This window comes from Lithobates pipiens, unplaced genomic scaffold, assembly GCF_037356315.1.
Source record: "Lithobates pipiens isolate NorthernLeopardFrog02 unplaced genomic scaffold, aLitPip1_a1.2 Scaffold_18, whole genome shotgun sequence".
NCBI lineage: Eukaryota > Metazoa > Chordata > Amphibia > Anura > Ranidae > Lithobates > Lithobates pipiens.
Genome location: NW_027507758.1, coordinates 162067355 through 162139443, shown reverse-complemented (window position 1 = coordinate 162139443; position 72089 = coordinate 162067355). Strand labels below are relative to the sequence as shown.

At 40.2% G+C, this 72089-nt stretch overlaps 1 protein-coding gene across 1 annotated transcript; it reads left to right on the top strand.

Annotated features, from left to right (window-relative positions):
• Window positions 1-37120: 37120 nt before the first annotated feature.
• VIP (vasoactive intestinal peptide) lies at window positions 37121-67382 on the top strand. Its single transcript, XM_077486321.1, has 7 exons — window positions 37121-37357; window positions 42449-42565; window positions 54230-54370; window positions 59522-59626; window positions 61933-62064; window positions 63935-64049; window positions 65275-67382. Exons 2-7 carry the CDS (start codon window positions 42459-42461, stop codon window positions 65281-65283), a joined length of 609 nt encoding a protein of 202 aa, XP_077342447.1. The 5' UTR covers window positions 37121-37357; window positions 42449-42458; the 3' UTR covers window positions 65284-67382.
• The last annotated feature ends 4707 nt before the right edge of the window (window positions 67383-72089 follow it).

Below are 72089 nucleotides of genomic sequence, written 5' to 3'. Positions count from 1 at the left end.
GCCATGTTACTAAACTAATGAACAAAGGGCACCAATTTAAATAATCAAAAATGATTATGAATGTAATTATCTAATTTATCGTCAACAATCTGATTAAGTTAAAATAAATGATTAAGTAAGTAAAAAGTGTATGGACAAACTTGCTAATGGTCCCTATTGCAATTGATTCACAGTAAAGGAATTTATACTCTTCTGTGCGGTTACACTGGGATCGCTCCAAAAGTTCCAGTTAAAGTGCAAGTTAGCTACCTCTCAACTCCTCAACCCAATCTCTTTGTTTGGCCTAACGCAATTAACACTCACTCTGATGGCAACACCTTTGGTCCTGTATTCTCCCACCTCTGCACTTCCTGTGTCCTTGCCAACATCTCTTTATGCCTCTCTGATCACAAACGTCTCTAGCACGCTTACCCACTGACCAACAAACAGTTACACGTACAAAACTTTGCTAATTTAACCATTCTCATCTCTAATTTGCAACAGACTATCTCTATCACAAAATATCACCCCTATCCTTCCCTGACCTTGACACTACAACAGCTCGTTTAAAACTTTCCTGGACACACTTGCTCCCCACACTGTGCACAGAATTAGGCCCCAGCTGCTATAACCTTGTCAAACAGACAATACCAGAAATCTCAAAAGACATGCTCTTGAGTGACTATGACGTAAAACAAAATCACTGCAAGACTTTGCCCTAAATAAATCTTCCCTCCAATAATACTCTTCATGTCAGAGTGCTGCAAACTCTCATCAATTGCTTTTTATGGTTAACTCTCTACTTTGTATCCCACGCACTAGCACATTCACTTCTTAACCACTTGCCGACCGCCTCCCGCTGATATACGTCGGCAGAAGGGCTCATACAGGCAAACTAACATACCTGTACATGGCCCTTTAACCTCCCTAGTGGTAATCCCGAGTCTGGCTCGGGCTGGGATTTCAGTACCATAAACGGTAACCCTGAGCCAGACTCGGGATCGCATTGCTGGCTACAGGGAGAGGTTACTTACCTTGTCCCCTGGATCCAGCGATGTCCTCCACGCTTTGTGTGCGAGCCGTCCTCCGCTTGATTCACACAGTGCCGAGTGCCGCCGAGCTCCGTTCCCTGCGACGTTACGACGCACGGGAGTGGAGATCGGCGCCAAATTCAAAAAAGTAAAAATACACAAAACACATACAGAACTGTAATCTTACAGATTACAGTACTGTATAAAAAAATACACACCCCTTTATCCCTAGTGGTCTGTCCAGTGCCCTGCATGCACTTTTATATTATAAATACTGTTTTTTTTCTGCCTGGAATTTGGAGATTGTCCATAGCAACCAAAAAGTGTCCCTTTATGTCAAAAGGGATTTTAGACCAACTAGAAAACAGCCATAATAAATTATAATCACTTGCAGAATTGAGCGATAGCGATTTGTGGGGAAATTCGTCATCAAACACTAAATCTAAAGACAGCGACTAATTCTGCAAATGAGCAAATTTCAGTGTTTTTGGATTTGATTACATTATTGAATAATTTTTATTATTATTTATTATCATTATTTATTATATTATAAAATTTATCATACCCGGGATGTCTACTAGACTCTTGTTTGAACAGATTTAAGAGAGTTATTCCTAAGAATTGCAGGCCTACAATATAAAACGCCAAATTTCCATGCAAAATAATTGTACCGCTTTCAGCACCTAAAATCAGAAATAATCATACAGCCAGGGAGGTTAAGAGGTGGCCAGCAAGAAAGCTCCGTGAGTCGGGTCGCGGGTCCCGCAGACTCGATCACCATGGGGATACCCGCGATTGCCTCACAGGGAGGAAGAACGGGGAGATGCTAATGTAAATAAGCATCTCCCCGTTCTGCCTAGTGTCACCGATCTCTGCTCCCTGTGATCGGGTTCAGAGATCAGTGACATGTCACAGGTAGCCAGGCCCCCCCACAGTTAGAAACACTCCCCAGGGCACACTTAACCCATACACTGCCCCCTAGTGGTTAACCCCTTCACTGTCAGTGTAATTCACACAGGAATCAGTGCATTTGTATAGCACTGATTGCTGTATAAATGACAATGTGTCAAAAATGTCCAGTGTGTCTGCCATAATGTCACAGTCATGATAAAAATCGTTGATCACCGCCATGACTAGTAAAAAAAAAAAAAAGTATAAAATGAATAAAAATGCCATAAAAACTATCCCCTATTTTGTAAACGCTATAACTTTTGCGCAAACCAATCAATAGATGCCTATTGTGATTTTTTTTTTACCAAAAATATGTAGAAGAATACGTATCAGCCTAAACGGAGGAAAACATTTTTTTTTATATTTTTGGGGGATATTTATTATATGTAAAAAATGTAAAAAAGAATGCGTTTTCTCAAAATTTACTCTCTATTTTTGGTTATAGCGCAAAAAATAAAAACCGCAGAGGTGATCAAATACCACCAAAAGAAAGCTATATTTATGGGGAAAAAAAATAAATTTTGTTTGGGAGCCACATTGCACGACCACGCTATTGTCAGTTAAAGCGACACAATCGTAAAAAGTGCTCTGGCCAGGAAGAGGGTAAATTCTTCCAGGGCTGAAGTGGTTAAAGTGGTTGTAAAGCCTCTAGGTTTTTCACCTTAATACATTCTATGCATTAAGGTAAAAAACCTTCTGTACTGCAGCTCCCCCCAGACCCCCCCTTTTCTTACCCGAGCCCGTCCGATCCAACAATATGCACAAGCACAGCGGCTCCAGTTGACATCTCTCTCTTCATTGGACAGATTGGCTCCCACTGCTGTCAGTCAAATCGAGTGGCACAAAAGCAGGGGGCAGGGCCGAGTTTTGCAAATTGCATCTGTTTCATAGCTTAGTGAATAGGATGAAGCTCTGCTGACTTTCATCATCCAAACATGCAAGCAAAAATACTGTCTTTTTATTTTCCTTGCATGTGATTGCTCTTGCAGCGTGCAACTGCACTTTGTAAAGCGCACAGTATATTTGCCTTTAGTAAATTAACCCTGAGCCATTTCCTCACCGTTAACATTGTCAACCCCTACAATATGGATTTCAACTTACTATTGATTTGTTGATTCATACTTTTAGACCTTTCTGCTGTCTTTGATAAGGTTCACAACCCGCTTGTCCTCAAAAAAACTCTCCTCCCTTGGCATTCAAGACTCTGCTCTTTCCTGGTTCTCCTGATTCTCCTCCTAGCCATCTCAGTGCATTCTTAGAGTAAGTCCATGTAACGCTACATCCTTATTTCCTCTTCCTCTTTCCTTAGGGGTTCCCTAAGACTCTGTCCCCCCGGCAGCTCTACACCAAGACCACTGATCGCTCATTTCTCAGGTTTGCTTTGAGCAGAGAGCTGTCAGTCACTCATTGGAATGCTGGGCTGTGGAAAGGGCCGGAGCAGCTGGCTCAGGCTCTCAGTGATGTGTGGAGAGGCTTAGCCAGCTGCCAATCAAGCATCTGGGTGAATCCTGGCATCATTGTCAGGATCCAAGAAAAGCCTGGACTGGCTCTGGGACATCAACCGTCAGCAGAGTTTAGCCCTCTATTGTCTGAATTTGGATCACAGAAATGCAGAATTCAAGTATAACTAAAAGCAAAAGATTTTTTGGGGTTTTGGATAGAGTAGAGAGAGATTAGAATGCTTGTCAGTTTTTATTGCTGTCTGTGCCCCCATTAAGGAGATTTACCCTCTCTATTTGTCCTATTTACCATTATCATTGAAAGTGAAGGCAAACTCCCACATTTTTGGTTGTCCGCAAGAAAAGTTCCAATGGGGACACTAGTCCTGAAGACCTGGGGTCCCCAAGGAATTCCCTTACTTTTCAGGGATTTCCTCTTACTTCCTGTTTGGTTATGGTTAAAGTAAAGGTAAATCTCTGCAATGGGACACAGATGGTGAAAAAAAAATCTGACAGGGGTTATAACCCGACCTTGCTCTATCCAAAAATTAAAAAAAAAAGTTTTATCTATACTTTGACCCACAGGAGATATATGGCCAAAAGAGCTTTTCCCATACCTGTGCTTTAACCTCCTTAACATTTTCAAAATTCACCCCTTCAAAAAAACACCACAACTGCCTCCTATTTGGCCTACCTTTACACAGGCTATCCCTCTTCAGTCTACCTTACTTACTGATGCCAGGCTTATTCACCTTACCAACCATTTGATGGTCACTGCCCTTTTCTGCCATTCTCTCCACTGTCTAAAGTCATCAAACAAAGTCCAAATTACTATCAACAGCATGCAAACCCATCTACAACTCTACCTTGCTCTACACCACCAATCTTGTTTATAAATACCACCCAAACCATCCACTCTGCTCCTCCCAAGACCTCCTATTCTCTAGCTGCCTCATCACCTCCTCCCATGATTACCTTCACAACTGCTCAAGAGCCTCTTCCCACTTCTGAAACTTTCACCCCAATCGGTCTGGCTGTGTCCTATTCTGTCAGCTTTTAGGCGATTCCTGAATATTCATCTCTTTAGAGAAGCCTATACCACCTCCACTCAAAAACTGTTCTTCTATTTTATCCATATATTCATTCCCCACAGTTATTGAATTGCCCTCCCTTTAGATTGTATGTTTTCATTAGCAGGGACCTCCTATCCTTGTATCAAATTGTATTGTAATGGTAGTCTTTCTATTTTGTAAAATAATGCACCCTAGCACCATATAAATTCTGTAAAACAATATTTATTATAATAATATCAATAAAAAATGTAAATAAATACAATGAAAAGCCATCAATTAATAAAAATTTCAATAAATAATCATAATAATTGCAATGCTCATGAAAATTTCAAAAGCACTAATATATGAATTATGTTTTATTGCAAGAAAGAAGGTACATATACTGTTCAAACGGTGGAGGAGACTGTGAGTGTTTAAAATGATAATGCAGTAAAAAGTGAAGAATGATTTCTAATTTTAAAAAGGAGCCTAAAAACAAAAGAGGAAGTAAAAAAAAGTGGAATTCGATGTACTGTATATCGTAACTACTCTTAACCACCTCAATAACAAAACAATTGATTAATCCTGAAGTACTGGCGGCCTATCTTATTCCCCCAAATGACTCCATTTTAGAAAGTAGCCAGCCAGTCCAAAGTATTTAGTAAGAGGCAGGTGAGTTTTTTGAGTTGTAATTTTTCGTGACAGTTTTTTTTTTAAATTAAAAGAATAAATCATTTTTTCACTATTTTTTTTTACATACTTTCACCAGAGCAGTAGAGCCTCATCATATGACTGGTGTGGCAGAGATCTGGGACACTGACTGGTGACAGTATGTAACACAAAAGGGGCCTACGTGCTGACAGCCACGTCTGTGCGCTTGAAGCGGCGGCCACCGTTGTAAGTCTGGCCAACTTGTTTATCTGTTTTAGTATGTTGCAGCATTTATGTATATATGATTTTCAAGTTTTTTCAGAAAAATACTACACCATATAAGCATTTTCTGGGTTTCTGCTTGAGGAGCTTTTTATGTGTAGTTTGTTGGTTACTGGGAGAAGGAGTTCAGGCTGCTAACAAGAAGTCACGAGGGGTACCTGCTAAGGAGTTAATATTGGAGCTCTTTTATGTCTAATCTCTGGTGAGTGCATATTTTTGGTGGAGGCTCACTTGCAGCAGATGTTTTTAGAGCATTTGGTGGAATTTGTTGGATATAATTTTCTGCTTGATGTAGCTTATATTTTTGGTAAGCGCATAGTACACCAAGATTTTACATTTTTGGAGGAATTTTCCACATTTTTTTTCTTCTTTGCATTTCAGTTTGGTTCACTATATCACTACTTGGACTTTTATCCATTGTCTTTTTGTGTTTTGTATATATCGTTTGTTTGTTAAGTGGTGCACTTTTATTGTTTTGTTCTATTCGCAAGGTTTTGTATAATCACCTTGCATGCCAGAAGCTAAACTGATTGGTGCACTCACTATATACAACTTTTACTATATATATATATATATATATATATATATATATATATATTTTTTTTTTTTTTACTTTCTGTGACAAGAATAAGGAAGCTCCAGTCTGGTTGTCATTTTACAATAGGAAGTGGTTGAAAGTGTTCCTAACACCTATTCACCTATTCTGACTAATCTGTGTAGGAAAGATCTGTATATTTATCTATCTATTTAGCTTATCTGTGTTTAGACCTCTCCAGTCTATGTAATCCCCCATTTCAGCCAGTGCATTCTGCAGGGGAGAGGAGATAGTGCTTGACCATGGCTGATAATGCCACCCATAGGCTTCTTTGGCCCATCCATTGTAATCACTCTCTCAACTCCCCTGCATCGGCTAATGGCACACATAGGGCAGCAAGATCATAAGACTGGGCCAGAGTGGGCTGAAAATTGATTATACAGATCTTTCTTACACAGGTTAGTCAGATTTGAACTATTAATGGGCAGGCTGAATGTACCAAGTTGTACCAAGCTGATCAATCTATAAACTTAGGTACAACCAGCCTGCCGCATTCTCTTGCAATTATCGCTAGTGGCTGCTATAGCTGCAAGCGATAATCACTGTCTTCCCCACCAGGTGAAGACAATTGCTGATTTCCCTGTCAGCACTGTCTCGGGGAATGATTTAAAAATAGAGCAAACTTTTTTGCTTTTAATAGATACTTTTATCCAGATTTCTTTCTAATGTTTGGAATTCAATGTGCTGCGTGATAAGCAAATCTCAAGAAAACTGCCCTGCTGGCATTATGACATATTCCAAGATTACTTCACTAATATTTTTTTATACTTTGAATTATAAATGGCATCAAATAACTCCCTTCATGGATCACTTTTGAAGTTGACATTCTATTACAAAGCCTCATGTCTGTGAATCTACTAGAACCCACTAGTAGTGATGGGTTAGGGTCCCCTGTCAGGGTATTATTGTCGCCTGTGTCAATGCTGGGGAGATTGTTACAGTTGTTACATTTGACCAAATGTGGAATTAGCCATGACAGAAAGTTATGGCTAATTCCACATTTGTGGGCTGTTGCAGTAACAGGAAGAAATAAAAAATCTTCTAATTTGTTAACTTGTTCTAGTGGCAAAGTGAGGACTTCCCATTGCTTTGGATAGGGCCTCCTTCTGTATATAACAGACAAAAAATTAAGGGAATCTATCCAACAGTACACACACAGCAACACAGCAAGAGAAAAAAACTGACAGGGGTCCAGGGGTCTTAAAGTGAACGTAAAGCCAAAACATTTTATTTTTAGGTAGAATAGGTGAAGGTAAAACACCTGTTATTTTTTGCTGTCCAGGTATATCTGTGTACACTTCTTCTTACTCCCTGTCCTGTAGACACATAGGAAATGAGAAGAAATCTCTCCTAATTGAACAGAATTACCAACTTTTTATTGTCATATGAATAGGTGTGCCCACTGAATGATTTGTCCACTCACACAAATTGTGAAGGTTATTGTTGACAGTGATGACAAAGCTTACAAACTTGACAGGCGACCAACCCCTCCCAATTCTATCAAAAATCAAAGTCTTTAAAAAAACATTGCTTTTACGTACATTTTAACAATCCAAAACTTAAAAAAGTTTGTGCTTTACAAACATTTTAAGAACAAAGGACACATTTATATATATGAGGTGTTTAATGTGGTTTTTTTTCTACTGGGTATAGCACATCTCAGGAGAAAAGGATTTCCACCCCACTATCGTATTAGCCTAATGCCCCTTATTAAAAGTAGGATCTTCACTTGAAGTCTATGGGGTTGATTTAAGGCAAATAGGCTATTCACTTGCAGAGGAAGTTGCACTATTCAAATGAAACTTCCACTGGGTTTAGTGAATAATATAAAATTTCACATTGCAAAGAATACCCATTCTTGGAAAATAAAAAAAACAGCATTTTTTTTATCTCATCCTTGAGCTTCTAAATACCTAAAGGAATTTAACTTATAACTTTGGCCCTCAATTTGAAGTAACCTGAATTCCCATATGAGATTATTGTTGATGTAGGTTGTCATGTTAGTTTTGTTATCTTTCTATTTCTCCTTTCTTATTTCAAGTTTTAAGTGGACGCAACGCTCTGCTTAACTTGATCTCCAGTCCATACCTACAGTTTGAACCCATTAGGGGTAGGATGGTCCGGGATATCAAGAGTTGTATAATCACACACCAACCTTTCTAACATATTATCATTTTCCTTACCATTATTAACAAATGTATATGGTGATTTGTTTGTTAATTAGTATATGTTATTAAAAATGTATTGTTTAAAAAAAAACATTTTTATGATTATGATGATTTACTGATGGGCATCAGCAGAACTTCACTTCATTCACTAAGCTCCGGGGAAAATTGTCTCTCTCTCAGGAGCTTGTGCTATGGAATGGAACTCAGGCTCTAGTAGCACCCCAATAGCTGTCATGAATTTAACTGTCAGGGCGGCAAGGATGTGGAACTCACTTCCACAATTCTTGGCCTCAGTGGGAAGTATTGATAATCCTAAATTCATTGTAAAGTGCCACACCCCTGTATTGTACATTTCTAGTGAAAGATTTGATTTTTGAGACACAACTATTAAAAAATGTCTTTATTCAATTCAAACTCTTGGACATGCATCTTCGTGAACATAATATGCAGGGATATGGTAAATGATTATTGATATGAACACACACACATATCCACACAGGTTGAACTGGATGGACTAGTGTTTTATTCAACCACCTTACTAATTATGTAACTATGTAACTATGAACCTCCACTTACCATTTATAAGATTAATTTGTTATCAGTCTGTATTTAGGTAAACTGATTCATTTCTCACTAGTTTTTTAGTAATCTTGGAAAACTCTTAATGTTCCCTTTCCTTTACTGGGAAACAAACTACAAAGAACAAAGAATTACAAGATAAGGGCAAAAGGTGAGCATGGTATTCACACAAAGAAGAGCTATACACTGGATACATTGCCCTTGAGTCATTAGGTAAGGGATGAAATTTCCTGGAATTAAGCCACAGCAGGATCTCTGGTTTAAGTTAAAGCTGTCAGCAGATAAACAAATTTCCAGGCAGTTTTAATTTAATTCATTTCATTTTGGCACAATTTAATTAGAATAGAAGATTAGGAATAGTAGAACATTCAATAGACATTTTTAACATAAGGCAGCATGATCTGAAGACGCAACAAATATGTAAAACATTGCAAGAATGGCAATGTGTTGTCATCAGCAGCATGATGATGCTGGGTTACAGAGCAGACTTTGAATGTCATAACAGCACATGAGCCTGCAACCATAGAAATATGGATACAATTACTGCAAAGAAAGTCCATCTGGTCAGTTACTTTGTTCAAACACATTATTTTAATTTAGAATACGTCACTTAGTTTGACTCTTTTATTATATGATTGCATATATCATCTTAATGTAGTAACAAACTTGGACTCTTTAATAATATAATCATTAGAAATATTTATATCCAGATGTTTTTTACAGAATAAAACTAACTTTATCAAATATGACCAAAATGTTTGACTTTCAATTATATATTTTTTTATTTGTCAAAATATTGCTTATTTTCTATAGCATTGTTTCTCAATCTTTTTTCAGTTGTGGCACCCTTTAAATGCATAAATGCACAATCTTCAGGTATCCCATTGTAAAAGGTAAATAACTAAACTAATAGTTTTACATGGCCTCTGTACATCTAGGACACCCAATATTAGAGGTGATTTTCACAAAGCAATATACCTTTGCACACTGGCACTGACTGGTATTCCAGCTGATCTGCACAGTGCCAGAGGTTGTAATGCTGCACAATAAAAAAAAAATGTGTAACAAAAAAGGCAGGCTTGATTCACCTACTGGTTTGCTGTAAATTTGTGCAATTTGGGGAAATTTTTAGGCATTTTGCACCCTGTTGAAAAAGGTGTCTTTTAGGAAATTTAGATCTTTATTCAGATGCTATGGGTGAGGCATCGGCAAAAGGGTTTTTCTTCTATGTGATCATAAAGTTAAAAGAAGAGATTATCTAAACCAAATTTATTTTGAGAAGTGGCAATTAAGGGGGGGAAATATGATCACCTTGTATGAACACATAAGTGGGTTTTAAAACTTAGTGCAAATTTCCACACTTTAATAAAGGTGAACTCTGGGGAAAAAAAATTATGCCAGTTTTTTAAAGGTTTTAAAGGCCATGGCTCCCAGTTGGAGGTTTTTTGGACGTTTTTTGGCGTCTCACCGCTGCACCATTACCAGACGAATCTCAATTAGTACGGTAAGTATGTACTTCAGTGCTGTTTGAGGTGTCACCTTACCCCTGCTTATGCTTGTAAGGATTATCGATCATTTCCATATAATCTCCATTTTAGATTATCACGCGCATGCTCCTGATGAGTGGCATATCAGGCACGAAAAAACGTAGAGTTACCTGATGTCGTGTTTCCCCCTATCCACACCTCTTTTAAGCTACTATACAATATTTACCTCTACAGGTCCAGTGAGGCCATGGGTCCTGCAGGCATTATCTCATAATCATGATTTTACCCAACCTTGTTTTTGTTGAACTATGGAATTTTATTATGATTTTAATTTAGATATTATTGTCATTAATTTGTCTACTGTTGATTATCATGTCTATTTTTCTATCTTTGACATCAGTGGTTACATTTTGAGACACTTTTGTTATGATCATGGTTACTGTTGTTACCGTGTTATCAATTATCTTGATATTAACAATATACGTATGTCTACATTGTTACTTGAATTAAATTCCTTTTGTTAAGCTTAATTATCCTTTCGCTACCATGTGCTTCACACAAAGTCCCACACTTCTTGCCCCCTTCCTCTCAGTTGCAGAATTGTCGCTGTCATTACTTTCAGTGTTTGATGAAGAATTTCCCTACGAATCACTAGCGCTCAATTCTGTGCTTCTATTTTATTACCGCTGTTTTCTAGCTGGTCTAAAACCGCTTTTGACGTAAAGGGACACTTTTTGGTTGTTATGGACATTCTCAAGTTTCCAGCAGAAAGAATGGTAAATATAATATAAAACTGCAGACAGGACACTGGACAAAGCATTAGGGACAAAAGAGAGGGGAAATACATTTGATACAGTAATGTAATCTGTAAGATTACAGTGTACTGTATGTATTATGTGTTTTTTACTTTTTGAATTTGGCGCCGGGCTCCATCCCTGTGTGTTGCCTGGCACTGTGATAGATCCAGAGGAGGACACAGCTCGCACACACAGCGGGGAAACATTGCAGGATCCTGGGGACAAGGTAAATAACTTTGCCTGGATCCTGCGATGCGATTCTGAGTGTGCCTCAGGGTTACCTCTTTTGGTAATGAAAATTCACCCCGAGCCCCACTTGGGATTACCTCTAGGAAGGTAAAAAAGGCATTGGTGTACCCACTTCATGCATCCTGCAGTGGGAGGTCCCTGGCTGGAAACAGCCAGGGACCTCCCACTGCAGGAAGCAAACAGCTGTAAACAGCCAGGGACCTCCCACCCATCAGTGACTGTAGAATGAAAAAAGGGGACACATTATGGGTCCACTTTCTTGAGATTGTGGACTCCCCAACCCCCCTTGTCATATATTATAGATTAGTGTAGCTAGCAGGACAGCAATAGGTATGATATTTGGGTGAGGCCCCTTGAAGAAGGTGAAAGCAAGGGATTAGGGAAGAACCAATCAGGTGTAAGGGAATTTGCTGGAAGCTATTCTGAGGCTATATAAGGTTAACAGGTCAAGGGGTTTTTTCTCTTTTCCTGTGGACCACCAAGAAGATTGGAGCTCCTTTCCTCCCGCCACAGTCGCGAGCACCTATATGTGGTAGGGTCACCCCAGATTCTGGGGGGGACTGTTATTTATATTTAAAATTGTGCTACTGCTCGAGTTCTAAGAACTGAGCAGATAGATTTCTGTTTGGTTGAATTTATGGTTACGTGATTTAATAAAAAGGTGATGATAAATACACTGTTGAAAACCAATAAAGGAACCGCGGCGAAGTTTTGCCAAAATTAAAGATGATCTCCTTGTTTTATTTAGTTATGGTATTATGGGGTTGTGGGGTTTTGGGGGGGTGTGTCCTACAATCTCAATTGATTGATAGCCAGGAATCTCTGGGTCTGTCCTGGCTGAATAGACTAGCAGTTTATGCAAATACCAAGAATGTGATGTCTATGCCCGGATGATCTCTCTTATCAGTAGCTCTGCATCTTTGCATTTTCAAACTTACAGTGATGACATCAATACGTTTTCAGTAGATAATTTCCTGAAATATAGGTAATTAATTGAAATGAAAACAACTAACTCTTACTAAGGAAGAAAATGGGAAGTGTTGGGGTAACTTTAAGAGTATTAGGGAGTTCAGCTTTAAGGTCATTGCAAACGACAAGGGGACTTCACACATAGGAACATATTTAGGCATAAAATATACCCAGCATAAAAAACACATAGGGGTTGATTTACTTAAATTGGAGAGTGTGAAATCTGGTACAGCTGTGCATAGCAGCCAATCAGCTTCTAATTTCAGCTTGTTCAATTAAGCGTTGACAAAAAATGTAGAGCTGCACCAGATTTTTGTTTTAATAAATCAACCTCATAGTTTTACCAGAAGTGTGGATTTGCAGGTCTGGTGTTCAGTCAGCCTTATAAATTAGTTAAATATGTGTAAGCATTAGGGATGAGCTTCGAGTTCAAGTCGAACTCATGTTCGACTCAAACATTGCCTGTTCACCTGTTCGTCGAACAGTGAACAATTTGGGGTGTTCGTGGCAAATTCTGTACATGTCTATGGGAGAAATCTAAAGGGCTAATTTTAAAGGCTAATATGCAAGTTATTGTCCTAAAAAGTGTTTGGGGACCTGGGTCCTGCCTCAGGGGACATGGATCAATGCAAAAAAAGTTTTAAAAACATCAGTTTTTTCGGGAGCAGTGATTTTAATAATGATTAAAGTGAAACAATAAAAGTGTAATATTCCTTTAAATTTCGTACCTGGGGGGTGTCTATAGTATGCCTGTGAAGGGGCGCATGTTTCCCGTGCTTAGAACTGTCCCTGCGCAAAGTGTCATTTCTGCAGGAAAAAAAGTATTTTAAAATCACTCGCGGCTATAATGAATTGTCGGCTCCCGCAATACAGAGAACACCCATTGAAAGTCATTGATAAAAAAAAAAGCATGGGGTTCATCCAAATTCAATTACCAGACCCTTCTTCAGGTCTGGTATGGATATTAAGGGGAGCCCCGTGTCAAATTAAAAATCCATACCAGACCCTTTATTCGAGCACGCAACCTGGCAGGCCACAGGAAAAGAGGGGGGCGAGAGAGCGCCCCCCCTCCTGAACTGTACCAGGCCACATGCCCTCAACATTGGGAGGATGCTTTGGGGGTCTGTGACCCCTCAAAGCACCATGTACCCATGTTGATGGGGACAAGGGCCTCATGCCCACAACCCTGGCCGGTGGTTGTGGGGGTCTGCGGGCACGGGGCTTATCAGAATCTGGAAGCACCCTTTAATAAGGGGACCCCCAGATCCTGCCCCCCCCTGTTTGAAATGGTAAGGGGGTACAAAAGTACCCCTACCATTTCACAAAGAAAGTGTAAAAAATAGTTAAATAAGACAAACGGACTTTTGAAAAATTCCTTTATTAAAAATAAAAAAAAGATTCCAGCGGTGGTAATCCACTGTTGCTATCCAGGGATGGATGATCATCTCTCTGGGGTCCAGCGATGGGTGATTTCTCAGTCCAGCGCAGAAAATCCATCCATCCATCTTCTGTCCCCACTGAGGACACTGTGGGATCCCGGCGGCTGATGTTTCTTATATGAGGAGGGCGGGGCCACCCGTCACCTGACCCTGCCCCATCTGACGCTAGTGGGGGGAACCGGGCTTCCCCAATGACGTATGGGTGACCCCGCCCCCTCTGATGTAACGCAGGTTTCCCTTACATCAGAGGGGGGGGGGCAGGGTCACCCACATGTCATTGGGGAAGCCTAGCTTCCCCCACTAGCATCAGAGAGGGGCGGGGTCAGGTGACGGGTGCCCCCACCCTCCTCATATAAGAAACGTCAGCCGCTGGGATCCCCGCAGTGTCTCCTCAGTGGAGAGAGAAGATGGATGGATGGATTTGCTGCGCAGGACTGAGAAATCCCCCGTCACTGGATCAGATCAGCCATCGCTGGACCCCGGAGAGATGATCATCCGTCGCTGCATAGCAAGAGTGGATTACCACCACTGGAATGTTTTTTTTTTTTTTTTTTTTTTAATAAAGGAATTTTTCAAAAGTGTGTTTGTCTTATTTAATTATTTTTTACACTTTCTTTGTGAAATGGTAGGGATACTTTTATACCCCTTTACCATTTCAAACAGGGGGGGCCGGGATCTGGGGGTCCCTTTGTTAAAGGGGGCTTCCAGATTCCGGTATACCCCCCGCAGACCCCCACAACCACCGGCCAGGGTTGTAGGGATGAGGTCCTTGTCCCCATCAACATGGGGACATGGTGTTTTGAGGGGTCACAGACCCCCAAAGCATCCTCCCAATGTTGAGGGCATGTGGCCTGGTATGGTTCAGGAGGGGGGCGCTCTCTCGTCCCCCCCTCTTTTCCTGCTGCCTGCCAGGTTGTGTGCTCGGATAAAGGGTCTGGTATGGATTTTTGGGGGGACCCCCACGTCAATTATTTTTTTATTTGACGCAGGGTTCCCCTTAATATCCATACCAGACCTGAAGGGCCTGGTAATTGAATTGAGGGGAACCCCACGCTTTTTTTTTTTATCAATGACTTTCAATGAGTGTTCTCTGTATTACAGGAGCTGACAATTCATTATAGCCGTGAGTGATTTTAAAGGGCTTTGTTTTCTGCAGAAATGACACTTTGTGCAGGGACAGTTCTAAGCACAGGAAACATGCCCCCTATTCACAGGCATACTATACACACCCCCAGATACAAAATTTAAAGGAATATTACACTTTTATTGTTTCACTTTAATCGTTATTAAAATCACTGCTCCCGAAAAAACTGCCGTTTTTAAAACTTTCTTTTGCATTGATCCATGTCCCCTGGGGCAGGACCCAGGTCCCCAAACACTTTTTAGAACAGTAACTTGCATATTAGCCTTTAAAATTAGCACTTTAGATTTTGAACATTCGAGTCCCATAGACTTTAATAGGGTTATAAAGTTCACACGAAGTTTAGGTCTGTTCGCAGGTTCTGGTGCGAACTGAACAGGGGGGCTCATCCTTAGTAAGCATCAATGTTTACCCATGCATGCACACACTGGGGGTTATTTACGAAAGGCAAATCCACTTTGCACTGCAAGTGCACTTGGAAGTGCAGTCGCTCTAAATGGGAGGGGGAAATCTGAAATAAGGGGAAGCTCTGCTGACTTAATCAACCAATCACGTGCAAGCTAAAATGCTGTTTTTTATTTTCCTTGCATGTCCTCCTCGGATCTACAGCAACTTTACTTCCAAGTGCACTTTCAAGTGCACTTGCAGTGCAAAATAGATTTTCCTTTAGTAAATAACCCCCAAAGTGTACAGCACCTCTGCAGTCAGTAAAATACATTACACACACAAGTATAGTTAAACACTGATACAGAAAACAATCTGGACCTACATGAGTACACTTCAACTCACTTCTAGGGCCAGCTGAAAAACAACTTTTTATGCTAAACATATATTAGAATTGTAGGATTTGGTGCCTTCTTCTGGCTCAATTGCAGTGTTAGTGTTCTGCATAGGAATGAGCTTAAAGAGGCGGTATACTCTTTTTTTCACTTTTACTTACAGGTAAGCCTATAATAAGGCTTACCTGTAGGTAAAAAAAAATATCTCCTAAACCTGTATGGTTTAGAAGGTATTCCCCTGGCAATGAGCCGCTGATTGCAGCGGCGCATGTGCACAGGGGTTTCTCTGCTGGAAGCCCCGCAGACGCCGGACCCTGCCAGAAAGAAATCTCCTGCGCGCATGCGTGGGAGTGACGATATCACCGCTCTGGCCACTCACAGCGCCGGAGCCGTGATATCCGGAAAACAAGCAGAGGGAACATGTCAGCTCCCTCGACGTGTATTGGGCGAGATGGTCGTGGCATCGTTCTATGATAAGTATGTGCATGAGCGGTATGAGCAGTGCATACTAGCTCATTATGCCTTTTCCCTTGCAGGTATTACCCCTCTAAAGCAGAACATCACTTCAAAGTGAGAGTTTCACTGATCCCCCCCCCCACCTCCACCTTCTTCAAGTTTGTCCCCCTTCCAACCCCCCTCCCAGACTGCAAACCTCTTGGGACACATCACATGTTCCAGGAGACAGTGGAGCCATTCTGAATGTGCAGCATGTCTCATGCATGTGCACTAAAAAGGAACTGATGTTCTTCTTCAAGGTATGATCCAAACACAACTTCAGTTCAAACCTTCACAGTTCAGACATTCGTTCAAACACAGGACGTTTGCGCATTTGGTAGGAGATGAACATCATGCATGTATAATAGTAATATTGCTACCGTTATTATATATGACAACTTCCCACTGTCATTAGTTGGTAAAGATAATGACAGGGCAATGTGGGGGGTCCCCCTAATTCATGCCAGACCCTTCATGTCTGGCATGAATTTTAAGGGGGACCCTTAAAAAACAAAATAGTGTTCTCCCTCCCACAGATCCCCCAAATTCCCCAGGGTTATACAAAAGAGACGCTTGTTCTTATGAAAATGGGGTACTTTTGTCCCCCCTTGCAAGGTTGAGGATGTACATGTTGAGTATATGTAGCCTGGAAAAGTTCAGGGGGAGTGGGGTGGGGGAAAGGCTTGTTGCCTCCTTTCCTGGTCTGTCAGGCTGCATGCTTGGATAAGGTGTTGGTATAGATTTTTAAGAGGGAACCCAAAAAACCCATGAACACAAAAAGCATGTGATTCCCCCACAAATCCATACCAAAATATTGTGGTCTGGAGTGAATTTTAAGAAGAAGCCTCACACAAAAATAAAAAATCACAAGGTATACCTCAAAAAATCCTCACCAGACCCTTATCCAAGCCTGGAAGGCCAGGAAAGCATAAACTATACCAGGCCACATGCTCCCTCATCATGTGGGGGGAACCTTCCCAGGGAGGACCAAAGCACCCTGTTTTCACATTGATGAGGCCAAGAGTCTCTTTCCTTCAACCCTGGCCTATTGGAATATGGAAGTCCCCTTTAACAATAAGGGGGGTCCCAGATACCACCCTCCCCCATGTAAAGAATACATAGTAACCTTATTCATTCACAAAAAAGTAAAGTGTTAAACACTCACAGATCATCCGCCGCATGTATATCAGACCCTTATCCTAGCATGCAGCCTGGAGGACAGGATGGGGAGGCGGGCGAGTGCCCCCCCCCCCGAACCAAACCAGTCCACATGCCCTCAACATGGGGAGGGTGCTTTGGGATCCCCACCAAAGCACCTTGTCTCTGTGTTGATGAAGAGAAAGGCCTCGTCCCCACAACCCTGACACAGTGGTTGTGGGGTTCTGCAGGCGAAGGGCTTATCGGAATCTGGAAGCCCCTTTTAACAAGATCCCACCCCCCCCCCCCCCCCCATGTGAATGGGTATCAGGTACATTGTACTCCTACCTATTCACCAAAAAAGTGTCAAAAAGTAAAATCCACAAAAGACAGTTTTTGACAATTTCTATATTAAAAAAGAAAGGAAGTTCCACGCTGCACATCCGTCATCAATACCACTGCCGATGAACCAGAAAAATAGAAAAACAAATTAAAATACTCTGCCTCCATGGGAGGTCTTTTCGCTGTGACAGCTGTTATATAGGCAAGGGCAGGGCCACTCGCCCCCTCTGACGGCACATGATGTCAGAAGGGACAGGGTCACTTAGTTATGTCATCGGATGGCGCTTCCCTTGCCTATATAACAGATGTCACAGCCAAGAGACAGCAGTCAGCGGGCTTTTTTTTTCTTTTTTAATAAAGTTATCAAAAACTGTCTTTTGTGGTTTTTAATTTTTGACACTTTTTTGGTAAATGGGTACCCCATAGCCATGCACATGGGGGGCTGGGATCTGGAGATTCTGATATCAGATTCTGATAAGCCCCCCACTCGCAGACCCCCACAATCAACGGGCCATGGTTGTGGAGATGAGGCCTTTGTCCCCATCAACATGGGGACAAGGTGCTTTGGGGGGGACGCCAAAGCACCCTCCCCATGTTGAGGGTAAGTAGCCTGGTATGGTTCAGGAGGGGAGTGCTCACTCATCCCCCCCTTTACTGGCCTGCCAGGCTGCTTACTCGGATAGAGTCTGGTATAGATTTTGGGGGGCCCTCACGCCAATTTGTAAAAAAAAATGGCATGGAGTTACCCTTAAAATCTATGCCAGAACCAAAGTTAAACTGCCTGAACTGTATATATAATCTACACAGACTGCACTATATATATAAATACTGGACTGTCTACACTGACTACACTGTATAAATAAATATATATATATATATTAAACTGCCTCTAGCTAACATTCTCTCAATTATAACACTATATATGCTCACCGTGTAAGCAGCTTTATATAGTGTGGGGTGTGGACTTAGCCCCCTGAGCCATGATTGGCTAAAGGCACCCTGGCCTTTGGCCAAGACTAGCTCTCACAACCGAGTGTGCTGTGAGTCAGCAGCCGTCAATGCAATGCGATCTCACAGTGCATTATAGGGTGCTCCATGGCTCTCGAATTTGCCACAAACGACCCATACGTTTGGTTAGTTTGCGAGTAAACAAACAAGCAATGTTCAAGTCGAACTTATGTTCATCTCGAGCATTGGGATCATCCCTATCACTTATGAGTGCACAGAGTCAGTAGTGCATTTGGAAAGGGAAGGAACCGGTAAACAACATATCTCTACTCTCCATCCTTAAAGATCTGGGATGGGGGGGGGGGGGGGGGACTGGAGGAGCACACAGAGGGAGAGCGGAGGAATAAGGGGGGGCCAGAGGGGCACACAGAAGGGGACCGGAGGAGGACGGGGGACGGCAGGAGCCCTAAGAGGAGCACAGAGGAGGACACAGAAGGAAGCCGGAGGAGGATACAGGGGACACTCAGGAATGATCAGTGCAGCGGCGGGGGAAATTATAATCACTGATCTCCCTATTTGGCTTTCAATAAAGTAGAAGAAAGCCGCAGAGGTGAGAAAGGAGAGGGGAGAGGAGGAGAAGCATCTGTTAGCTACTTTATTGAAAGCCACACAGGGAGATCAGTAAATATAACTTTCCCCCCGCTGCACCAATTGTTCCTGAGTGTCCAGGTATCGGACTAGGCACCTGGAGCATTTGCACGAGTACAAGCACTCCTGAAAATACTCTGTATCGGCACCGATACTGATAGTATCGGTATCGGGACAACCCTAGCACTGATCAATGTAATAATGTCACTAGTCCCCAAAAAGTGTCATTTGAGGTTAGATTTGTCTGCCAAAATGTTGCAGTCCCGCTAAAAATTGCAGATCTCCGCTATTACCAGTAAAAACAATAAAGAAAGTCCCTAAATCTTTCCCCTAGTTTGTAGACGCAATAACTTTTGCGCAAACCAATCAATATACACCTATTGCAATTTTTTTTCAAAAAAATGTGGAAGAATACATATTGGCCTAAATTGATGTATTCATTTATATATATATATATATATATATATATATATATATATATATACATATATATTTTATTTCTTTTTTGGATATGAATTATAGCAGAAAGTAAAAAAAATATATATTTTTTTAATTGTCACTCTCTTTTTGTTTATATCACAAAAAATAAAAACTGCAGAGGTGATCAGATACCACCAAAAGAAAGCTCTATTTGTGGGAAAAAAAGAACATCAATTTTGTTTTTGTACAGTGTCCCATGACCGTGCAATTGTCGGTTAACCACTTTCAGACCGGACCAATTTGCTGGTCAAAGACCAGACCACTTTTTGCGATTCGGCACTGCGTCGCTTTAACTGACAATTGCGCGGTCGTGCGACGTGGCTCCCAAACAAAATTGACGTCCTTTTTTTCCCACAAATAGAGCTTTCTTTTGGTGGTATTTGATCACCCCTGCGGTTTTTATTTTTTGCGCTATAAACAAAAATAGAGCGACAATTTTGAAAAAAACGCATTATTTTTTACTTTTTGTTATAATAAATATCCCCCAAAAATATATTAAAAAACATTTTTTTCCCTCAATTTAGGCCGATACGTATTCTTCTACATATTTTTGGTAAAAAAATCGCAATAAGCGATTATTGATTGGTTTGCGCAAAAGTTATAGCGTTTACAAAATAGGGATAGTTTTATAGCATTTTTATTAATAATTTTTTTTTTTTTTTTTTTTACTAGTAATGGCGGCGATCTGCGATTTTTATTGTGACTGCGACATTGTCGGAGACCCATCGGACATTTTTGACACATTTTTGGGACCATTGTCATTTATACAGTAATCCCTGCTATATAAATCCAGTGATTCCTGTGTAAATGACACTGGCAGTGAAAGGGTTAACCAGTGGGTGGCAGTGTAGGGGTTAAGTGTTCCTAGGGGTGTGTTACTAACTGTGGGGGGGTTGGGCTTTCATTTAGTGTACACTGATCTCTGCTCCAATCACATGGAGCAGAGATCAGCGTCACTAGTTGCTAGGCAGAATGGGAAAATGTTGTTTATACAGCATTTCCTCCATTCGGCCGCTCCGTGAGACGATCGCGGGGATGCCCGCGGCGATCGAGTCCGCGGGTCCCGCGACCGGACTCACGGGGGTCCCGACCAGCGCGGGAGCGCGCCGCCGGCGGCGCGCTCCCGATGGCACGGCGGCAACGAATATTGGACGTACATGTATGCCAATATGCCTGCCCGTGCCATGCTGTCGACGTACATCGTCGTGCGCTGGTCGGGAAGTGGTTAAAGTGATGCACTGTTGAATCCCAAAAAATAGCCTGGTCATTAAGAGGACAAATCCTTGCAGGGCTGAAGTGGTTAAAGATAGGTCCTAATAAAGAAAAAAAGTCACGTTGTACATCTATTGCAAATCATGTAGTCCAGCAATGCAGATTCATATCAGTCCTGACATAGTTACATAGTTAGTCTGGTTGAAAGAAAAAGTCTATCTAGTTCAACTAATAAAAGGGGGAAAAATGCTACAATCCTATCAACACAAACCTATACCCACAGTTGATCCAGAGGAAGGCCAAAAAACCCCAACAAAGCATGAACCAATTTTCCCCAGCATGGTGTAAAAAATCCTTCCTGATCCCCCGAGAGGCAATCAGATATTCCCTTGATCAACTCTACCTGCAAATGTCAGTATCCAGTTATATTAAGTACATTTAGGAAATAATTCAGGCCTTTTTAAAAGCTGATCAACTGATCTGGACAAAACCAACTCTTGAGGGAGTACATTCCTTATTTCCACAGCTCTTACTGTGAAGAAACCTTTCTGTATTTTGGAGATTAAATCTCTTTTCCTTCAGCGTGCTCCTTGTTCTCTGTGATGACCTTCAAGTGAATAACTCAACACCAAGTTCACAATATGGACCATGTACATATTTAATGTATTTAACCTCCCTGGCGGTGATCCCGAGTCTGGCTCGGGCTGGGATTTCAGTACCATAAGCGGTAACCCCGAGCCAGACTCGGGATTGCATCACTGGATACAGGGAGGATACAGGGAGATGTTACTTACCTTGTCCCCTGGATCCAGCGATGTCCTCCGCGCTGTGTGATCGAGCTGTCCTCCGCTCGATTCACACAGTGCCCGAGTGCCGCTGAGCTCCATTCCCTGCGACGTTACAGTGCACGGGAGCGGAGATCGGTGCCAAATTGAAAAAAGTAAAAACACACAAAACACACACAGTACTGTAATTTTACAGATTACAGTACTGTATAAAAAAAAATTACACACCCCTTTGTCCCTAGTGGTCTGTCCAGTGCCCTGCATGCACTTTTATATTATAAATACTGTTTTTTCTGCCCGGAATTTGGAGATTGTCCATAGAAACCAAAAAGTGTCCCTTTATGTCAAAACTGATTTTAGACCAGCTAGAAAACAGCGATAATAAATTATAATCACTTGCAGAATTGAGCGATAGCGATTTGTGGGGAAATTCGTCATCAAACACTAAATCTAGTGACAGCAACAATTCTGCAAATTAACAAATTTCAGTGTTTTTGGATTTGATTACATTATTGAATAATTTTTATTATTATTTATTATCATTATTTATTATATTATAAATTTTATCATACCCGGGATGTCTGCTAGACTCTGGTTTGAACAGATTTAAGAGAGTTATTCCTAAGAATTGCAGGCCTACAATATAAAGGGCCAAATTTCCATGCAAAATAATTGTACCGCTTTCAGCACCTAAAATCAGAACTAATCATACCGCCAGGGAGATTAACATGTGAATCATATTCCCCCTAATTTCCTCTTCTCAAGAAAGAATACATTCAGTTCCTCTAATATTTCCTCATAGCTGAGCTCCTCCATTCCTCCTATGAGTTTGGTTGCCTTTCTCTGCATTTTCTCCAGTTCCCAGATTTGTGAATTGGTGACGTTCACTGATCCGTTGAAAGAAAAAACCTGCTGACTGCTGACACATATCTGATCTCATTGTTTAACTCCCCCCAAATGAGAGGTCTGGTGGATGACTAAACAAAGAGGCAGATGTCCCAGGTAACATCATTGATCATAGGCATAGATAGTACGTGGCAATATATTGGCAATGATGTTATCCCTGGTCATTCTCCAGGCCTGTCATTCAGCAGGAGGGAAGTGATGAGAACAGATGCGTGTCAGCGTTCAGCTTTCTCTTTTGGTACGTCAGCGGGTGTTTTGGTATTAAGACTGACGTAGATCTACATTGCTGAATGATTTGATTGGCAATAGATGTACATCATGGGACTTTTTTTTTTTTTTTATATTAAAGAACTTGTAACATACTGTATCTTTGTGTTTACACTTTAGATTTTTTTGTGATTGAGTTACTATGAATGCCTTACTTATTCACATGTGATGGTGGTATCTAAGTGTCCCCTTATTGTTAAAGGGGGCTTCCAGATTTCAGTAAGCCCCCTGCCAGCAGACCCCCACAACCACTGGGCCAGGGTTATGGGAAAGAGGCCATTGGTCTTTTCAACGTGGGGAAAAGGTGCTTTGCAAGCTGGGTCCCCCCTAGGAAGGTACAGGCCCATATTGAGGGAGTGTGGCTTAGAATGGTTCAGGAGTCAAGATCGGGCACACACTCATCTTCCCTATTTCTTGGCCAGTCAGGCTGTATGCTCAGATAAGGGTCTGGTGTCGATTTCTAGGACGGGCCTCTTATTTGTGCATGGGGTTCCCCCTTAAAATGTATACCAGGCCCAAACTGCCTCATGTGAATTAGAGGGGGAATACTGTGCCATTTTTTTTTGTGGGGTCCCCTTATTAACATCTATATCACATCTTTGCCTTGGATAAGGGTAAAAATAAATGAAATCCCCGGCCATTCTTTCTACAAATAGAATAAAGCAGTTGGGGGTGGTCAAATTAAACACACTTGTAGAAATAGGGAGGATGAGTGTGTGCCCGGTCTTGACTCCTGAACCATTCTAAGCCACACTCCCTCAATATGGGCTGTAGTAGGTTATACACATGATACAGATGGGTTACTTCACCGGCAGGGTCAATGTATCCCCCTGCATATTATTTAATGCTCTTGCATTTTAATGTTTCTTTTTAAACCTTACACAAATGATTCCCCCCCACCAAACACAATTAAAATTGGTGTGATGATGTGATTTTCTTTCTCGCTGGGAGAGCACACAGTGATTAGTGCTGGTGGCTGTAGCTGATGCCAATAATCGCATGGAAAATCGGACAGGCTGGCTGTACCCAAGTTGAGTGATCAATCAACTTGGGTACAATCAGCCTGCCCATACACGGTTTGACTCTCGACCAGTCCTTGCTAAACTGGCTGAGATTAGAACCATCTATGGCTGGCTTTAGCATATTAGCTATAAAATGGCCATTAGTGTTTTAAACATTCTGTTCCTATTGACTTTATTGGGATTCACATTCAGCATCTGAACTTTATTCATGCTCACAGAATTTGCCCTGAACAAGGCCCAAGTAAGTTAAAGAGGAAGTAACCCCTGATGAGTTTACTTCCTCTTTCATTCCCTGCAAAGGCATCACATCGCATAGTAGTCCATTATGTGTCACTTACCTGACACAGGAGCCAGCGATGTCACCGCTGTCCCCTGTAGTCCAGCGCATCCATCTTCTTGGTGGGTCTCGCTGCTCTGCCGCTGTCATTCGGCGAAGCCGCGATGACGTCACTCCCGCGCATGCGCACGGGAGCCGCCATGCGCGGCATCTTTGTCGTTGACGGTGCCGCGCTCAGTGTGCCTGCGCGCCGCTGTCTACAGCGCATGCGCCGTAGACAGCGGTGCCTTTCTTTCGGCAAATATCTCCAAAACCGTGTAGGTTTAGGAGATATTTCTTGGACCTACAGGTAAGCCTTAATCTAGGCTTACCTGTAGGTGAAAGTGTGTTGTAAGGGTTTACACTGGTTCTTTTATTTTTTAAAGAAGATGTGTTTTTTTTTTCAACTAGCCCAACCATTTTCTGTCCACAGCTGTGACTCAGTTCTGCATGGCATAATGCAAAATGTGAACTTTTCTATTTGTGCACAATAATTAATTCAGGAGCTTTTTTAGCCATAATGCAATAGGCAATACTAACAAATTATATCCATAAGTTCATATTTTCAGTGTACTGGTTTATATTATCAAATTAGGTGAGCTGCATTGTGTTTTAAATAGGGTTACTTGTGTATTGGCTAGAACAGCCTTTATTACCCTTTTACTACTGTATGTTGGAACCCTTGCAATAGCCTCCAGGTTTCAGGGAACCCCACAACAAATATTAGTTACCTACAACTCATATGATTAATAGGTTGTATAAATGTTTTAATTAGAAGAAAATATGGGGGTACTTTACCCTTCCAGTCTTTATATGAAAATTTTTATTTTAGGCACAATCATAAAAAGAAACAAATAATAATAGCTACCAGAAAATAAACACAGACGAATGGGTTTGGACCTCTTTGACTGAAAATTATACCCACTTGCTACTGACATCTGACCATCCTAACTAGATAGCTAGGCCCCTCTGCTTGGTCAATGAGTGGCTCATACCCACTCTCGGTGGACTTACCCTCTCAATCCTCAGTTTACCATTTCTCCCTAGTGTGCCCTACTTCCTCTCTTTCCCTTGTCTTTACTTCTTACTTTTTTAGTTACTTTACTAAAACACATCTACAGCATTCCAACTGACACTCCAAGGGAAGGTACCAAAAAGGGGGACTGCATCAGAAAATTTCTCAGCCCCAGATTTTCACTGCCTTGTGCACTGATTTTTTAAATGCATCCTCCTTGACAGGAATTGTCCTTGCTATGTTTTCATTTAAATCCGTAAAGTGGTTCTAAAGGTAGAATTTTTTTTTTTTATCTTAATGCATTCTTTGCATTAAGTCAACAAACCTTCTGTGTGCAGCAGCCGCCCTCAGCCCCCCTTAATACTTACCTAAGCTTAATCTTGATCCAGCAATGTTGCACGACAGTCTTGGCTGTCCGGGACTTTCCCTCCTCATTGGCTGAGACAGCTGTGGGCGCCATTGGCTACTGCTGCTTTCAATCAAAGTCAATGAGCCAATAAGTAGAGAGGGGGCTCAGCTGATCAGCAGCTCCATGTCTGAATGGGCACCCATGCTCTGTTTGGGTGCCCTCAAAGTAAGCTGTTTTGCTGTAGGGGCACTCGACAGGAGGGAGGGGCCAGGAGCGCCAGTGAGGGCCTCAGAGAAGAAGAGGTTAGGGGCTGCTCGGTGAAAAAACACTGCACAGAGTAGCATAACATGTTTATTATTAAAAAAAAAACAAGAAAAAACACTTCAATATTACTTTAAAGAAAACAAAGAAACAGAAAATAAATACAATGGGGTCGACTTACTAAAGCCCCGTACACACGAGCTGAATGTCAAAAGGCATCAGCATTCAGCCCATGTGTACTGCAGCCGGTCTGCTTCTGTTAAAGGAGCATAAACGAAAAAGATTTGTTGACCGGCTCATGATTACTGCTTTCAGCCAATGGACAATGACCAGAGTCAGTTTTTTTTTTCATTCAGCCCACTGAGTTGAATGGAAAACAAATAGCAGTCTGTACTAGGCTTAAAGTGATACTACTAAAGTCTCTTTTTTTTTTGGTTAAAAATAGCAAACGCTGCACTTTCCTGCTCTGTGCAGTGGTTTTGCACAGAACAGCCCAGATCCTTCTCTTCTCTGGTGCCTCTTTGGCACTCCTGACCCCTCGCTTCTGTTGAGTGCCCCCACATCAAGAAGCTTGCTATGGGGGTACCCAAGCTGAGTCACAGCTCCCTGTGTCCATTTAGACATGAAGCCATTGCCCAATCCCACTCCCTTTCTCTCATTGGCTGACTGACTTTGATTGATGGCAGTGGGAGCCACACTGCTGTCTCAGCCGATGAGGAGGGGAGTCCCAGGCAGCCGAGACATCAACATCGCTGGATCAAGATGGACCTCAGGTAAGAATCAGGGGGGGGCATAGAATGCATTAAGATAAAAAAACCTTCTACCTTTACAACCACTTTAAATGCACCGTGCAAGGAAATTATCCCCTGAGCTTAGTAGATGCGGTGAAATTAAATTTTTGCAAAGAATACCCAATCACATGCAAGTAAAACAAAAAAACAGCAAACTGTGCAACTTATCTTGCAAAGTGAACAGGCTATTTGTCTTTAAAGCAGAGTTCCACCCAAAAATGGAACTTCCGCTTTAAGCACTCCTTGCCCCCTTACATGCCACATTTGTATTTTTTTGGGGGGGGGGAATGGGGGCTTCATTAGGAGGGGGACTTCCTGTCCCACTTCCTCTTTCCGCCCAGGGACCGCCAAGGCGGCTCCTCCTTTCACCTTAGGCGGCCCCTCCCTCTAGGCGATCTCCTGGGACACGTGGAGATTGCCTGTCCACTCCGGGAGTGAAGCGCGACTCGCGCATGCGCCGTGCCTGCCCGGCCATGAAGCCCAAAGCTGTCACGGCCGGGTGCCCAGAGTGGCAATGGAAGCGCCAGGCGGAGAGGAGGGGGGGGAGGGGCACCACCCCGTTTGGCCGTATCATTGGACCGTGGAACAGGTAAATGTCTGTTTATTAAAAGTCAGCAACTACACTTTTTGTAGCTGCTGACTTTCAATAAACATAAAAAGCCTGGAACTCCCCTTTAATAAGTCAACCCCAGGCAGCGAAAATTGTAGTGCATGGGGCTCTGGTGGTCAGTGATCAGCCATCTTTGATAATGCCCTGTGAAAAGGACAAAGCGCATCAACGTAGATTCCGGCTTCCCATCAACGTCACATCCGGCGAGCGGTGGAACGCAGGTGAGGTTGTGAGAGAACCAAGCTGCTTCCTGGAGCGAGTGGACTGCCCTACTTGATATGTTTTGAAGCATGTGTTTTTTACTCTGGAACAATGTAAATGCGATTTAAATAATTTATTGAAATAAACAAGACATAGTACACTATGCGGATCCTCTCTCCTCTATACATGAGTCGTGACTATATATGAGCTATAAGAATATATATATATATATATATATATATATATATATATATATATATATATATATATATATATATTTATGGCTGGAGCCCTATGGCCGATATGTATCTGAACAAAACAAGCTTATCATGAGACACCTTATATGAAATGGACCTGAAAGTGTGCCTTGGTCTAATGGACGGTATACCAAAATAAGGGGGCATACCCAGTAATTAGAATAAATGTGATTGAAGAGAAATGTTTTAGATAAATGCCCTAAAAAGGGGATGGGAGGGAGGGTATTGCGCACCGGAAACCGACAACTACCCCAGGCGAACGGGCTGGTTAAATACCCCCCGGGCTCCTCCCATAAATTCAGGCCGCCATACTGGCCTTCTTACTTATGGCTGGAGCCCTATGGCCGATATGTATCTGAACAAAACAAGCTTATCATGAGACACCTTATATGAAATGGACCTGAAAGTGTGCCTTGGTCTAATGGACGGTATACCAAAATAAGGGGGCAAAACAGTCAGGTAGGGATAAGAGTTTTATTGTTTCCTGGTTAATCTTTATTGAGCCAGTTGAGTGAATGCTCGTGACATCTCTACCTGTGGGTTAGGGATGTACCGAGTGAAGCAGGCCGACTTCCACCTGCCCAACCTTTTGATGACGTGGTCCGGGACCCCATGCCGGGATGCGGATGAAGCTGCTCCGATGCGGAAGGAGTGGCCGGAATACTCACTGGGATTGAGGAGCAAGTTGCGGAGGAGAATCCTGACATGCTTAATGAATTGGTGGTTAGTTAGTGGTTTGACCGGGAAGGGCAAAAGAGGGCTAGAGTCCGGGAGCTCGGGTAGCCGAGAGAGAAGCTGTGTAAGCACCGCGACCGGGCACCAGGCATTGTTAGTCTTGAAGAGGTGGATGTCTACGCTGGTGCCTGTCTGCTGGGTCTTGGTTACCGGGAGGTGGAGGATGAAATGGTCCTGGTGACGGAGCAGATGACGTCTGCGGAGGACTGGGCTGTGTGGGCTGTTGTGAGTGAACTCCCCGGGCCGAAGGAAGCCATAGAAGGCTAGGTAAATGGCTGCCTGTATGACCAGACTGGGGAGAGCACCGAAGGGGTAGCTGTTGAGTATGGTGGACATGTCCCTGAAAATGGAACTGGTGATGGGGAGCCGTTTGACTTTCACTGGCGGCTGTTGTTTTTGGATGCCGCGTAGTATGGCTCGGACAGCGTGGGACAAAAAAACAGAGGGATTGGTAGGATCCTGGATTGAGAGGAAGTGCTGAACGCCAGCTAAATATAAGCGGATGGTGTTAAAAGACAAGGCCAGTTGGTTGTGGCAGTACGAGATGAAGGCTAGTATGTGTCTAGCATCTGTGGGGGTGCCTACTGTGGAGGCCACCAGAAATGTGTTGAAGGCCTTCCAGGCTACCTGGAAGGCTTTCAGCGTATTGTCCGATAAAGAACGGTTGATGAGCTGCGTGGCTCCTAGTAGATGCGGCTCTAGTCCAGGGTCAACTGCGACCAATGCGGGATAGGCGCTGACGCGGTATCTGCACTGGGAACCTGTAGAAAGAAGGACCGGAAATTAAAACGGGACAGGGCGTCAGCTGCGAGGTTATATTTCCCTGGGATAAACATGCAGACAACGTTAAATTGGTGTTGTAGCGACAGCTGCACCAGCCTGCGTAGGAAGGACATCACGGAGGGAGATTTAGACCTGCCTTTATTGACAATTTCGGCTGTGGCCTGATTGTCGGTGGTGAAGCCTACCGTTTGACCAGACCAGGTAGGGCCCCAGAGCTGGGCGGCTGCAACCATGGGGTAGAGCTCGAAGAGTGAAGAGGATTGACTAAACCCCGGGATCCTAAGAATTTGAGAAGGCCAGGGTCCGGCGAACCAATGGTGGCCAAAAATTGCTGCAAACCCTGTAGAGGCCGCGGCATCTGTGACTACCTGTGGTGAGAGAGGTGAGATGCATGGGATGAAGAGAGAGATGCCATTCCAGTTGGACAGGAACTTGTCCCACATTGCCAGGTCTGCTAAAGCTGCGGTGTCTAGGCAGAGGATTTGATCCGGGTCTTGAGCCTGAGACAGGTAGACCAACAGACGTGATACAAAGGAACGGCCTTGTGGAATAATGCGCATGGCATAGTTGAGCATGCCCAACAGCGACTGCAGCTGTCTCCTTGTACATCCCCTGGTCCGAGTGAATTCGTGGAGTGCCGCCTTGATGCGGGTTAGTTTGTCAAGGGGCAGGCTGGCTTTCATGGAGCTGGTGTCTAAATTGACTCCAAGGAAGGTGATTGAACGTGCGGGTCCTTCCACCTTATGTTCAGCGATGGGAACATTGAGGTTCCCAAAGACGGTCCTTAACTTGTCGAGATCCCTCGGAGGTGTGCCTGGCCGTTCTATCAACAAGAAGTCGTCTAGGTAGTGGATAATTTGCTGACAGCCGACCTTGTGTAAGAGAATCCACTCGAGGGACTGAGCGAACATGTCGAACAGCCACGGGCTGCTTTTGGAGCCGAACGTCAACTTCGTAGCGAAGTAATATTGATCCTTCCACTTAATCCCGTGCCAGCACCAGAGGGACGGGTGGATAGGCAACAGTTTGAAGGCGTCGGATATGTCCGCTTTGGCCAGCCACGCACCTGTGCCTACTTTAAGGATGGCCTGAATTGCCATGTCCACGGAGGAGTACTTTAAGGAGAACTCCTCAGAAGGGATCAAGGAGTTTAAGCTGGGAATGTGAGAAGAACGAGGCGCAGACAGGTCATACACTAAACGTTTTTTATTGGAAAACTTGCCCTTGACAAGCCCAATAGGGCTAACTCTCCACATATTGAAGGGGGGCTGAGTGAAGGGGCCTATGACGAAGCCTCGATCCACCTCGTTCTGCAGCAGCAGGTCGATGGCCTGTTCGTCAGAGGCTGCTAAGCGGAGGTTTCTGCACTCGTGGGTTTGGTGGGGTAGGGAGATGAGGCCGGTGTGGAAACCTGAGGTGAAGCCACCGATGAGGAAGGTGGCTAGTGAAGGAGTGGGGTGCGTGTTGAGATAGAAGCCCAGGCAAAGCACATCTATACGGCTTAGTCAAGAGCCTTTGTGCGCTTTGACCTCGCACAAATTTCTGGGGTGTGCCCTGTGGCATATAACGCAGATGTGCAGTAGACGGCACTGGCTGTAATTGCAAGAACCATAGTTAAAGTTATTGCAGATGGCCGCACCCCCTACGGTTCGGACCGTGCGTCCAAATTTGTCCACCTGGTTCTTAGGTGCCGAGCCTGATGGGCCTAGGGCTGCGGCAGAGGTGGAGGGGAACTCTACTGGGCGACTAGCCGGTATGTTGGCGCACCAGGGAGCGGTATGGGTGGAGGACTGGCAGATGGCACACAGGGGTGAACGAAGGCCGGCAAAATGCCGGCAGAATAGTTCCATATCCATAAGGCTCCAGTCTGTGGGCGACTGGAACTGTGCCAGTTTGGCGGCTGCTTTCGCTGAGAAGGAACGATGGTAATCGTAGAAAGCAAAGCCACCATATTTGTATCCCAGGTCCACCACCGTGTGGAGATACAAATCTAGTTCTACCCTCCTGGCAGGAGAGGCTGAGCAAACGACATCTCTCAGCGTTCCATAGGCTAGGGTAAACTCGGGGATGGATAGTTTACGGTTCAGCCTGGGGTCCTTAGCTTTGAGGACTACGGATACATCCCCCCAGGTGTAAGCCTTATTCTCTGCCAGGTCATGTACTGAAATGAGCAAGGAGGCAAGGTTAACATCCTTGCCGTCCAAGATGTCCTTCCTAATGCTGGCCGGCACCAGATGTGCTGGACAGACCACGGGACATGTGCCTTCGGTACCTGTTGGTAGTGGAGACGGGACTGCGTCCGGAACCGGGGTGGCTGTGGCTGGGAGTGTTTCTAAGAGGGTCACTCTGGTTTGAACATCCGTGACCGAGCTGGATAGAGACGACACCATGGCATGTAGTTGGCCTATGGCCGTTGAGATGGACTGCAGAGTAGCCTGAGGCGGGGTACTAGGCCCGGCGGTAGCTGGGGGGGTAGAGAGGAGCCTAAACAGCTCTGCTTTCCTAGCTGTGGCTGGGAAGGGGATGCCCCTGCGTCTGAGCTCTGCTGTCAGCCTAGGGATAGTCCAGCCCCTGAAAGACTGTAGGCTGTCGCTCACTGAAGGCGGGCGAGGTGACAGGGGGGCAGTGAGGTCTTCGCTGCCGAGCTGGGACATGGCTCCTGATGGATCGTGTCCTAGGAGTGATGTCCTATCTCTTTGGGGAAGATAGATGGACGACCGGAACCTATAAAGGATGACAAAGTCAAGACTGTTTCTCTATTTTCTAAGTGAACCCACCTGTTGCTGGGTACTAAGGCGGAAGCGAACGCGTATACACATATATATTGACGCGTGCCTCAGCGTACATACATATGTGTATCGGTCCGTCTCGCTGTCGCCTTTTCCACTCCTAGCCCTCTTGTTTTTTTTTTTTTTTTACCTGGGAGATAACGTCCAAGCTGGTGCAGGGTGGACCTGCTAAAGTTAGACTGACCTGGAGAAAGAAACAACAGATGATATTTGTTGAAGGAGCCTAACAAGGAAACTGACAAGCGACGTAAGCGGCTGGCTAACGCAACTGAAGTGCACCGGTGAGTAGATATTTCTTCGCCACAATTTCTAAGTCATCGCGCCGTTATTTCCCTCATACTTTCTGTTTTCCTTTTGGGGTTTCTTCTTTTTTTTTTTTTTTTTGGCAGAACGCCAGGCAACCTGTGGAAAAAACGAATGAAATGTGGCTGTTCCCTCTGGGGCACGCCGAACCGTATCGATGCATCATAGATGCTACTGGATTCGGGTCGGGGCGCTATAAGTGATCGTGAGATGAAGTATGGTTGCCGTGACAGAGGCACCACTGGTCGTGTCGCTAGTACGACTGACAACAGCACGGACTCTGGAGCACGTACTGAAATGTGGGAAATAACCTGGGGCGAACCGAAACGAATCGGTGCATGCGATCGTGCGACTGGATTCGAACCGGAGCGCGGAATGTGACAGTGAAATGAACTAAAGGACTATTGTCATGACAGAGGCCTGGGACGGCCGGCCACGGACTGAGGCTGGAACCGACCCGGATTTCTGGAGCATGCACTGAAATGAGGCCGAAAACCTACAAACCTGGGACCGTCCGGACGAGTCGATGCAAGTAAATGCGATCGGACTCGAACCGGGCGTACTAGATGAGGATGAAATGTTTCCCATGGTAGAGCTACGACTCGGAGAGGACGCGACTCGCGACCGTCAACGAACGGGCTCTAGCGCATGTACCGAAATGAGGCCAACGCAAACTGGGACACGTCGATCGAAACCTGTGCGTTTTGACAAAGCGACTGGTATTGATTCGAACGTGATAGGTGACGTGAAATGACTCCCATGACAGGGCCCGGGTTGGAATGGTAACGAACGGGCTCTGGAGCATGTACTGAAATGAGGCCAAGATCCTTGGGATACGTTGGTCGAACCTGTGCGTTTTTATTTGAAAAGACGACTGGTATCGATTCGAACGTAGTAGGTGACGTGAAATGACCCCCCCCCATGACAGAGACCCGGACGGTTGGAACGAGCGGGCTCTGGAGCATGTACCGAAATGAGGCCGAGTACCTAGGGGCACACCGGGACGAATCGGCGCATTTAGTTTATGCAACTGGATTCGAATCGGAGCGTAGTAAGTGACAGGTGAAATGAAGAAATGGCCTACGTGAGCCAGCTTGTGGCAGAGGCATGAGTCGTTGTGCCGTAAGATACGACTGGCAACGATATGACTGCGGTACACGACAAACAAGATTTTGACAACCAGCTACTAACATAGCATTACAAGCAATATCTACCGAACGACGCCCGTGAAATGAAGGGCGTATGCGGACATGTGCGTTTTGAGTGATAACAACCCGGTATCATCACGAACGATATGACATTTTTTGGGTATTACGACCCTCAAACAAATATGGAAAGGAAGGTCAATCGAGACCCCTACCTGTGGCAGTCGAGCCAGCAAGATTGTACAAAACCGGACGGAACACGAGCACTGCGAGACTTCCTAGAAGGGAGACGTTTGTCCGAATGGTAATCAATGGTGATCAACACGCGCTGTCGGCCTAGTGACGTGGTATTGCGCACCGGAAACCGACAACTACCCCAGGCGAACGGGCTGGTTAAATACCCCCCGGGCTCCTCCCATAAATTCAGGCAGCCATACTGGCCTTCTTACATATAAATACTAATAATATAATATAATATAAGCTATAAGAAGTGTCATCTCCCTGGCCCTGCTCACCAGTTTAAGCCTGATAGGCCCACATGCAGTACTGCTAAGGGGTCCATACCATCTGGTGAGCGAAGGCACAAAGGGGATGGGTGGAGCACAGGTCACTGTGTGATAATTTTGGAGTATTTTTCTTTTTTTTTTTTTTGCACAGAAGCACTTTTTTGGAAGAAATTTTGTGTTTGGGACTAAATCACAATATGAACTTTCACTGGCTACATGCTTTCCAGTTCACATCTGAGTTTTCTTTTTTTTTATATAACCTTGGATAGTGTTATTTGTCTATTTTTCAGATCGATGTGCTCATGGTTTATGTACTATATTTTGCACTTTAGGAATTTGTACCTTAATTTTGTTACTGTTAGCGCTGTGGTTTGATGTGATCATTTTGGCACTGCTCATTCCCGAGCCACCCCCACATCAAATCATTCTCTGCAGCTATTACCTTTTGTACCACCACCCCCTCCCTTTAGAATGTAAGTTCTACGAGCAGGGCCCTCCTGTACCTTTTGTATCGAACTGTACTGTAATTGTGTTGTCCCCCCCATACATTGTAAAGTGCTACGTAAACTGTTGGCGCTATATAAATCATGTATAATAATTCCTGAAGGAACCTCTAGCAACTAGGGATGAGCTTCGAGTTTGAGTTGAACTCATGTTCGACTCGAACATTGCCTGTTTTAAAAACAGAAGTTTTTTCAGGAACAGTGATTTTAATAATGATTAAAGTGAAACAATAAAAGTGTAATATTCCTTAAAATTTCGTACCTGGGGAGTGTCTATAGTATGCCTGTGAAGGGGCGCATGTTTTCCGTGCTTAGAACTGTCCCTGCACAGTGTCATGCAGTGTCATGAAGTGTCATTTCGCAAGGAAAAAAAGTCTTTTAAAATCACTTTCCATTGTCGGCTCACGTAATACAGAGAACACTCAATGAGTGTTCTCTGTATTAGCCGACAATTCATTCATTGATAAAAAAAAAAAAGCGTGGGGGTTCCCTTAAATTCAATTACCAGGCCCTTCAGGTCTGGTATGGATATTAAGGGGAACCCCGTGTCAAATTAAAAAAAAAAATTGATGTGGGGGTCCTATAAATATCCATACCAGACCCTTTATCCGAGCACGCAACCTGGCAGGCCGCAACAAAAGAGGGGGGGACAAGAGAGCGCCCCCCCTTCCTGAACCGTACCAGGCCACATGCCCTCAACATTGGGAGGATGCTTTGGGGGTCTGTGACCCCTCAAAGCACCATGTACCCACGTTGATGTGGAGAAGGGCCTCATCCCCACAACCCTGGCTGGTGGTTGTGGGGGTCTGCGGGCGGGGGGCTTATCAGAATCTGGAAGCCCCCTTTAACAAGGGGACCCCCAAATCCTGCCCCCCCTGTTTGAAATGGTAAGGGGGTACAAAAGTACCCCTACCATTTCACAAAGCAAGTGTAAAAATGGTTAAATAAGACAAACACACTTTTGAAAAATTCCTTTATTAAAAAGAAAAAAAAGATTCCAGCGGTGGTAATCCACTCTTGCTATCCAGCGACGGATGATCATCTCTCCGGGGTCCATCGATGGCTGATCTGATCCAGCGACGGGTGATTTTCAGTCCAGCACTGTCCATACATCCGTCTTCTGTCTCCACTGCGGGGATCCCAGCGCTGACGTTTCTTATATTAGGAGGGCGGGGCCACCCGTCACCTGACCCTGGCCCCTCTGACGCTGATGAGGGAGCCCATGGGGTTCCCCAGTGACGTATGGGTGACCCCGCCCCCCTCTGATGTAACACATTTTTTTGCATTGATCCATGTCCCCTGGTGAAGGACCCGGGTCCCCAAACACTTTTTAGAAAAGTAACTTGCATATTAGCCTTTAAAATTAGCACTTTAGATTGTGAAAGTTCGAGTCCCATAGACTTTAATAGGTTTCTAAAGTTCACATGAAGTTTAGGTCTGTTCGCAGGTTCTGGTGCGAACCGAACAGGGGAGTGTTCGGCTCATCCTTACTAGCAACCTCTTGAGGAACCCTGATTGAGAAGAACTATGGTGTGGTTAGCACTCTCGTCTAGCAGTAAAAAGTGTCACTGGATCGCATCCCAACCATGACACTACCTGCCTGGAGTTTGCATGTTCTCCCTTTGCCTGTGTGGGTTTCCTCTGGGTACTCCAGTTTCCTCCCACACTCCAAAGACATGCAGGTAGGTTAATTTGCTTCTGTCCAAAATTGGCCATAGTATATGAATGGGGACCTTGGATTGTGGGCTCCTTGAGAGTACTGACCAATGTGAGTGTGCAATGTACAGGGAAAGTGACAATTGTGGACACCTCACTCAGGTTGAACTGGATGGACTGGTGTCTTTTTTCAACCTTACTAACTATGTAACTATGTAACTGGTCTAGTCTGTATGAACACGTGACACAACACTGTGGGGGTTATTTACTAAAGGCAAATGCACTTTACACTGAAAGTGCACTTGGAAGTAAAGTCGCTGTAGATCCAAGGGGGACATGCAAGGAAAATAAAAAAAACTGCATTTTAGCTTGCAAATGATTGGATGATGAAATCAGCAGAGCTTCCACTCATTTCAGATCTACCCCTTAGATTTAGAGCGCCTGCACTTCCAAGTGCACTTTCAATGAAAAGTGGAGTTGCCTTTTATCCCCCCCCCCCCATATGTACAAAACATAAAATGTTGATCTATGTCTGAAAAATATTCATGTTTAATTAAGTCCTTTCTATAAATCAAACAGAATCAATAAACCAATCTCCAGTCGCCCTCTCCCTTGGTAATAAATATGTACCTCTTTTGCAGATGTGCATTTATTAACCATGACATCCATTGGTGTGGGACACCATTGTAAACCCAAATGATATGTATGTGCTTGTAGAAGAAGTGCCTATCCTATGGCCAGACAGCACTGATCCAGGCACCGTTCATCTGTCACTGTAATACACTTGTAATAACATCACTGCTGTGTGGTTCTGGTACAACTGGAGCGATGTTAATGACACTGTAAATGTGCAGTCATTCATTACCTAAGTAAATTAACTGCTACATAGTCATGTCTTATGGAATCCATTGATCACACAGACTTCATCTGTAGTCCTGAGCAGGGAGGTGATGACGACTTTTTAGTAAATCCCAGTGGGATCTGGAGTGACGTCTACACACAAGCCACTCGAGTTAGCCCCGTTGACCAGCCCTTCTCTCCCTCACGTTTTATAGGAGCATGTATCTGCCTCGGAGTATTAAAAGAAAGGAGCCGAGCTTGGCTGAGTACACAACTTACACTGACAGGCGGAGAAAAGAGCAGCAGAGGCAACGGCGGCTCTCCCCTCTCCCGACATTGTCTGGGACTTTCAGCACCAAGGACAGCGGAGCGGCTCCTTCACATTCTACCATTGGGGACTCCTGAAAACTTCCCTGCTCTCCACATCCAAGGACCTACCGCACCATACAGGCAACCCCTGATTCTTGGTAAGTACCTCCAAGTGTGACTATGCTGCTGAAGTATTAGCTGCAGTATGGACACTTTACTAGTGCACACTTTTATTATACACTTAACTATCGCACACTTACATATGAGCTGCAGTATATACAGTTCACTATTGCACACTTGTTGTTATATAGCTACTTTTATGATACAGTTATCTATTGCACACTTAAATATAAGCTATAGTATATAAAGTTATCTATTGCACACTTAAATGTATGGTACATATATACAGTATTAGCTGCAGTATATACAGTGCACTATTGCACACTTTTTGTTATATATAGCTACTTTTATGATACAGTTAGCTATTGCACACTTAAATATAAGATATAGTATATAAAGTTATCTATTGCACACTTAAATAGAAGATATAGTATATAAAGTTATCTATTGCACACTTAAATATAAGCTATAATACATACAGTTATCTATTGCACACTTAAATATATGGTACATGTATACAGTATTAGCTGCAGTATATACGGTTCACTATTGCACACTTTTTGTTATATAGCTACTTTTATGATACAGTTAACTATTGCACACTTAAATATAAGCTATAGTATATAAAGTTATCTATTGCACGCCTAAATATAAGCTATAGTATATAAAGTTATCTATTGCACACTTGAATATAAGCTATAGTATATACAGTTATCTATTGCACACTTAAATATAAGCTATAGTATATACAGTTATCTATTGCACACTTAAATATAAGCTACATATATACAGTTATCTATTGCACACTTAAATATAAGCTACATATATACAGTTATCTATTGCACATTTTTGTTATATAGTTGCTTTTATGATACAGTTAACTTTTGCACACTTAAATATAAGCTACAGTACATACAGTTAACTATTGCACACTTAAATATAAGCTATAGTATAGACAGTTATCTATTGCACACTTAAATATAAGCTATAGAATATATGGTTATATATTGCACACTTAAATATAAGCTACATATATACAGTTATCTATTGCACACTTAACTGCATTTTCTGCAACTAGTATTTAACCATTACACACTTAAATATTAACTGCAATATATACAGTTAACTATTACACACTTTTTGTTATATAGTTACTTTTATTATACAGTTACTTTTATTATGCAGTTAACTATTGCACACTTAAATATTAGCTGCAATTTATATAGTCAACGATCACACACATAAATATTAGCCACAGTGTATACAGTTAACTATTGCACACTTAAATATTAGCTGCAATGCATATAGTAAGCTATCACACACATAAATATTAGCCACAGTGTATACAGTTAACTATTGCACACTTAAATATTAGCTGCAATGCATATAGTAAACTACCACACACATAAATATTAACCACAGTATACAGTTAACTATTGCACACTTTGTTATATAGTTGTTTTTATTATACAGTTAACTATCGCACACTTAAATATTAGCTGCAATCAATACAGTTACCTATTGCACACCTTTTGTTATATAGTTACTTTTTATTATACAAGTACCTATTAAATATAAGCTACACTATATACAGTTATCTATTGCACACTTAAATAGTAGTTGCAGAAAATACAGTTAACTAGTACACACTTACATATTAACTACAGTACATACAGTTAAATATTGCACACGTAAATATTATCTGCAATATATACAGTTAACTATGACACACTTTTTGTTATATAGTTACTTTTATTATACAGTTAACTATTGCACACTTAAATATTAGCTGCAATATATATAGTAAACTATCACACACATAAATATTAAGCACAGTGTATACAGTTAAGTATTGCACACCTAAATATTAACTGCAAAGTCTATAGTAAACTATCACACACATAAATATTAGCAACAGTTTATACAGTTAACTATTGCACACTTAAATATTAGCCGCAATAGATGCAGTTAACTATTTTACACTTTTTGTTCTTTAGTTACTTTTATTATACAGTTAACTATTGGTGCACTTAAATGTAAGCTGCAGTATATATATGGTTATTTATTGCACCCTTAAATACTAGCTGCAGAAAATACAGTGACTTATTGCACATTTAAATATTAGCTGCAACGCATACAGTTAACCACTGCACACTCATTATTTATTTATTATTTATTTCAGTTACTTATACTTGCACACTTGAATTATACAGCTCCTATTATGATACAGATAATTAATGTACACTTAAATAAAACCTTAATTATATATGGTTATATATTGCACACTTAAATACTAGTTGCAGAAAATACATTTACCTATTAAACACTTAAATATTAGCTGCAATGCATCCAGTTAATCACTGCATCCTTTTATTATAAAGTTACTTTTATTATACAGTTAACTATTTTACACTTAAATATAAGGTGCAGTATATACAGTTATCTAGTGCACACTTAAATACTAGCTGCAGAAAATAGAGTGACTTATTGCACACTTAAATATTAACTGCAATGTATCCAGTTAACCGCTGCGCACTTTTATTATACAGTTACATTTATGAAACAGTTAAATATTGTACACTTAAATATAAGCTGCAGTATATCAGGTTAACTATTGCACACTCAAATAAGAGTTGCAGAGAGTACAGTTACCTATTGCACACTTAAATACTAGCTTCAATGCCTCCAGTTAACCACTGCACACATTTTGTATACAGTTACGTTTATGCTACAGTTAACAATTGTACACTTAAATATAAGCTGCAGTATATACAGCTAACTATTGCATACTTAAATCTTTGCTACAATGCATACAGGTAACCGTTGCACACTTTTATTAAACAGTTAACTATTGTTCACTTAATTATAAGCTGCAGTATATACAGTATCTATTTCACACTTAAATACTAGGTGCAGCATGTACATTTAACTATTGCACACTTTCATATTAGCTGCAGTATATAGTTAACTATTGTAAAATCATATATAAGTTGCAGTATATACAGTGAACCATTATACACTTAAATGGCAGCTACAGTATATACAGTTATTCTTTATTCCAAAAAATAATGAAAGGTGAACACATCTAGACCTGACTGGCTAATATTTTTTGTGTGACCTTAGATTAGGTTTTATTCATTAACGCTGCTGGAATTTTCAAAGTTGTGAGAAAATGGAGATTGTACTTACTATCAGTTAACAGTTTACAGAATACAGTTCACACATGTGTTATTGGTAGATGCCAATGCTAGCTAGTAATGGTGGCCATACACGGAATTCATTTTTATATGATCATATGTGTGATACATTTGCTGTCCAGTTGGAAAATGATCAGGAGATTGAAAAAGAACATTTGATGAGTCCTATACTTATCAGTCTACCTTCCTATACTCAGATTTTCCATCCAGACTGAATTTTTTTTTTTTCGATCAGTTTAGCTTGAAATCAGTCGATGACATTCATTCCTTGATCTGACCATATAACCTGACTGTGATGACGTGTTTGATCAGATTGGTATGTGTGTGGCCACCATAAGGCTTTATGTACACTCCTGCTGGTAAACACACGCTTACGAGCAGTTGGGCATTTTTTTTTCCAGCTGCCCCCTGAACTCTCCTCTATGTTATGTCATCAGTACATGTACACAGGGTCGTTTATAGTTGTTTGTAGGCAGTTGAGTTTAGAAGCATTTTTTAGAAAGCAAAAAAAATGCCTTCAGGAAGTATGTTCAGAGGCATTTGAAACGCCAAACGCCTGTAACAGCTTGTAAACGCAGTAACTCATGTTTAGCCATGTTTCGTTTACAAGAGTTTTAAATTTTTGACTATTTGAAAAAAAAGCTTTTAAACGCAAACATGGCTAAACGCGGCATGTAAATGCAGCAAAATTGACCTTTTTAAACGTCAGTTACTATCTGTCAAGTTAGATTGTTCAGGAGAGGTTATAAAACGTCCCATGTACATTAAGCCTAACTGAGTACTTTTTTCATTTTTTTATAGTATAATTAATAAACACACAGCAAGTATGTTTGCTTAAATTTTTCACAATGTTTGCTATTTGGCACACATTCCTGCAAAACAGTCCCTAATACTATTAGTATTTATTTATTTATGTATTTATATTTTTTATTTATTTTTGTCAGTTCAAAAAAATGACATACCACATACAGCAGTGGAAGTGGATAGGTTAGCAACCCAATAGCTTGCTTATATTTACACATTAAAAAGCATGTTTTATATACCTTATATACTTTTATGTATTTATCATAGTTTTTTTATTAGTATTATATGTATTACATTATTCTTATTCTTAAATGGCAACAAGTATTTTGTGGCTTGTCCCCTATAAAATTATTTCCATAAGACCCCTTTCACACTGGGCGCTTTTCAGGCGTTTTAGCGCAAAAAAATAGAGTGTGTAAAGCACCTAAAAAGCGCATCTCAAGCCACCTCAGTGTGAAAGCCTGAATGCTTTCACACTGGGGCAGTGCACTTGCAGGACGGGAAAAGAAAATCCTGCAAGCAGCATCTCTGAGGCAGTGGGAGAGCGGTGAAATGAATGGGAAGCGTTGCCAAAGCGCCTTCAAAGCGAATTGGCAGCGCCGCAAAACAGGCGGTATTAACCCTATCCTTAGCCGCTATTGGAAGTTAAAAGCACCCTGCTAGCGTCTGAAAAGCATCACTATAACAGCGGTAAAGCACCGCTAAGACTAGCAGCGCCTTACCTCTAAGTGACCCGCCGCCCCAGTGTGAAAGGGGTCTTAAAGTTGTCCTTTTCTTTCTGTCGAAATTTCAGATAATAATTTTAGAACACTTTTATTAATAATATTATTATAAAAAACAGCAGATGTATAAGTATTTAAGGCTAGTAGTGCTCTGAGACCACATATTTATATTTATTATTACACTAAATTAGTTACAATCTCAGATCTTAGGTTCTGAGGTTATAATTTTAGACAGAAGGGTAAAGCTGTTTTTTATTGCCCCCAATAATAACTTACATACAGTTATCTAAAAGGAGCATTAAGGGTTAAGAATAACAAGTGCTTATGAGCAATGTAATATGCTCTACACAACTTGTAGGTATGCTTCACCTTGATTAAATGTGACATGTGGTTTGTACTTTAACAGAGCTGAAGTTATGGAGCACAGAACCATCTTCCACCTTATGGTGACTCTCACCTTGTTCAGCGTTTTCTACCTCCGAGCACTTGCATTACCTCCTTTAGGGTCTTATTCTAACAGCAGGTAAGGTTTCACTGTTTTAAATATTGCTATTCTTAAGCCAACTTAGTGGTTTGGTTTAGACAGGGTGTCCTTTAAAACAGTTACTGGCAGCAACCACTTATTGAAGCAGTGACAACTGCAGTCTAAGCCATTTTGGAGACATAGACATAAAGCAACATTTTGCATTGTTAAAAAAAAAAAATATATATATATATATATATATATATATATATATTTGTATACATTGGTGGTCTCAACCAGTGGCTCAGGGGCTATATATGGCACCTTTGTTGTGGCTCTTTGGTCTTCAGTGCATGAGAGCCTAAACCTTTACTGCATTAAATTCAACACTTACGACAGTAATATTCTGAAATGCAATGTGTCTCATCCCAAATTAGAGAGTGGCTCACAGATTAACAAACGTTGGGGGCCTTTAATTTACATTAGCAACAAATATGGCTGATAATACACTATACCAAACATAAATAGGTAATTTTTTACTTTAACTACCCTTGCATCTTCAATATAACTTGTAATATCATTTGTTTTTTTAGGATAAAGAGAAAATGCTTTAGGTTTCAATATCTCTTGATTTTCTGTGGTTTTAGAACTCGCCCTGTTATAATGAATGATTTTACAACACAGTTTAAGTGCTAGAACACATGTTATAAGTGACATAATGGAGGATGTGTGGCTAGAAATCACTTTTGCAATTCCTCCCAGTAAGCAGCATTCTCTCTAGGGATGTACAGTCTGGCATTCATTTATGGGATAGCTTTACAAGACATTAATACAAATTCCCTGAGCTTTTTATGGTACATAAATCAACAAAATTAAGAGCAGTGGATGCTTGCAGTCTGACACCAATAAAATGTAAGAGAGTTTTTAGGCATATTGTTTTTTTTTACTTTAAAGTACTATGCCTGGAAACCTGCTAACTAATATAGTAAATTCCACTGTTTGAACTATAATGTCCTTAACACTTTGCATTAATCTATTTGCCAATGCCACTTACTGTAATATAAGTATGACCCTTTTTGTGCAGACCAATATTTATTGCCATTTTTTATCTCTATAGTTCTTTTAGGTGACAGGGGGCTTTTTGGAAAATGGTCCAAAACAGTCCCACAGTATAATACAGGTTAAAAACATTATATGGACTTTTGCTTTAAATGATCCCCAACCTGAGTATAATTAATGTGAAAGATTAATCTAACTGATGATGACCTATCTATCATTTCCCTGTCCATTTCAGTATATTGGATGCCAATATGGATATATTGAATACTAAAATGTAAAACAGACATAGATATAGCTTACATTTATTAGTCCCTAATTCACCTCTCTCTTCGCATACCACCCTAGTGAGAGTGATGTTTTTGAAAATGTAACTACAGGATCTCTGGGAAACAGGGGTGGCTCTGATCTTCTTGCTTTACTAAATGAATTGAGAGTGTCCATTTAGCTTAGGGAACAAAATGAAGCTGTGTAGACTACAACCATCCAATCCAGTGCAAGCAGAAATTCATTTCTACTTCACTTCCTCTGCATGTTATTGGCTATTCAAATTAAACACAGCTTCCCCTTATTTACAATGCAAAGTAAACATTTGCCATTGCTTTAGAAAATCACCCTCCATTGTAGAAGTAAGTAAAGACAGTAGATCATTTGAAAGTAAACTGTTAAGAATTCTTGACTGGATAAGTTAAAAGATATATTTATTCATGATTTTTCATAATTTAATAGTCCTGGTTCTGTTACAGTGATTGTGACATTCATTAAGCATTCACTGGTGGTGAATCCATCACTGTTGTTTAAAACACATGAACCTTGATCCACAGTAAACATTTAGTGAAGGTCAAATTTACTGCCCCTCAGTGTTAGATATTCCCATTGGTTAAGGCTATGAAGCTGTTTCTATTAGAAGACTCAAGCGAAGGGTCCAAAAATGGAGAATAACATGTATAATGTAACAAAATGAACGACTCAAATGTAGAGGGATTTTTTTCAAACATATACAGCAAGCTGCCTTGCTAGAATCTATAAACATTTTTTATAAAGAATCTGGCTACAAGAGGATAGCAACAGATTGAATTGAATTGAATTGAATTGTATTTTTTTGTAATGTGATGTAAAAATAACTGATTGAATACTAACGCAACCATGAACTCTGTGAACAACCATTACATCAGCTGATCAAAGCATAACAGAAGGAAATATTAATTCCGTAAAAATAACAGCAACAACCTTACTTAAAATGATTAAACAATCCCATAAATGTCTAGATGAATATCACCTCTGTTTAGATTACAGGTATGAGGACTATGTGAGATGTTAAAGTGAGTCTAGTATTAAATATAAAATACATAAACATTCCTTTTGAGAAGCCGTTAAGGACAGCTGTTTGCTGGAGATTCAATGTGAAATATGCTACTTTCTCATCTACAAAGAACATTGTAGTACCATTCCATGCTGTATTCCCCTTCTATATTCCTTTAGGAAATCGAGGTGGTGTCTGACTGCCTTCTGTTTAAAGCATAAAGTGTAATCTATGAGCATGGTGAATGGATGTTATGGGATTCTCAAATGTATGGATGTCATGGTGTTCTCAGCAGCTAGATCTGTTGCTAGAGCCTTAGAGAAATACTTCCAAAGTGTGCTGATCATGTAAACCAATTGCTGGATTATATGTAATGTGGGACAATTTATCCTTTATTAGACTAGATAAAAATGCAGGCTCAAAGACTAAACCATTTCAGTCCAAAAGGTACCACCTGTAAGTACCAAATGGTTTTACTGAAAGCAATCCTGGCAATTCCAGGTGTATGATTTTATATATGTATATGTTTCTGATATTGCTGTATGTTTTTTTAAAAAAAAAACATGTAGCTCATATAATTGGGTTTAGGGCAACTAGTGACAAACAAAGTATGCTTGACTTGTTACAGTGTATTAAGAAGCTATAGAAACCATGGTGTGTTAAATGTGGTGTAGAAGAATCACTTTGAAAATTATCTAGTTCTAGCACTTTCCATATTTGTTAGTTGTTAGTTGAAACAATAAAAGTATAAAGAAAATACAAATACACACACAACTATTTCATCCACAACAAACTTAGATAAACTAGCTTACAATTTCACCTTTTGCATACACATTGCACTAAAATATCTATATAACTTGGGAGTTCCAGATCTAAAAAAATTCCCACTTGTGCAAAACTGTAGTAAATGCAAAAAGCCAGATGATGGTGCCATGCATCCTTGACAGCTTCTTCAAAATATAATATTGCAAAGGCATACCTGTTTTTTCAATTTTACGTAAAATGTTGGCAATAGCATATAATTTTTTTTAAATATATATTAAATGCACATGCCTAATCTGTCCTATACTCAAAACTCTACGCAATCCCTTTCCCAGTTCTTAAAGATGGCCTCTATACTTATCTGTCTATGTTCTGTACATTCATTCAGCATTTTAGCATGGCTAAGCCAAACATATTCATATCCAGTGTAATTATATGGCTGTAAGTGTGCAGAGATTGTCAACAAGTCTGTTTAGTGTCATGCTTCACTTTCAACATATTTAATTTATAACCTTGACAAATGTGTATTATATGTGCTACAACACTGGCATAGTATTTAGCCAGTAAAAAACAAAAAAAACAAAGGTTTTTGTGTTCTGAATTTAGATCCATCAATTTGTGTTTTAAAAATTGTTCTTATTTTTACGGTTTGGTACCCTAGACATGAGTTTTGGTATCTGTACAGAAAGTGGAGTTAGAGTGGTAGGCCCCCTGCTACTCTATGTTAATGCCATCAATATGTCTTTCATACAGTAGTCTTTTACAGTACAGTAGTCTTTTCTACTGTATATATATATATATATATATATATATATATATATATATAAAGATCATCCCTAAGAATACTAGCCTAGCATACCCAGCCCACAAGCAGATAACTAAGTAGTAAAAGTGCCACAAGCATGCAGGTCCCCTGCTATGTGAATACCATGTCCTATGCTCTTCAGCATCAGACACTGCTTGGTACACAGGCTCTGGTAAACAGTACATGATTCCTTTTGGTTCCTTCCTCAACTTGACTATCCATCGTAAGTGAAAGTAATAAAAATCATCATCATAAATAAGATGACCCTATTAGAAATAAGATCTCTGCCTCCAAACCTTCTACCTTACAAAAAGAAAAAAAAGAAAAATGATCAAGGTGTCTTTACAGTCTGATGCTGGGTCGTCTTCTCCCACATCTTCCACTTAGTTCTTACAGTGATATGTTATTGTAGCTGGAGCAGAAAATTCTAGGAGTTTCCTATTGTTCTCATCAGTAGTATTGCAACCGTTTTTGTTACAGTCTTTTTCTTAATCAATTAAATCAGTTAAAGTACTAACTAAGGAACTGCAGTGTGGAAATATAACAGAAAGTCACAACTTAATTTATCTCTAAAAAAAATCATATCTCTTTTACCTTTATATTATTATATGAACCTTCTGTGCTTTAAACAAAAAAAAAATAATAATATTACTAAGCACTGTAACCCTAAGCAGCTTTACACCATTAATATAGTTCCTTAACCTAGTGTAGCACTTGACCCTCTAATTTTACCTTCCTATGCACTATAATACCTATTTAAAAAAAGCCTGATATGTCAACTAATATGCACACATTGGGGGAGATTTACTAAAACAGGTGCACATTGAATCTGGTGCAGATGTACATAGTAACCAATCAGTTTCTAACTTCAACCTGTTCAGTTAGGTTTTGACAATAAAACCTAGAAGCTGATTGGTTACTATGTTCAGTTGCATTAGATTCTATGTGCACCAGTTTTAGTAAATCCCAACCCAACCATTGTGCTCATTTACTTGTATATTGAACAATAAAACATCTGTCAAAATCAGCTTTGGGACTGCAAGCCTGAATTTTCAGGGTCTTTGGCTATTAGGACCAAAAAATTGGTTGAATTGACTGCAGTTTCCATTGACTGCAAATCAACTTGATCAAGGTTAGATTTTGAACCAGGAGAACCATGTTGTTTGGTGGGGGCATACACATGAGTTTCACCAATTTTACTGTCACTGGTGTCCTTAATAGATAAGAGGGCACTTGCTCTCTGCCTATATTTTAGGCTCAGGACCTTTAAACCCTGTGTTCTACCCTACTTTTTAGAACCATGCTAAGGGGAGAATCCTTTTGCAAGCTTTCCTCAAAACTAGTGTTTACACACTCAAATTGATGGGAAATAGATCAAAATGATTACTATACTTCACCATCAACTGAGCCAGCTGAGCTGAAGTGTGTTTACTAGTTATTTTCTCAGTTGTGTTGTCTTCTAGCTTTGCAGGTGGAGTCACCTGCAAAAACATGCAGGTAAATATCCAGTTCTCACATGGTGCCCCCTAGGCTCCATGTGGTTCTATGATGTGCTTCTAAGTCTTGACAAAGAAAGATGACATTAACACTAGCCTCTTGCAGTATCCCATTTCTACTACCGAAGATAAAATGAAAGTGGGAAGGTTAAGGCTGGAGGAAATTACAGGGACACTAATCCAAAGTTGAATGTAAAGTTTAGGTCTGCTTTTGAGAATTATTAAACATTACTTATAGTAGTATTGGTAAGTGTTTGACAGTCAACATAAGCATTCTATTTTCTGAATCATATAGTCTTCATTAGGATCCATAATCTTGCTAAAGTTTAGCCTCCAATGTTTGATAATATGATAGTCAATAAATAAGAAATTTTGGTGTTGTGGTGTTGATTTACTAAAACTGGAGCATGCAAAATCTGATGCAGCTTGGTATAGGAGCCAGTAAGCTTCCAGGTTTTATTGTCAACGCTTAATTGAACAAGCTGAAGTTAGAAGCTGGTTGGTTACCAGATTTTGCACTCTCCAGTTTTAGTAAATAAACTCCTGTGTGTCCAGCAGTGAACTTGGAGCACCTTTATTATGGCTTTGCAGGAGAACACAAGACAAATCTAGTGCAGTAATACACTTTATCTATAAAAGCTATTGTGGCCTACAAAACATTAGCCTGGTACACAAGTGAGTTTTTTTTGTTCAACCCAGGGGGCTGAACGAAAAAAAAACAACAACTGAGAGATCACAGCACTAACACATGCAATGTTAGTGTAGTGATCTCCTCTGCTGTGCTATTGTAATCTGACCCCCTCCTGCCTGAACACACTGATCAGTGATTGCAGCCAGTGTTTGTGAGAGCTGATCGGATTCTGGTTTTCCAGCATGTTCCTTTAACAAAAGACGAAACCAAGACCACTGACCAAATGTTCCTGTTGAACTGATCGATACTGGCTGAGATACTGCCTGTGTGTACCCAACCTTAGGCTGGCCATACAAGGATCATTTTCCATCTACACAAGAGGAGGAATCCTCCCTGCTGTGCTATTGCATTCTAATGGTGGGGACTCTTTTGCTATCAAAATACGTACACTGATCAGGTGCTGACAGAATGAATGTTTTCCAACAGTTTCATCTGATGACCATTAAATCAACTTATCTTGAGTGGGAGCAGCCATAGATGGATTGGAATTGAGCTGGTCCCTGCTGAACTGGACACATTTCGATCCATCTATGGGCAGCCTTAGGAGTGCTGGATACACTCCAAATTTACTGACCAAATTATACCACAGTCCTGCATGCAAAAGTTGCACAGCTTGTAAATCATATCAATCTAGTTTTATAAAGCAACACATTACCAAACGAATCATCAAAATCCTATGACTCCTCTCCTCCTCCACCAAGTCTAAAAAAAAAATTGAAAGCAAGTTCAGAGTAGTTTTTCTCACCACAGAACAAATTATTCTGAAAAATAACATTTGATTGATTGAAAAATAGCCAACCCTTATTCACACAAGAGAATAGATGCTGCAAGTACTGGGGTGATAGGTTAGCAGTGTGCTGTGCAACCCTAAATTCTTCTGGAAAAGAAAAATGTTTCAGCAGCACATCAGGACGATTTGTTGGAAATTGTTACAGCAGGTGACCCAGCCACAAAAAGTCATGGTATGACTAAGCCCTTTGAAAAGAGGTGTCAGTTTGGAGCTGAACCAACTATATTTCTCATGGGCAAAACTAGTGAGCAGCTGATTTTTGTTGCTTTACTCTTGAGAATGGTGATCTTAACAAGCCATGTAGTATGTTGCTAGGCTTCAAGGGTAACATTTCTTTAAGGCCCAATTACACTTATGCATACACATTGGTTGATGCATCGACACAAATTGTGTTATCTGTGCACAATCATTACCTACAGGTCCTGACTGTTTTTTTCCTCCAATGCAGCCCATTGTATGTATGCTGTGGTGTGTTCAATGGTCAGGTGTGTCATTTAGTTGTGTGGATTTGCATTGAGGCTCTTTAAAAATGAATGGGAGCACCTTCAACAAACAGGAAAAGTGTAAGCATTCAACCCCCATTGTCACTCTGTATAATGCAGTGTGCTGGCTTTAAAGCAAAACTAAACTCTGCTGCTGTTGCTCAGGGGTTTTGCCAAAATGTGCAAGTATGCACAACATATTTACACATTGTGGCAGGCTTACCTGCCCCTGTCCCCCATTTAGCAATCTGTCTCACCACTGTATCACTGATGGTCACAATTTTGCTCTGGATTTTTCATTGTTCAGCATATATGGCTTCCCTGATTGGCTTACCTAGCATGTGCACAGCAGTTATATCATCCTGGTGCATAATGCATGCAAGGGATTTACATTGAGCTGAACATATGTGGCTCAGTGTACATTCTAAAGAAACATTGCTAGCAGGCATGAGAGTGGCTTTTATTGTCAAAGAGACATACAGGGGTTTATTTACTAAAGGGAAATAGACTGTGCCCTTTGCAAAGTGCAGTTTCTCCAGAGCTTAGTAAGCTTCACTTTGCAAAGAATACCCAATCACATGTAAGAAAAATAAAAGAAACAGCATTTTTGCTTGCACATGATTGGGTGGCGAAAGTCAGCATAGCTTCTGCTCATTTACTAAGCCATTTAGTAAATCAAACCTACATTAGTGGGTTTCCCCAAACCTCTTAGTCCCACTTTAATGAAGTTTTAAAGGCAACTGTTTTTTTTTTTGTTTTTTTTTTACCTTAATGCCTTCTCTGCATTAAGGTACAAAAACTTTCCAATAGCAGTTCCCCCAGCCCCCCACTTACCCAAGTCCTGTATTCACAGGATACAGAGGGAACAGCAGAAGCCATTGGCTCATGCTGCTGTCATTAATATTCTGTGAAAAGGGAGTGGTGGGCGTGGCTGAGCTGCACTCCATGTGTCTATGGATGTACAAAGCTCGGCTCAGGAGCGGGTCCGCCCACAATGGGGTCATTGGGAGAAGAGGAGGAGGAAACAGCACTCGTGGGGAGGGCTACAGAAAAGGAGGTAAGTCGCTGCTCTGTGCACAGAGCAGGTAAGTATAACATGTTTATTATTTTAGTAAAAAAAAAAACAGCCTTTACTATCACTTTAAGGAATTTGCAGTAACTACTGCTGTTAATTGTGCAAAAATCCAGATGGGAAACATTGGCATATAGGCTTTGTTTTGCCAAAAGTCCCATGGCCATAAGTAATTTCAAAAGGATTCTAGCTATACTGTTTCCATTATACCAAGAAAAACAACAATATTAATGCAAAATGATTGTCAAAATAAGTTACTTCTCTTTGTATCATTGGATATGTACTGTGTGCATTTAAAATAATTAAAAATGCATTCTAAAACACATTTAATATATTTTAGCATAATGGTTTGTTGCTATCATAGTGTATTAAAAGTTCTGATCCACAGGTTGCAGAGGGTGTCATGCAGTATGTCAACACAAACGCTGTGGGAACTTATCACAAGATAGCAATAGATATTATATATTATGAAAGGAAATCTTGACAGGCTGTAATTCTGTGTGAACATTTTTCTGCAGAAAAGGAAGTTCACAGAGATTAATTTAAAAAGTTTGAGGCTTGTTTTGTTGAAAGTTTTATACACACCGGGGTTGATTTACTAAAATGTTCACTTTGCAGGGTAAGTTGCACTTTGCAAGGGAATTTTCCCCAGAGCATAGTGAATGCGGTGAAGTGTCAATTTGGAAAGAACACTCAATCACATGCAAGGGAAATAACAACGACTGGATGATGGAAATCAGCAGAGCTTCAACTCATTCACTTAAGCCCTGGGGCAAATTGCTTTGCAAAGTGAACAGCCTATTTGCTTTTAGTAAATAAACCTCACATATGATCAGATTCATAGAAGGAGCTCAGGGTTCGGATTAAGGAAAAGGGTTAGAGAGGAAACATTACAATTGCAGTTTCTTTATTTCACATCTCTAATGTTGTCATATTGCATGCATTAGAGTTTATAGGGCAAGTGTATAGACAGCATGGACTGACACTCCTACAAAGTTACTGATTAGAAAGTGAAAGTTTCTATTTTTAGTATAATGAAACAATGTAGAATGAATGAAGAATCTGGAAAAAAAAGAAAAAAAGAATGGAGTCAGACAAAAGCACCACACTAAAGGTATAGGAATCCAAACGTATTTATGTCATCCTAGAAGTCCAAAGATGACAATGCATTTTGGGGCTATAAGGTTCCTACTTCATCTGGGCTTAGGAGAATTTATAAACTGCATATGTTAATCAAACAGGGAGCAAAAAATCTAATATTGATAATAGTAAGAGTAAATTAGAGGATAAATTAAGGTTAACCTAAAAATATAGATGAAAATGCACTCATCGTGTTAAAAAATTTTTTTCTAGCTTTAAAACTTTGGAGGGTTTCCACATTACAGTAAAAAACAGCATGTAAAAAAACAATAAGTTAAACAAAATTGAAGTAATAGATCAAATAAATATCAAACAGTCACATGGCAACAGCTTACTGATACATTTAGACATGTTGAACTGATAACACATAAAAATAAAGTATATTTGTATGGCCTGTTGTGCTTGAGATCTCCCCCTTCTTGAGTCCCACCAAAATGTAAAATAGTGGTAGACCAAGTGAATTCATTTACTTCTGGGTGTGCAGCCCTGAAGTACAGTTTCACACAGTGCTTCTGCATTTTGTTTAAAAAGGATGTAGCATAAGGTGGAACCATAAGTACCACAAGGTTATCTTGTTTTATTCCTGTGACTTCAGTATTCATGGTCAGTATTCTTGTTCAGACAGAACATGGCTGGTTCATCACAGTCATGACTCTCCCTGCAGCAATTTTTGTGACTTGAGTAGGCATTTTCAGATGGAACAGGGCTTATGTGTGTGTGTTTTAAGAGTGCTTCCAAAGTCTTAATATTTTTTACCTTAATACATTCTATGCAAAAAGAGGTAAAACATGCTCCAATACGATTTTCCCCCCTCACTGTCCTAAACACTTAACTGAGACATCTATTGATCCAGCACTGTGTCTGGCTGCAGCTCTTCTCTCGTTGCTTCCTGCTCTCACAGGAGATTCTGTAAGAGAAGGGGTGCTATAGGCTCCTGCTGATGTCAGACACATCCTGAAAGAAGGGAGCTGGGGGTGGGGTCGAACAATGCTGTATGTGTCTGTGGATGAACCCAGTATGGCTCAAGAGCACACCTCCTATAGCACTCATAAGAAGATGTGGCATAGAGCACCAGCGGGGTATTCCAAAACAGGAAGCAAGGGGCCACTGAGTGCAATACCATTGAACAGAGCAGATGCTTATAACAACTTTTTTATTTTAATGAAAAAAGATGCTTTACAATCTTTTCACAGAGCAGCCCAGATCCTCCTCTTCTCTGGTGCCCCACTGGAGCTCTGGACCCCTCCCCCTTGCCAAGTGTCCCCATAGAAAGCCTCTCGCTGTGGGGGCACTCATGCATGCTTGCTCCTGAGCTGGCTTTCTGCATCCATAAGACACAGTGCGGATCAGCCCTGCCCCTGCCTCACTGACTGTGATAGATAGCAGCCGGAGACAATGGCTTCTGCTGCTACATCTTAGCCAATTGGGAGAGAGAGATGCAGGGAGCCTCGGGTCTTGTGCACATCACTGGATCAAGATCAGGCTTTGGTAAGTATTAGGGGGCTGAGGAGTTACACACTAAAGGTTTTTTACTTCGATAGAATGCATGAAGGTAAAAAACCTTCAGCCTTTACAAACACTTTAAGAACATGCACATACTTTATTGTTCATGGTCTGGGTACAGGTTCAATGTATATACCTCCAGGGAATTGATGACAAATCCATGTACTTGTAAAACCATGACTATAAAAACATATGCCCTTCCATATTACAATGTAATGCTATTAACAATATGTGGTGCTTGTGCTTATATAAGCAGGTTTAATGTGCTTTGGTATGTACAGTATATGATAGGTCTGGTTTTATAAGGGGAGGAAGAAATTAGCTCAATTGGAAGTATCAAACTATATAAGATATTGCCATTGATATATTTATACTTAACAAGTAGATAATGTACAGTACATGTGCCTATTATGAATATTGGGAGTAAGCACCACTAATCCAGCCATACAGCTGGTACTGCCTACAGTGCCTAATTCAGACTGTAGAGGGCACTTTAGACTTTGACTAATAGTAGAAACCTCCACAGTGTCCTGTCTTCTACTTGGTTTATTTCTTCTAGTGTGTGAGCATATTGCATGTACTGAATAGGGGAAATGCACAAATAAAACCGTTTCTTTATTCTAGGCTAGGGAACAGATTGCCGTATGAAGGAGCAAATGATCCAGACCAGACACAGGTGTCCTTAAAACAAGACATGGATATGTTGCAGAATACACTACCAGACAATGACAAGTTTTTTCTGGACATGACCCAGGGTGTTGGCAGGTAAAGAACAGATTGGATATGACATGTCAATAACTAATTTATGACACTTTCATTTGTCTCAGATACTGTTTTTAATCTGCACAGAATCATGGTTCACTTCTAAGAAAAAATATTGTCTCTAAGGTCATCTGTAAATGGACTGATTTCTGCTGAACATACCACTGATCTAAGCAACACCAGCCATAGTCAGGCAGTAAAGGGGTTAAAAAAATGGAAACAATGAACTAAACCGCTTGGGGTCTGTTAAAATGGTCTTTCAGAATTGACTTGGTATTTGTGGTCCCAAAAGCACATTAAACAGTGCACATACATTAACCTCCCTGGCGTATGATTATATCGGATTTTAGGTGCTGAGAGCGGTACAATTATTTTGCATGAAAATTTGGCGTTTTATATTGTTGTCCTGTAATTCTTAGGAATAACTCACTTAAATCTGTCCAAACCAGAGTCTAGTAGACATCCTGGTTATGATAAAGTTTGAAAAATGAAATCATAAATTGCAATATAATAAATAACTATAAATAATTAGACCAAATAATAATATAATAATAATAAAAATTATTCAATAATGTAATCAAATCAAAAACACAGAAATTTGCTCAGTTGCAGAATTGTCACTGTCATTACTTTCAGTGTTTGATGACGGCTCTCCTCACAATCACTATCTCTAATTCTGCAAGAGATTCTAATTTATTATCGCTGTTTTCTAGCTGGTCTAAAACCACTTTTGATGTAAAGGGACAATGTTGGTTGCTATGGACAATCTCCAGTTTCCTGGCAGAAAGAACAGTATTTATAATATAAAACTACATGCAGGGCACTGGACAAACCACTAGGGACAAAATAGATGTGAAATAATTTCAGAGAGCAATGTAATCTGTAAGATTACAGTGTACTGTATGTATTGTGTGTGTTTCACTTTTTGAATTTGGCACCGTTCTCCGTCCCCATGCGTCACACCACTCGCAGGGAACGGAGCTCGGCTCCGTGATGAATCGAGCAGAGGTAAAGCCGCTCATACTGCAGGGAGACATCTCACACCCAGGGGACAAGGTAAGCACGCTCTTCTTGGATCCTGCGATGCGATCTCGAGTCTGGCTCAGGGTTTCTGCTTTTGGTTCTGAAATTCTACCCCGAGCCAGACTTGGGAATACCACCAGGGAGTTTAAAGGAGAAGTGTGGGAATGGTAAAATAAAAGTACCCAATGCTTCAGCTGTCCCATGCAGGCTCTATGCCTGAGAAGTGAGCAATCATGTGACCCCTGATCGCTCAGTTCTTGGGTCCATTCTAAGCAAAGTGGTGACTGTATGTGACCGCTCTCTGCTATGTTTCTTCAATGCTCACTAGATCACCGGCACTAGAGGAGGAAGGAGCAGCTGTATGAGGCTCTGAGCCAGCTGCCTGTAAGGCATCCGGATTACAAAATTATTGTCAGAATTGCTCCAGACTCTGAAGTAGCTCTGTGAGGTCAGCAAACAGTGAACTTTAGCCTTCTGCTGGCTGATTGTGGGCCACCAAAGTGCACAAGTAATTACACTCCTGTGAACCACAATAGAAGTATGGCCAAAATAGCTTTGAACATACTCCTGTTTTAAGTCCCTTCAAATGGGGAAAAAGTCTTAATGGGATCAAGTGGTTAGAATTTTTCACAAAATCAATATTCACTCATCTTGCCTTAAAAGTGGCGTCATTCCCTAAAACCACCTTAAAATGTCAACTCTCAGAGTTTTTTTTTTTTTAACGGTTTTATTGCTGTCTTTGACCTCAATTATGGATTTAATGTCAATTCCTGTCATAATGATATTATGACAGGAAATGAGAGAGTGTCGTCAGGTGAAGAAGACAGAGAGCTGTATAAAAAATATCAGATGTTCTTAACAGATATTCTAATCCTCTCTTATGTAAAAACTAAAATAAATGTGGCTGTAGATGGGATTGGAAGTAGAACTAAATTTAAAAAAATGTAAAAATAACCAGTTCAGCAAAGTAAAAATTTAAAGAGAAACAGCTTTTGCTGCAGTGCTCACGTTTAACCAGGAGCTTTCTAGATGCTGAATGTCTTATGGGTTGAATGAGGGCCAGCATCTTTCAACCCACCTATTTTGAATCTGGGCAGTCATTGACATGTCCCCTTTTGTCTGTTATTATGCAGCCTGGACTCAGAGTATTAGTGCACAGAATAGTATGTGCAAGTCATTAAATGAGTGCTGTTCAGTATAGGAGTAAGGACCACTGCTACCAGAGGAAAAAAGGAAGGGACTGTAACATCACTGGACTGACCAGTAGACTTTGGGAGGTATAAAAGTGCAGGTGGACTTTAGGGAGGGGAGGAGGTTGAGGGGTAATTATTATCCCAAAACTGGAGTTTTCTTTAAGGCATACTGTGGACAGATTGCTGTACTTCCTCAGCATCAGTATAATGACAGTTTGCCTATCCCTTTAAGGACTGGAATTTACACCATTCATTTTGCATTCACTTGTTTAGTTTTTATAACAATTATAGGTCTCGAAATTTGCACCTCACACAGAAGCTTTCAATTATGAATTTAATAATTATTCAAATTACTGCTATATAAGCAGTAATTAGGGTAATTATTACATTCTTTATTGAAAGCATATGTGTGAGGTGCAAATTTAGAGACCTATAACCTTTGTTAGTATGAAAACGGGATGTACTCCACTCTAGCTTTTAAAATGTAACTTTATTTGAAAAGAGTATTTGGCTGTCAGCTGAGATCTTCTTTGTTATTTTAAATTGGTTTTATCTGTACTTTTATACCCACTGCAGGTACAAAGATTTATGTCCAATTTTCATCAAAGGAAACCTGTACTAGGAAAAGTCAGATATTATCATTGTTGTCCCCCTCTTTAAAATGCTGGTTGCCTAATCTGTCTTTGGCTTCAATGCCTTGAAACATTGGCTTGGAACATGGATGCAGACCAGGAATGTCTAAGGCTGCACTCAAAATAACACTGTGAACCAGTCAATGTTCAGCCCCTGGGGCCAGTTTGTTTAGTGTGAGTGTTCCGAAGCGTGCCCAGGATGAAATAATCAAACCGTGCCGGGACCACTTTGAACAGATGGTCCCGGGTGGTGCTCATTTTTGATCTAGTATGGTTTTCTGCAGTGTGAGTGCAAACTGTGCCAGAGTACAGTTCTCACCATAGAGAACTGTGTAATGAAACAGGGATTACTGGTCTGATTAGCAGGGGAGTGTACCCGGGGACATTTATAAGTCACTTTCTAACAATCCATAGTGAGTGCCAACCAGCAGGGGAATAGGAAGGGGGGACAACTGGAACCTGGCATGGTTCACTTAAATCAATCCAATTGTGAGACCATCCTGAGGGAAGGCAGAACTTTTTTTCTGCTTTCCTCTTCCAAGTTTGTGACTTTGGCTAGAGCACAGAATAGGACATTTACACAAAAAGAACAGAAGCTGTAAATGACTTTTAAGTATGGCTCAATTCACTAATTACCACAAGTACAAGTGAGAAGACTCCCGTTTTAGCACATTTTGCTATCAGCTGCTTAAAGCAAACCTGTGCCTTGACTGTGCAATGTAAAGCAACATGTTCACTTTACATAGACATAACACACTGCTGTGTCCTTTTGTTGTCATTTCAATAATGTTTTATTGCTCATAGAGGAAAACACTGCCCACCGGACTCCAGTCCTCTGGTGTGTTTCATAATTAGTGACTTAAATATATGTTTAAGCCTCTAGTTAGATAAAAGGCATCATAGGATTGGAGTCGGATAGTAGGTCCATTTCTTATAATTTCCTCTATTTTTTATATAAAACAAAAATGAACACATCAATGTGCATCTACTTTGTATACCTAATCATTTTTGAGAAGAATATGGATTCTGCTAGGCATGGGCACCCACAGCTCGCACCAAGATGCTGTAGGTCAACCTAGAGCGATACCATTCCAAAAATGCCATGAGGTTCACTTTAATGATGGCTGTTAATGATACATTCTATTCAATCTACCACAGATCCTTATAGATTCTGGAAACTCATCTATCAAAGCACTTATTTACATACAACTAACATGAAACTACATTTACATTTACACAATTTTTCAAATCAGCTGTGTTTAAGATCCCTAAATACATATCTTAACTCTAGTTAACTTCTGGCTGGTCAGGTGATGTCATGGTAATCACTCTTCTTGCCTAGTGTCAGTGGTCCTTACTGCTAGACTGAATGGCACAGCTGAGTAAAGCAGTAGTATCCGAAGAGCTACACCCCAGGGGATCTGTCCCTAACAGTCTGGGCTTATAGAAAGGGGTTGAATGACAGACTGACCATCATTTAACCCAGATGTGAGTGGTGATAATTGGATGCATAATATAATATGGAATGCAGTCCTGTAGCATTGAGCGATTGGTATTAAAAAAGGGATGGAACAGCAATTGGGTCAAGTGGTCAGAAATATGGCTTAGTTCATGTTTTAACTGTAAACTGATGATGGAATCTGTGTTTACTGTATAAAATACACTATATACAATTTTTGTCTTACAAATCAATATTGAAGACACAACAGAATAATTCTAAAAACACAATTGAATTTCTAAAGAGAGCGTGAAGCAGTAGTTATTTTCTTTTACATCCCGCTGTCTCTAATAGGGAGAAAGGGGGAATGAAAGGGATGTGTCACTGGTCTGATTCATTCATTATATGTATATTTCCACTTGAGTTATTGAACTATGTGAAAATCTAATTTCAACAAAGCAGAAAAGACCCTGTTAAGCAAGTGAGAGCTCTACCCGCTAAGTGGATGTACAAATTCTGAATATATATGTAATATTTTTTATTAACTTGTAAAAGATTTTTTGCAGATGTTATTTTACTCCTGATCTCACAAAAAAACTGTATGGAGAACTAATATATATTTCCTGTAATAGATAACAACAATCTTGTAACTGTGGAGGAGTAGCGTATTTACTAAAACATGCAGGATATTATTTATTTTTTAACAGACAATAGTTGGTTGGCTACATCTCTTAGTGATTCTTGAAATATTACAACTTTTGATAAGATAATATTATACAACAATATAAACTAAAAATGTTCTTGTTCTTGTTATAATTTTTTTTTTAAATAGAGGTTATGAACACATTTTTTACTTTTTTTGTACCAGGACATCTAGGCATGCTGATGGACTCTTCACAAGTGGTTACAGCAAACTTTTGGGTCAGCTTTCTGCTAGACGATACTTAGAATCTCTAATTGGCAAAAGAGTCAGGTAGGATGTCATTGTTAACATTGTTTACAAATTATTCAGTTATTTCTAAAACTTCATCAAATTTCATATATTCTGGTGTAACATTATGAAAAACTTTAACTGCACTTATAAATATATAAGGTGCAAATTATTTTAGAGTTTTGTTGCATTGTTATCCAGTGAAATTAAGAGTATTGTTCTTTCCATCACAAGTAAAAATCTTAGAGAAAATAGGTACTACTGCTTCTACAAACTATATATAGAAACTTGAACCAGTGATATATGGAGCTATGACTTTTAACTGTAGGAGCACAATATTATTCATAGATATATCTAGGCAGACAGCTGAATATACACATGAAAAAGATTTAATGGGCCTGTTTTACATGCCAAAGAATTTGTATTTCTGTCCATTAGTCATGAGATTTACAGCACAGCCCTACCTGGCAGGAAAGGAGACCTATTTTTTGTCTAGTGTAGTTACATGCAATTTAACAGGTCTTGTCCCTACCCAAGCATGTGAGTGGACAGTGAAACGAGAAGCAGCAGGTTGATGAGCTTATCTCTTTGTAACTCACACCTGAATGGTTTCTTTTGCTGCGTTATCTGCCCCTCTAAGCTCTACTGTACAGGGAATTTCAAGAGTCTGATATCAGGTCAAATGCAGGTCGTTACATTGCTTTAATTAAAACATACATGTATTGATGTAGGAATGAATATATTTGCTTATTTTATATCTGCCTGGTGTTCAGCTGTGGGATAAGTCATTTTCACTTTTATCACGTTCCTGCCCAGGCCAATTTTTAGCGCTCAGCGATGTTACACTTTGAATGACAATTGCGCCATCATGCAACACTGTAACCATAAGAAATTTTCATAATTTTTATAATTTTTTTCACACAAATAGAGCTTTCTTTTGGTGGTATTTAATCACCATGTTTGAAAAAAGACCGAATATTTTGAAAAAACTTGCTTTTCTTAGACCATTACTTTTTGGAAAGTAAAGAGTCCAAGGTATTTAGTAAGGCGGGCAAATTTATTGTAATTTTTTGGCACAATTTTTTTTTTTTTAACATACTGTCACCAGCGCAGAGCAGTGCAGCATTATCATATAACAGGTATGGCAGTAATCAGACACACTGCTGACAGTATGTAAAAAAAATATATGTTTTTTCAATTCTTTATTACATTTTTTTTCTTTCTTTTATGATATTTTCTAATACACTGTGACTGGAACAATAATACTGTACTACTCTGGAGAAGTGATCAGTTTTTCTTTTTTACATATTATGAAGTGAATTTCATTGGTATAAGCAACCATTTTTACTTTTACTTTTTATGAAACTGGTTAATTCAGCATTTTTTGTTGTGATTAGCTGTCATTGGCCAATCATATGGTACAGATGGGCTGTGATTGGCCCTGTCTGTACCATGTGATCACTGTGACCAATCACAGCTAGCAACGCAATTGTATATAATATATGGCAAGAAAGAAAGCCATACATCGTTTCCAACTGTCATGTAATCTGCTGTGATTGGTCACTGGCAGTGGGCAGGTATAGTGATCAGTCATTGGTGGACACAGCTGGGGACAGGTCACACTGCTGCCTGCCCCACAGTTGTGGTAGGTGCGTGTCCTGGTACAAAGTTATATGAAGTCCTCCAAGAACAAAAGTGTTAAACCAATGTATTTTATTATTTTATATATATATATATATATATATATATATATATATATATATATATATATATATATATATATATAATTTGACTTTCTAAATTTTTAATACATGCACAGAGAAGTAATTTTGTCTCATGTTACATTAACAAACTGGTAATGTATATGCAGGGCTGTATTTACAAAAATGGCACTCATGGGCCAGTGCCTAGGGCACAGGTGTCAAACTGGCGGCCCTTCAGCTGTTGCGGAACTACAATTCCCATGAGGCATTGCAGGTTATAAGTAGGACTCCCACAGGCAAAGTCATAATGGGACTTGTAGTTCCGCAACAGCTGGAGGGCCGCCATTTGACACCCCTGGCCTAGGGCATCAGGTTAGAGGAGACAGCTCAAGGTTTCAACAGTTAAAACAGTTACGGTTGAATATGAAAATAGAGACAATATAAAAATACAAACCCAAGCTCTAGTAAGCTTTTTTTTTTTTTTTTTATTTATTTATTATATACAGTGTTTATTTTTTCCCAATCACTTAATATCAATAGGTACTGTTACTTCTTTAGTAATTGAGAATTGATCTGCAACTTAAAAGATGATAGTCTTTAATTAGGTTGATTATTAAAATGTGTTTCTTTTTGTTCTATTTCCAGCAACAGTGTTGTGGAAGATCCAGCTCCAGTAAAACGTCACTCAGATGCAGTCTTTACTGATAACTACAGCCGCTTTCGGAAGCAGATGGCAGTAAAGAAGTACTTAAACTCAGTTCTAACTGGAAAGAGAAGGTATTGATACAGGCGCAGAAAGACTTTAATTAAAATAGCACTAGCACTGACAATTGCAGAATGACAAATACATCTACTTAGTCATGATTGTCATTATCTTGTGAGATTAATCTGGATTCTTTTCAGACAAGTTAAATGATTGCTGTGTACTGTATCTAATGGAATAAAAAAATAGAACCGTTAACAAAATTGCATTTTCAGCATCTATTAAAGTGAATTCATTTTCTGGAACATTTATCTTAGGTACAATTTTGTACATAGTTGTTGCATATACCTACCTTTAGCCATATGTTTCATATAATGATTTTTTTTTTTTTTTAATGTTCTTCAATGCAGGCCATGATTTTTGTTTGTTCAGTCTAGGAAAGAACTGAAGACTGAATATTTTGATCATTTGGAAATTTTTTGAAGTGTATCATTTAAAACCTGTTTTTCTGGCCAACGCTGTTACATTCTCCCTTTAAGGAGATATTGGCTAAATTGTTTAATAACTTTTTTGTCTGGTCAGTCTTTCAGTGTGAAATATAATGGGGTGAAAGATGAATTTGCTCAGCTCTTTTCTATGGTCTTTATTAACTGATATAAAAAAGGATAAATATCAGCACTTTTATTTTAACTAGATACAATTATAAACATCTTAAATTAGACTGTTAAACTACTTTTTTGGTGCAGCCTCCAGTTGGTTTTAATTTAAATTACATTCTGATTCTATTTCTCAATGCCTTTTTATGCTTTTATTTTAGTACAGTTTCATTATTCCAATCATTCTGTGTCAATCTTGAGAATTTTAGTCATTGGTTTGGAAAATACTGTTTTCCCAAACTAAAGATACAGCTGTCAGTGTAACACTGCTCAGATGGTACAAACTTTGTTGGTCAGGTGTATTCCTTAGGTTTTCTGATTGATAAAATATTTCACTTTGAAATGTGTTTCCTTTCCATCAACAGACCACTAAGTATGCTGGAGCTAGCTTATTATTATTATCATTAGCGGTCACTACTCATCATGTATGAATTGTAAAGATATTTTTCAGAATTTGCAGTAGGTTAGGACTATTTTTCTAATTAATTAAATTACTCCCTGACATCAAACCCCTAAACCCACTACCTTAATAGCACTACTTAAATATATGCATCACTTACCTGGCTGACAGTGAAGTAATTATTGAGTTCTATTGTAAAAAAACTTGTACATATAGTAAAAAGTTTTCTTTGGTTAAACCTTTTAATGCGCTACATGTAGGGGTTTTAATTGCAAAATACCTTTTCCAATCTTACAATTGTTAAACAAAAAATGTCTATACCTAAGCAACATTTATATTTGAGAATTTTGATGAGAAAATCATCCTGGGATTTGATGATATGATATGATGAATTCAGTTAAAGTGGTTAAAGTGGCTTAGTTATTGACCTTAATGTTCTATATGCCTATATGTTACATGCTATTTAAGGACAGTAAATAGCAAGTTTGGCAAAACTAACAACAGCATCAGCCAAAGAACCATATACAACACTAAAGGTGCCAACAAAAACAGACTCATACACAAGATATTAATATTTCTGTTGTAGGACCTGTGTCAATGGGCTATGTTGATAAGCTTGCTTTTGACTCATGTTTGAGATTTTTCTAAGATTATTCTACATTCATTGACAGGTGCATTAGACCTACAGTTGACCTGCTTTTAACCTGATTCAATTTTCTTTTGCATTTTTAAAGACTTATGATGCTCACCTATTCTTCTAAACATTAACTTGTTTATTACCTAATCTAAATAAATGCTGTTTGGCTGGTTTAAATATGCCAGGCATTCGGTGATCAGTGTTTGAACCAAAAAAAATAAATCTAAAATTCAGTTTTTCTTGCTTTATAGTCAAGAAGACATTAACCCTGCAAGTCTTCGAGAAGATAATGATCTAAGTCAAGCACCATTCTCAGAAAACTACGATGATGCCACCATGGATGAACTCTTTAACCATCTGCCATTGGTATATTAGTTTTCATAAATGTTGTTGTTTTAAAACCTTTTGCCTTTAAAAGACCCCTAAACGTTAGAGCCCTATATGAGCATTTTAATCTACATATCAAATGTGAAAATCAGCATTTTCTGCAGAACTCAATTTGCATTGTTTTATTCAGCCAGCCTTATTCAGCTATACTGTATTTCTCTTCCATTGCTCCTACTGGAAACATATTTTAAATCTGTGGCAAATGCAATGCACACATTTACAATCATTTTAATTGGTCACAGGACATTGTGGTGCTTTTTCCACAATGACCTGGTAAAAATAAAAGTATCTTCAAATGTGACAATGGCTGATTAAAATGGGGGATCGTATTTTGTTTGGTTCTGACCTCATCAGTCAACACCCATGCACACAAGGTGCTGCTAAGGTATTTTACAACTCCACTTGGTGCAAATAAACCACCAAAAATATGTTATGCACTTCAGTACAAGAAGAAACATTTCCAATTGAGATCAATGGCTGACTGTGTGGCTGGCATTAAATGTCACCATTTCCACAGACCTTTTAAAGTTACAGTTGAGTGTTTCCTTTCTACTTTAAGGCTTCAATTTGTAACTTTCTTTTACTCCTTGCACGAGCAGGGCTGTAACTACGTATATGCATCTGGGCCCATTAGAAAACCATTAAGGGGCCCCTGTGTCTCATAAGTCTCTAACTCAAAGACACTTTCTTTCGTTATGCTGAATAATAATTGTTTTCATAAAGTCCTATAAAGGTTCCAAAACTATACATACATACATTTATATAATCCACATGCATTTGCCAAGATTTAGTCTCTGCTCCTGGACCCTTTGGCAGTTGCATGGCCTGCTATGACTATTGAAGCACTCATGGGTCTTGAAGCAGATATAAATCAAAGCAACAACATTTCATTGGCGTTCTCAAGTCTTGAGAAAGATAGACTGAGCTCCATTGAACATTGAAACGTTGACCTCTGCTGCAAGACTGGTTAGTGCCTCTATGTCTATTTTGGATTTGTATGGATTTGTTTGTGGGTGAGAACCTGAGCATTTACCTCACACATAAAGTGTGGTGTATGCAGGTGGTGGAAGAGAAGGCAAAGTTTTGGATAAAGGTTCATTACCAGCCCCAAGTGCTAGCCAATTTATAATGTTGAACTTTTGAAAAATATTTATTTTCACATAGTTTGACTTTGGTAAAATAATAATTGCTTCTTATTTTGCAGAATCTTTGAGGAAGACCATTTGGTTGTTTTATCAGAAGAACAAGTTTACTATATTTTTGAGTTTCACATAGTATTTCAAGAAGATTACTTCTGTATTCAAACCAAAACAAATATGTTGTGAGGTGAAAATTGTGGCAAATATGTTTCTTATAATAAAAAAGTTGATGTTTACACTGTAAATATTACCTTAGAGATCTCTATTTAGAGCTGTAAATAGATATGCAAGAATTCATGGAAAACCTGTTATTTCATATGCTTTTAAACCATTATTTCAATAAACGCATTTAAAAGATGAACATGAGGAAAATGAAAGTGTTACATATTGTAGGATAAGATATTTCAATGCAAGCATTAATATAGGTATTGACAGGAATCCTTGAACACAACTGACAAATTTAGCCATTAGGAGACCCCATGCACTTTGGATGTGGTTTTTCAAAACTGAAGGAGAGAAAAGTGTTTCTGTTGACCATGATAGCCAATCTGAGTTTAGCTAAATTCTATCTAGTTGTTATAGATAATACCTTTTCTACTTTTTCAATCAGTCCTACATGCTTAAAAGTATAACCCACCTAAAATCATTGTTTCACTTTTGGGTGTATACCAGTACAGCCAGTTCTTTAGGACTCCAGTGGTGAAAGGTCCTTACCGCTATTATGTCTGTAATGGGTATCTAATGGATTATCTAATAAAGACAATGAAGCACGTATACATGGTAGCTATGAAAGGTGGCCAAACTTGGAACTGAAATAAAGATATCTGAACTAAAGAGTTGCTGAGACATACATGACCCAACCAGTGTACTTCCCAAAAGTGAAATCTCTGTTTTTGGTGGATTGAAAACTTAATCTAAATCTGTCACAAAGCAAAATAGTTTTATGTCCAGAAGCCTCTGATGTAAGCTAATGTTCCATGACTCAGGGCCTTAAGTCTAATTCCAGAGCAGGGATATCACTAATAGGTTTAGGTACTGCTGTGAGACCTGCATGTGTTTCTTGACCTAGGAAATTGCAGCGTTTACTAGATATGTCTAAAAGACATGTGCGGTTTGTTTCATTCTGAATAAATATTCAGACACATTTTTCATTATTCTGAGATTTGGGTATATCCGAATACCTGAATTACAGTATAAACGAAGCTTACAGAATTCACAGAATAATGAAACGCAATTCATCCGAATTTCCAAATTTGAATTGAGATTCAAATTGAATTTTACATCGACATCCAGTCAAATTCGAACTGTAAACATGTTTCTGAAATTAAAGACCGTGTGTGTTATTGGAGTACCATTTTGAAATAATGCTGTTTAACCAAAGGTGAATTAAAGAGTCATTGTAATCATTTGATGAAGATTTTTCTTTTGTTTGTTCACTTTTCCACATTAAATCTAAAAAATAAAAAAACAAAAGTTTCCAGTTCGGCCGATTCAGAATGTATTGATTCAAACTTTTCAATGAAAATTCGAAAAAGACATAAAACTAATTTCGAATATGAATTGAATGAATCAACAAGAATTTAACAAAACAAAATAACTAGATTAACTAATCTAAAAGAAGCTTATGTAAGTGTCTTGCTTTGTGACAGGCTCCTTTTAATGCTACTGGCCCGAGTACTAAAACATTCCTTTTTCTTGTGTAGGCTTTATTCATTAATCAGAATACCAGATAGGATTCAGATTTCAGAATAATTCACACATTCCAAGTATATAAAATGTATGTCTATTTTAGAAAATTTATAATGGACCCTGGCCCATATCTGTAATGCACCTTTTCATGAATTGTATTTAATCTTTATTTTTTTTTAAAGAGTTTTATAAGTTTGGTCAAATAAAAAGGCTGAATGTATCTGTCATTTCAATACTATGCTGTATGTTAGTAAAACATTGTGGTTCGCAAATGGTTAAGTCATGCCTAAAGGGAGATAGAAGGACGAGATTTGTTTAATGTAAAATTTTATCTACAGCATATATATTCATAAATTAAATTGTGTATATCTTTGCTGATGACAGCATTACTTATATATAAAGTGGATACTGGGAAATTATGATATTTTTTCAAAAATGAATGTAACTTATGAAATATGCAGATAATAAAGAGATTTTATCATCACTGCAAATTCAGATGGTTTTGCATTTGAAATGTGTCATTCTGGTTTCTAACAAAATATAGCTTTATACAACCTTATAATTATAGCCACTATTGTTTTATACCCGATAACTGCACTTTATATATAACACAATGAGGTTGATTTACTAAAGCAGAAGCTGCTCACTATGCAAAGTTAATGTGCATTTTCACTTTTCAAAGTGAATGATAGTAAATAAAGGGAATCTGTGTTTACTTTCAGTAACCAATCATGTGCAATAAAAGTTAACAAGCAAGATATTTTCAAACACATGATTGGTTAAAGTATGACTTTTTTGTGTTGGGCAGATTGTAGGGGGGTTAGAATCCCTGTTAGGTAGTAAAAGAGGGAACATTTTCTAATGAGGGCACTAGTTCTGTGACCTAAACTTTCAGGGATTTCAAATTTTTACTCACTTTCTGTTTTGGTTGGGGGACAGGAAGTGAAGGTAAATCTCCCCAATGGAGCACACATGTAAAAAAAGACTGACAGGGGTTATAACCCTCCCTTACTTTATGCAAAAGGAAAAAAAAATTTTGCCTATAGTTCTACTTTAAGTGAGATGAACACATTCTAAACATATTCAGTAAGCTTGGTGAACAATCACTTTGCTAAGTAAACAGAATCTATTCTTTTAGTAAATCAACAATATGCCTTTTTTCCTTATGAGAAGAAAAGAATGGCTGCACAGCAAAGGAATGTTCCAATGATTGTATTTCAAAATAGCAATAGGCGGCCAACAAGACAGAGTGCCTGAACCCAGGAGGTGATGCATTTCACACTGACATCAGTGCTGAAGCTGAAGCACTGAGGTGAGTGTGAAACACATCACCTGTATTCGGGCACTCTCTCTTGTTGGCTGGCTATTGCTATTTTGGAATAAAATTGTTGGAATGTTTCTTTGGTGTGCAGCCGTTCCTTTCTTCTCATTTGATCACTGGTGGTGAGCCATGGATTGCACCCAGAGCATCCGGACTGCAGTGATTGTTCACTTGGAGTGGTGTTTTCCTTGTTTGAATCTTCTGCCTTTTTCTTTAGCCCAGGTCAGCAGTAGCAGCTCTGGCTTTTTCCAGAAGAACTGGCAGAGTACTAGAGGTCTTAACAATTTCCTCAAGAACTATCATGTTGCAGCACTGTTTAATTATTGTAAGACATTCATTGTAACCTATTCACTAAAACACCAGTGCAGAACTATGTCTCCAGTGTCAGTAAAGGGACACCAATGGTCCCACTAGTTTGTGAAAGGGCACATATACACAAAATGAGGGTTTATGCAAGCACTGTTTTCCAATACCAGTACATCACTGTCTGTTTTCATGTGCAGTAAGCTTTTGTTGGGATTCAAGGAGTCCTTTAAATAAAGTATTAAGCGTCTCTGCAAAATATAATTTTTATTTAAAAAGTAAATAGTTGCTTACACGTGTCAAAATGTATCGTTTAGTACAAACCATATACTGTATATATTGGTATCTCATAAAAAAAGATGATTTGTTTCAGTGGGTAAATAACTGTGGTGCATCAGAACATTCCACACCTTTAAATACACCTTTGAGAAACTGAGAGAAATCTGTAGGCTGCCATTGCTGACCGCCTAATAAATATGTTCATTATCTGGTCCACTGCTTACCCACTGGTGTCAATACTTTCCTTTACCCCCAAAAGGAAAAGGCATTGCAGGTATCAACACATTATATCTGCATAATTGTCCCTTATTGGTAATTCAAATTCAATTCTGCAAAACAGTCAGGCAGCTACCATTTGCAAAACAAGCAAAGCATAGTTTTTTTAATTTGCAATTTTTTTCCCACAAAAGTGGAGTTACCCTTTAACTGCCTGGTGTTTAGGATTGTGGTAAACTGAGTGAGCTTTCTAGTTTTAGTACAGCTAAAGTATGCCCTAGAAAGCAAAAGCAGTGAACTGACCAACATTATATGCAAAGCATCACAAGCTTTTAGAGTAGAAAGACACACATGTACATAATGGGCCTTTTTCTTTGAACCTACATTGTATTTTCACTGAGATTTATGTTGCAGTGTAGATTAGCGCAGGACAGGAGTATGTATTAGAAATTTTACATGTTTACCCTTGGTTGCGTTCTTTGGTATTTTGCCATCAAACTTCCTGCATTTTGGAAAAACAGACTTGACATAATAATATGATTTTATTATCGTAGTTGTCAGGAATTTATCAGAGCATATTTCTAAAGTTCACCAATCATTTGCAACTTTTTCATTGCTAAAACTTTCAGCTCATTTGTAACACCTATTCAATTTCTATATTTACCACCATTCACCAAAGTATGAAAAGAAGGGGGATAAACATTGTGACTTTAAATGGGATGTGAGGGAAAGTTTGCTCCCTCATCCCTATACTATATGCAAAAAGGGGGGAGGTTTGGACTTTGAATAAGATGTGAGTGATGGAACCAAACAGCTTCACATAGGTATAAACATCTGTGTGTTTATTAGTAAACCAATGATTGGCATGACATATAATAGTATAACATGCATACATGCATAAGAAAAATCAATATATATAGCAGCATGGCACAAGCAAATAGAATTGTACATCATAATATGCAGGGTAAACCTATCACAAAATTGGGACTGCCTTTCAAGTTACTGCCACCCAGCATGCCCAGTTGCTCCAACTGCGGCTGTCACCCATGGCAACCACAGCAGACAATTGTACCCATGGATTATTAATATGTCCAGTGAGCTGATAATGCTGGACCAAGTGACTTTATGCTTTAAAATCATGCTACCTACAGTAAAGTGTGCATGGAGATATCTGCTTCCCATAGTAATTGAAGTAAGCCAGCAGGTGCTTACAGGTAAGACTGTCATAAACCTGCTAACTACAGTGAGATATGTGCCAGAGACTTTGCTGTTACCGGAGCCAACCACCAATATCAGCTGCCACCTGCTCCCAGTTACTTGGGAACAATGGTTGCCGAGAGGCATGTTTGGACAAGTTCTACAAGTATTAGTGTGCTTGCAAACTTCAGTACCGCTAACAAGGGGTTACAGCAGAACGTGCGGGAAAAGGGCTGCTTATCAGAGCTGCAGGCGCCAGCCAGTCTGGAAGCTTGGGGTTGGGGCCACACCCCAGAAGAGACCCAGCGTGCAGTGAGAGAGAGGAGCAACATGGTGGAGGGTGCACGCGTGTACCTGGTTTTGACTTGGTTGCCTGATCATCAGGAGTAGACACTGGTTGACACCAGTGTCTGGTTGGAGCATTGCAGGGCATTCACCCTCGGGATGATCAAGAGGACTGAGAAATTGTGCTTGCTGTGTCCTGAGTGCCGGATACCGACCACGGTGGTGAGTGCCTAGATTGATGTGGGTGCTGCAACAAGCAGCTTACCCGGCTATTATCTAGCGAGCAGGGGCCAAAGTACTACCAAATGAACCTGCAATCAGGACTGTGCCTATTACAGCCACGGAAGACAAGAGAGGGCCTTTTATCATCCATACAAGGCAGGGTTGAGTCTGAGCTTGGATACTCCCATGCGAAGAACAGTGACATCGGGAAAGAAGGATGGAGATCTGCCATTGCCTGCAGCCGATCGGGGACCTAGTAACTGTGAGTAATGCCCAGAAGAAACCAGACACTGGAAGAAGCCAGGAGGGAGATGTGCCCTCAGGGGAGCCAGTGGGGGAAGGCAGTGATAGGGCCATGGACTGGGGGTTGCCCTGACTGCAGATAGAATTTGAGCCCTTGGATTATGAGTTAGCGGATTGGTCATCAAACAGCAGCTCAGAGGAGAAATGGGAGTGGGGATACTCTCAGGAAAAGCAAGAAGCCCAGTCTGAGGTGTTCATAGTGCCAGATCTAGCTGAAGGGACCAGAGAATCCGCAATGACCCCAGTCAGCATCAAACAAACCTTCTTTGACATACCTTCCACCACCCAGACCAGAGCAGCTGAGTTCAAGCAGTGGTTCAAGAGGTCCCCCCAACACTTGTGTCCTTCCAGGAAAGGATAAGTCAAGAGAACTGCCCAGAATTTCCAGGTTCCAGAGGAAAGTTCATCGCAAAACAGCTCTGGATTGGGGTCTGGACTACCCCATGCCCCTCCCGACATCATGGATGCCATTGAGAACTTCTGACGAGAGTGGGATCACATGCACATCCCTAAGCCTCTGTGGGTGCCAGATTGTGAGGAGACGTGGGCTCGGTTTCAGAACATTTGTCCAGAATGGAGGCTGGGGAGGGCAATCTACAAGGACAAAGTGGTGATCATGAAGGCAGGACAGCCTGCTAGGAGCCACTCTGTTGCTGCCAAGAGAACTGATGGCAACATGAGAAGATTGTCAAACCCTGACTTTTATCTGTGAGGGACTGCTGGAATATGTAGCTTACAGGAGAACGTCTTCACATAGACAGCTGTGAGATTGATGCCTATGTTTTGCTTTGCTTATTTTGGACTAGGCCAGCCTCCCACCCTGACCTATGCCAGATGGATGAACGCTTCCCACTGTTGAACTTGAGCGAGGCCTCGATCTTGACAATAACTATTTGAAAAGAGCTTGCTGACAAGGGAGGAGCTCCTCCCAACAGGGACTCAAAAGAAAAGAAATTAGCTTTACAATGTTACATAACCCCCTGCCGACAGAATGAAAACAAATGTATGCTTTGCATTTAATTTTCTGTCAGTGGGATTATAACCCCCTGCTGACAGAATCTGTGA

Coding starts and splice junctions, on each gene's coding strand:
- VIP (XM_077486321.1), top strand. CDS start 42,459: ATGGAGCACAGAACCATCTTCCACCTTATGGTGACTCTCACCTTGTTC. Junction 42,566..54,229: donor GGGTCTTATTCTAACAGCAG/GTAAGGTTTCAC, acceptor TCTTTATTCTAG/GCTAGGGAACAGATTGCCGT. Junction 54,371..59,521: donor ATGACCCAGGGTGTTGGCAG/GTAAAGAACAGA, acceptor TTTTTGTACCAG/GACATCTAGGCATGCTGATG.